This window comes from Balaenoptera borealis (genome assembly GCF_965194805.1).
Source record: "Balaenoptera borealis genome assembly, chromosome: 1".
Classification (NCBI taxonomy): domain Eukaryota; kingdom Metazoa; phylum Chordata; class Mammalia; order Artiodactyla; family Balaenopteridae; genus Balaenoptera; species Balaenoptera borealis.
The window spans coordinates 169,063,706-169,132,533 of record NC_138860.1 but is presented as its reverse complement, the minus strand read 5'-3'; the positions used below and the strand labels follow the sequence as shown (position 1 = coordinate 169,132,533).

At 57.8% G+C, this 68,828-nt stretch overlaps 2 protein-coding genes across 26 annotated transcripts in view; both read right to left on the bottom strand.

Annotated features, from left to right (window-relative positions):
* The window catches only part of COL16A1 (collagen type XVI alpha 1 chain), a 50,674-nt gene extending 40,743 nt beyond the window's left edge, over nucleotides 1-9,931 (bottom strand). Inside the window, exons 1-11 of one of the 4 annotated variants that reach the window (XM_082399309.1) lie at nucleotides 9,407-9,931; nucleotides 7,730-7,836; nucleotides 5,711-5,785; nucleotides 5,486-5,603; nucleotides 4,148-4,271; nucleotides 3,571-3,837; nucleotides 2,872-2,952; nucleotides 2,571-2,696; nucleotides 1,710-1,763; nucleotides 1,383-1,409; nucleotides 805-840 (exon numbers count right to left, since the gene is read on the bottom strand). In XM_082399309.1, the coding sequence (XP_082255435.1) occupies nucleotides 805-840; nucleotides 1,383-1,409; nucleotides 1,710-1,763; nucleotides 2,571-2,696; nucleotides 2,872-2,952; nucleotides 3,571-3,837; nucleotides 4,148-4,271; nucleotides 5,486-5,603; nucleotides 5,711-5,785; nucleotides 7,730-7,802 (981 nt within the window). In that variant the 5' untranslated portion in view covers nucleotides 7,803-7,836; nucleotides 9,407-9,931. The remainder of the gene's footprint in view (nucleotides 1-804; nucleotides 841-1,382; nucleotides 1,410-1,709; nucleotides 1,764-2,570; nucleotides 2,697-2,871; nucleotides 2,953-3,570; nucleotides 3,838-4,147; nucleotides 4,272-5,485; nucleotides 5,604-5,710; nucleotides 5,786-7,729; nucleotides 7,837-9,406) is intronic. The other 3 variants (XM_082399307.1, XM_082399308.1, XM_082399310.1) reach the window with 3 other exon arrangements.
* A 21,743-nt stretch (nucleotides 9,932-31,674) lies between these two features.
* On the bottom strand, nucleotides 31,675-68,597 carry ADGRB2 (adhesion G protein-coupled receptor B2). 22 transcript variants are annotated; one of them, XM_082397597.1, is made up of 31 exons: nucleotides 67,934-68,597; nucleotides 60,278-61,082; nucleotides 49,247-49,330; nucleotides 48,828-48,992; nucleotides 47,450-47,614; nucleotides 46,682-46,846; nucleotides 46,432-46,599; nucleotides 46,256-46,357; nucleotides 45,990-46,096; nucleotides 45,004-45,198; nucleotides 44,761-44,829; nucleotides 44,575-44,683; nucleotides 43,916-44,246; nucleotides 43,444-43,549; nucleotides 43,208-43,251; nucleotides 42,806-42,932; nucleotides 42,244-42,347; nucleotides 42,032-42,134; nucleotides 41,194-41,344; nucleotides 40,949-41,018; nucleotides 40,488-40,554; nucleotides 40,266-40,351; nucleotides 39,864-39,962; nucleotides 37,618-37,789; nucleotides 37,206-37,301; nucleotides 36,827-36,866; nucleotides 35,530-36,149; nucleotides 33,097-33,132; nucleotides 32,735-32,833; nucleotides 32,579-32,635; nucleotides 31,675-32,217 (listed from the first exon to the last, which is right to left on the bottom strand). In XM_082397597.1, exons 2-31 carry the CDS (start codon nucleotides 61,065-61,067, stop codon nucleotides 31,978-31,980), a joined length of 4,767 nt encoding a protein of 1,588 aa, XP_082253723.1. In that variant the 5' UTR covers nucleotides 61,068-61,082; nucleotides 67,934-68,597; the 3' UTR covers nucleotides 31,675-31,977. The 22 variants fall into 22 exon arrangements, with proteins under 22 accessions (XP_082253723.1, XP_082253714.1, XP_082253703.1 ...); XM_082397588.1 differs by lacking the exon at nucleotides 67,934-68,597 and adding an exon at nucleotides 64,810-65,090 and having other exon boundaries at nucleotides 32,735-32,830; XM_082397577.1 differs by lacking the exon at nucleotides 67,934-68,597 and adding an exon at nucleotides 64,810-65,088.
* Between the last annotated feature and the right edge of the window lie 231 nt (nucleotides 68,598-68,828).

Here is a 68,828-nt window from a genome sequence, read left to right as displayed (position 1 = left end):
CCTGGCTTTGGCTAGCTCCACCCCGCAGTTGCTAGGATAATATGGCTGCTCGGTTGCCATGGTAACCCCTGCATGTCTGGGGACCATCAGCCTTACTGGATTTGGTGGAGGACTGGACGGAAACAGGGGAGGGCAGCAGAGGGGGTACTTCCTGATGTCCCCCAAGGCCAGGGGCTTAGAGCCGAGGGGAGCGGGGGTTGTGCCCTTTGTGGATCAATGCAGAATGTCAACTCAGAATGTCAGGCTGCGGGAAAGTGGTGACTCATACTGCCCACGGAAGAGACACAGTTGGGTACCAGCTGGGCTCGCACTGAGTCCCTTTCCCTTGTCCTTCTGGACCCCAGAGGGAGGATGGGCCAGGACCAGCTAGAGAGGGATAGGAGGGGAGGCCCTGAGCCAACACGTGGTTTGGGGGGTCATGCTGGGCTGTGTCACCCTGAGCCAGCCCTTCCCCTTCTCTGCCTCGAAGATGACATGGGAAGCCTTCCAAGCAGACCAGGCCTGAGTCTTTGAGGGGAGTGCCAAGCTGGGATCAGCAACCAAGGCTCTGATTCTGCCAGCCGCCACCCCGTCCCCATTCCACCCTGGAGCCCAATACATTGCATGAGGCTTCCTTCCCTGGGGCCCTGGCTTGGTGGGACTGCGGGTGTGGGTCAAACCCAGCTCTGGGGGTGGGCAGGCAGAGAGTGTGAAAGTGCACAAAGACCCCCTTGTCCTGAACCAGGAAGCCGCCAAGCCAACCTCTAGGCAACGCCCACTCCCAGGCCCCGTCCACCCCACCCAGCACACTCTCTCTTCACTCACGTTGCTCTCCCGGGCACCATGGACACAGGGTGGGCACTGAAAGGGAAGAATGGGCCTGGAGGTCAGGTCTGAGAGCCCAGGACCAGCCCTCTCCACCCCACTGGCCCCCATACACACACCAAGAACATCACAGGTGTCTGGGTGGAGTTGAGGAGCATAAAGATGGAAATCCTATCAAGCTCGCCCCTCAACTCCCACCAACCCAGAGCCAAGCCATTTCTCAGATGAGGAAACTGAAGCCCAGAGAGGAATAGCAGTGGGCCCTGGGTCACACAGCATGTTGGAGCAGAGTGAGGCCCAGAATCCAGCGTCCCATGGCCAAGGCCTGGGATCTCTCCAAGATACCCGTGGCCATTTGCTGCCAACTCAGCAGGAGTGTCCAGGGCTGAACACCCCGCTCCTAAGGAGAAGCAGCAGGCAGACAGGGTCCAGCATCAGGTCCCCAAGGAATGCTGGGAGCTGTGTGGTCATCCCACACCCCCATGCCCAGGCTCCAGGGCCCCAAAGCCTTGTCCGAAGGGCTCATGCTGGCACCTTTCCAACCAAGCTCTTTTTGCCAGTCTAGATGGGAGGCTTACCTCATCTACTGCTGTCTCCTGGTGGGCCTGAGAAGAGGGAGGGCATGAGAATGGGTGGGGAATGGAGGGGACAAAGCACTGCTTCCAACACCCCTACCCAAGAACCACCAGGAGCGGGTGCCCTAGATAGTGCCAGGTACTGTCTGTCTCGCTCCCGTTCATCCTTCTTTCTCAGAGCTGGCACCTACAAATCCTAAGCTCTGTCCAGGAGAGTGGGGGCAGGTAGGAAGAGCATGGGCGGAGAGTCTCTTACTCGAGGGGTTTACGGAGGACAGGGAGGGCAGACTGAGGACACTGTGGGCTCCTCCGCCCACGCACTGTCTCTACCTTTGTTCCCCTTTCTGCCTTCTGGCTGATTCTTCCCGTCAGCTGGGCATCCACCTGAGCAGACAGAATAACGGGGAAATCTTGAGGAGGGGGCAGTTCTGGGGCCCACACTAGATAGGGGCCCCCAGGCAGGGGCATGGACCCCTGGGATGCCTCAGCCTGTCATCTGGCAGCTCCCAGGTCATCAAGAGCCTGCTCAGGCCCCTGGCACCCCAACAGGCACCCCCCTTCCTTTTCACCCCACCCACGTGATGTCGGAGAAAACAAGACCATGAATCAATGGGATCCTGTGTTCCTGCAGCCAAAAGCTGGGCAAGATGCCCAGTAGGCAGGGAGGCTGCCCTGCCAGGGTGTGGGGCTATGGGAGGAACTGGGCTTCCCTGCCACCCCTAAAGAACCTAAAGCAGGCAGGGCAGCTGGCCATGGTGCTGGGCATGGAACCAGCCTGGCACTTGCCCGGGCTGAGCCCAGGAGAATGAGTGAGCCCCAAGGCAAGCAGTGTGGCACCTGGCCTCTGATCCCAGATATCCCTGTCCTGGAGAAACTGCCTTTGGGTGCCAGCCTGGTCCTCCCCTCACCAGGGTCTGGGACGGTACCAGTGAGGGTCTGGGTAGTACCAGAGCTAGATGGGCACAACTCTCAATGCCAGCAGGCAGGCAGGCACAGGGTCGTACAGTGGGCTGTCTCTCTGCCTACCAGAATCCAATAGGGGTGGGAAGCAAAGAGGCAGGGCTTCCAGTGCCCCCCCTGCCCGGGGGCACATGGTCAACTGACCCTGGGGGCAGGCCCCAGTCAGGTCAGGGGAGGGGCAGGCCCACTTGTGCCTGCCTGTGCCCATGTCTGCCTGCCCTGCCTACCCACCTTGCTGTTTTGCGGCTCCTCCAGGCAGAAGCAGCGGGTGTAGACCTTGCCCTCAGTCTGTGGATTGATCTCGATGAGCTCATTGCTCTGGGTGTCCCGGCGGGCCTTGGAGGTCTCTGGGGGACACTGCCCAGTGTGGGGGAAGGGCTGGGGTCAGTACAGAAGGTAGACCCCTCCCACTTCACCCACTCATCATCCTAAGATCTCTAGGCATCCCCTTCCTGGTCCTCCTCCTCCAGCACACTGTGTCCCTGGGCAGTGCCCCAACCCCTCCCAGCTGTGCTGGGGCCAGGCCACTCACCCCTCCCGGTGAAATCTCACAGCAGCCCTCCTCCAGCACAAGATCCGGGTCACAGTAGATGTGTGCCTGCTGAAGGTCAAACTGCAGGGGACACACAAGTGTCACTTCATTTTAGCAAAGAGCTCTGAGTCCTGGCCCTTAATGAGGCACAGAGATGGCTCCATCCCAGAGTTTGCCCTCAGAAGGTTTCCAGTCTGGCCTGGGAGACCATCAAGAATACAGCTGTCACAAAAAGCAAAACAAAACTATACGCGAAAGAAAGAGGGAGAGGGGGGAGAAATGTTCGCTTTGGCCCAGAGGAAGAGGGGAAGAGGAGATTTCATTCAAGCTGGGCCTTGAGGACCAGTAGATGTTCAGCAGGTAAGTACGCAAGGAAAAGCATTCCAGGTAGAGGTAACAGCATAGGCAAAGGCTGGAGGTGTGAAAGTATTAGGTGAGATGGATGTCTGGGATGGAATCAACCAGAGCAAAAGCTGCACGGAAAGATGGAACAGAAGATGCTGCTGCAGTCATTTATAGGGACCAGATCATGAAAGACCTTGAATGCCAGGTTAATATGTTCAGGCTGCATCTGGAGGTCAATGGGGAACCATGAGAGGATTCTGAGCAAGGGAAAGCCCTGGTCAGATATAGGTTCCCGGGAGCTCACTCAGGCTCCCAGAAAGTAGGAGCAGAGTCCAAGCCTGACCTAGCACTCACCGAGACAGGTTTGCCCCGCTCAGCATCCAAGCCCAGAAAAACATGGCCCACAGGCCGCATGGGTCGCCAGGGCCCCAGAGGCCGGGAGGAGACTGATGTGCAGTCCACATGCACAGAGGCTACGCGTTCAGCCACGCTCAGCACCAGCTTGTGCCAACGCAGGTCAAAGAGCTGGGGCACTGAGAAGATGCAGGACACAAAGTCACCATCTTGGCCCCGGGCCCGGAGCTCCAGGCTCCGCTCTTGGCTGTTGACTTCCAGGGAAATCTGTGTGGAATTGGGAAAGGCAAGGACAGAGAATCAGAGCCCCGCAAGCCACAGCGTGACAAAGGTAAGGGCTCTCAAGCTCATTTCACAGGAGGGGAAACTGAGGCCCAGAAAGGGACGAAAGCTGGCTGGGGTCACAGAGCAATACCTCCTAAGAGAATGGGATAGGTGGAGTGGGGGCGGCCTTGAGGGTGGGCACTGGGATGGAGCAGGGAGGCCCCAGAAATCACAAGCTGGGACAGAAGCTGGTATGGACTGGTACTGCTCGAATGCCAAGAGCAATGGGGGTGGAGCAGGGGGTCGGGCTCACCTGTGGGTACCCATTTCCATCGGTCACTTGAAACAAATACCACGTGTTCTGGTGGGTGTGTTTCTTCAGCGATAGTGTCAGCACCAGGGCAAACTCACTGGGGAGGCCCCGAGGGAATACACGTCTGTGGGTAGAGCAGGGAGGGTGCCTTGAGGCTCAGGTAAGAGACTACCTGCTGCCCACCCTGGGCCCTCAGGACTGTTGAACCTACACGAGACACGCACAGGCACACACCTCCAAACTGCCACACACATACATATACACATCCATTCATTCTACAGATGTTTATTGAGGGCCTACTATGTGCCAGTGGTGGGTCTGGCTGCGGGGGGTAACAGGGGTGAAAACACAGAGAAGAGGCCTGTCCTCAGGGAGGCTTCAAGTCTGACGGGGTGATGTGGGAGGTAAGGCCATAAACAAAGGATCCTCAGAATGACTGTTGCACTATTTCATTAGGATTGTGGTAAGTGCTTCCAAGGAATCCAGGATGCCTTGGGGAGAATAACCGGGCCTGGGGGAGGGGAAGAAATACTGAAAAAAGATGAACAGGTTCAGCACGACTGGAGCAGCAAGAAAGAAAGGGGGGCTTCCCTGGTGGCGCAGTGGTTGAGAATCTGCCTGCCAATGCAGGGGACACGGGTTCGAGCCCTGGTCTGGGAAGATCCCACATGTCGCGGAGCAACTGGGCCCGTGAGCCACAATTACTGAGCCTGCGCTTCTGGAGCCTGTGCTCCGCAACAAAAGAGGCCGCGATAGTGAGAGGCCCGCACACCGCGATGAAGAGTGGCCCCCGCTTGCCGCAACTAGAGAAAGCCCTCGCACAGAAACGAAGACCCAACACAGCCATAAATAAATAAACACACACAAAAAAAAAAAAAAGAAAGAAAGGGAACATTTTGGAAGATGAGGCTGGAGAGGCAAACAGGGGCCAGACCACCCAGGGACTGTGGGAGTTTGGACTTCACATGTGTGGGTGCACGCGCACACGCGCGTGCACCCACCCACACCCACACCCACACACACACACACACACACACACACACAATTCTTGAAGGTTCCCTCCTCCATCCTGGAGTCCTCAGAACTGGTGCCCACAGGATGCGGACCTGTCCTCACCCACTGCTAGCCAGAGATGGGGAAAGGACACAGGGTGGGCCTGCCGGTCCCCTTCTCTCTGCACGCCCTGCAAGGCCCAGGAGTGGAGACCAGGCTGACTCCTGACAGGAAGCAGGATACAATGACCCACGGGTGCCCCTGAGCTTAGGCCCCACATGCAGAGTTGCTGGGAGTGTGGCTGAGGTCAGTACTGATTCCCAGTGGTCACACTGGGGCCTTTACCGCATGGGCTGGGTGACTGAGACCGCTCCCAGTCGCAGGATGAGAGGTCCCTTGGGGTTTCGGATCTTCTTGATGGCAGATGTCTTCATGAGGCTGAGTCGGCGGATGAGATTGAAGCCTTTAGGGGAGACACCAGATGACAAGCTTAGCTGGGCAGGTGAGTGGGGTACTGGCCACTCCAGGAAGATGGTGGAGGGGGGACAACAGGATGAGATGAGCACTCACCAGTCACGTTGGTCGATAAGTCGCTTCTGTGTTCCAACTTGAGTCCTTCTTGCTGTGAAGGTGGGCACCGCTCCCCTGGAAAAGAATTGGCAGTGGGGCATCTGGTGGGCTCAGGCTGAGGTGACTGCACAGCCGGGCTCTTGGGGAATCTGGGACGGAGCAAGTTCATATTCCCCACACTACATCTTTACCCAGGCTCTGCCCTGGGGCTGCTTTCACCTTTTGCCTTCTGACCCTGGCTACCCTGGGAGCCAGTGCACAGATGGGAAGACTGAGGCCTGGCCCAAGGCTACTAAGTAAGTTCACAGCAGAGCAAGATCAGAACTCCTAGAACCCAAATCTCCCTAGGACCCCCAAGTCAGGGGCCAGACCAGCAAGAGAATGAAAGAAACTCTGGGCAGCCCTACAGCTCAGATGGGGTGGGGAGCTGTGTATACACATGTGCTCCCTCCACAACATACACCCAAGTGGGAGACAGAGGAGCACTTCAGGGGCAAGGAAATGTCAGGTCCATGCACACTGTGTTATATACCAGTGCATGCGCATGTCTGCACATGTGTGAGTTGTAGATGCCTGTGCCACCAGGGATGCCATGTGCTGCTGGTACACATGTTCTCAGCAATGGGTGGGGTTCCACTTCCCACAGCCAAAACAGGCAAGCAGGCCAGACACAAGTCTGAGTCAACAGATTGACTTTTCAACTGGATAACTACCTTATGAAACTGTGAGAAGAGACTGAGGGCCTGAGTGGACCACAAGCTCAAGGGACCCCCCCAGAACCTTGGGGCTCCAGACAGGGTATATGAAGGGGGTAAAGGCTCATGCAGAAGGGGATAGCTTAGTCAGGTCTCCAAAACCCTTAAGGGGCAGGTAGGCAGCCATGGGCCTGCCTCTTCTCTAGGGCTGATTGAGCAGAAGTAATGAGAGAGTGCTACAACGGGAGAAACGGAGGCTAGAATAAAAAAAAAAACAAAAACCTTTTCATCAATGCAGATGGGGTAGCTGGGACAAGCCAGTGGATACAGCTCCTAGAAGCTGGACATTGGACTCCCTGAATGCCTGGCTGGAAGAAGGAATCCTGGATTCCTAGGCCCAGTGACCCCCCTGGAATCTTTCTCCCCCAGGTTTGTCCAGAAAAACTATCACTGTCTTTAGCATCAGCAGCAGCAATGGGTGACTCACCCCTTGGCAACGGGCCCAAATTCCTTACAGATGTTGAAATTATCTGCCCCAATCCCCAGGGACCCGGTGAGGGAGAAGAGAGTAAGGCATATATGCAAACATGCAAAAACACATATGTATACACACAACCCACAGTCACATGTACCCCACTCACATCTGCATCTTGGTTTTTCTGCCTCTTTCGGCTGGATTTGGGGGTCTAGGAATTCTATTCCTGCTCAGCCATACAGCCAGAGGGCACCTAGCAGGGCAGGGCAAGTTGCCTGGTCAACTTCCTCTGGCTTTGGGCCCTGGAAAGCTACACCCTTTGTCCCATCCAGCGTCTGGGCCTTGAGGCGGGCCCTTTATCCAAGATCGCCGTGGAGGAGGAGGAGCACGTGGGCTGGAAGATGGATTCTCCACCATGGAAAGGACTGGAGAGGCCTGGCCTGTTTGGGGATGCAGCTTCCCTCTGCAGGGAGAGCTTGCTGCCGGCTCCTGCCCACCACGCTGGCCCCACCAGCACTTGGGGCACAGGTTGGGTTTATGTATTAGGGTGGGTGGTTCTTCTCACACACAGAGACACAGGAGTATGTACAGATGCACACAGCAACTCTGAGATGTAAACACAGAGAGGCCCAGAGACACACAAATATGTAGACAGAAACACACATCCTCTCTAGCTCACCTCACACTGGCTCATGTGTGCAAACACCTCAGGCTACCCTGAGCCCAGCCTCTGGACTCTCCTATAAATGCCCACGTGACCCAGGCCCGTGGTCACATACGTGCACAGGACCCCACACCTCAGAGAGCCAGTGGCAGGCCTATGGCACTCTGATCCTCACGTCATCTCACCTGTATCTGCCTCATGGCTGCAGATAACACAGAGACTGAGCAGCCACAAGCCAGGAGCCCAAGATGCCCACATCCTGGTCCAGAGAAGTCGGCCGCAGCCACAGCACCTGAAAACCATAGAGAGCAGGAAGGTGGATTCCTGAGCTCACAGAGCACAATTCCACACGTGGGCAAGCAGCAACCAGCCCATGGGGCCCAGGCGCTGGTACTGGGGTTGCAGGAGGTCTAGCCAGGCGTCAGTCCCCCTCAGAGGCCCAACCACAGGCCTTGGGCTAGGATTTGGGCCGAGGTGATATTCAAAATATTTAACCACCGGTATGGCACGGACACTGAGCAGCCAGAGCAGAATGCTGGCCGGAGCGCTGAAACCAGGTCCAGGCGGCATCTGGCTGTGCCAGTGGACAGTTGCTGGATTGAGGAGAGATCTAGAGGGTCCTAGAAGGCCAGGTCACTCGGGATAGCGAGGAAGCTTGAGGCAGAGGCTATTTGCCAAGACACTTGGAAGTATTTCAATATTTTATCAACCTGTGCACTGTATTGGTATATGCTAGCCTGGTTCCTGGCCAGCCGCACCCAGCTCAGCCAGGCGGCCCTGTCTGGCACCCACAAGGTCAGGGGCTGACAACTGGGCTGAGTCTCCTGGAAGGCATCACAGGGTTGACTGGAAGCCTCCCCCATGGGTGCAGCGGGCGAGAGAACAGGTCAACGGGCTCAGGACCTTGTTGCCAACCTCCCCTGCTGATGGATACTTGTCTTTTAGTTTTATTAAACCCCGATGGATGGGCCCAGATAAATCCATGCGGGCTCAGCAAGCGGCCAGCAGAGCCATACATCGTCCAGCCTCCCCCGAGACAGGCAGCTCGCTCACGCACACAGTCATGCATGTGTCAGCATGACACACACAGATACACAGGCACATATACACAGAGACATATTTGTGCCCATGTGTGCATACAGTCCTACCTGCACACAGGCATGGTCACAGAGACACATGTTCACGGTACACTTAGACACACCAGCTAGTACATATACACGTGCACACAGCCAGCCTATGACTACTCCTCCATAGGCCCTCCTGTCGGGAAGTTCTTATGCAAGTCTGACCTCATTCCCTCCAGCTGTAAAGGAATTCTGTTTCCCCTCCCTCAGTTCTGGATAGGGAATGAGAGTAGGAAGGACCCCTCGCCTCAATATATTTGGAGATAGGACCCCAATCTCCTTCCTCCTGGGGCAGAACTGTTCCCCCACCTTATTCATCCCCCATTCTGGTGGCATGCACATCCTATCTCTCAAATCCTATCCTGACCTCTCCCTCCTGCCAGTCAGTGGAAGGACTGCCAACTGTGACAGACACGTGAATGCATGTGAACTTCAATGGTTCCCTGTCCCCTTCCTGCTCCTGACCTCTCGCCTTCACTCCTCTAGCCCCAGCCAGAGCAGGGGGCTACAGGGATAAGAGAGAAGCTTCCAAGGAGATGACCCCATCCATATACGAAGGCACAGATCTGGGGGCAGGGAGAGTCAGAACTGCAATGGAGGTAGAGCTCATCCTGCTTTAAAGAAGGGGACTGAGGTCCAGAGAGGGGATGCCTCTTGCCCCAGGTCACACAGCAAGTCAGGGGCAGAAGAGGCCCTTCAGTCCAGAGCCCCGAGGCAACCCGCTCCACCCCTACTTACCGTGGCTGGGAATCCCTGCCACCTCACTGAGTAATCCAGGCAGCCCAACGCAGCCAACCGCGGGAGGCAGGGCCTGCGTTCCTCAGACCCGCTGGAAGGTCCTCGATTACTTCTGGCCGGCCTCGGGTCCCCAGTTTCCCCTGTCCTGAGCTTTTGGGGCTGAATGCTGCCCCGCTCGCACGCCCGCTCGCCTGCCGGGGACTGCCGGCCACTCCGGGTGGGAGAAGAGGGGGAGGCTCCAGGGGGCTGGGGACTTGCCAGGGCCGCTAATGGAACACAGCTGGACCCGCCCGCCAGGCAGGAGGAGGGAGGGAGGACCGGGAGGGGGCTCCAGCGGTGGCAGAGGCGGCGGGACGCAAGGCCCGCTCCTGGCCTGGCTGCGTTCCCAAGCCCATCCCTCCCACTTGCCCCGCCAGGTGAGCGAGCGAGCAAGGCGGGACCCTGCGTGCCGGGAGTTGCCCTGCAAGGGGCTCTGGCGGCAGTCGGGTGGGCGGGGAGTCCGGCCCTTTAAGAGCCAGGCCTGGAGCTTGAAGGGCCTCCCCTGTGCCACCCCCTTCCCCTTCCCTCGCTGGGCCTCCAGAAGGCTGGTGGGGCTGCGGGGGGCGGGGGGGGGATGGAGACCCTCCTCCCCAGTTCCGCAGCACCCGTGACGTGGCTGCTGCCCAAGCCTCCTTGGTCAGCTTTTTCCAGTTTCTGAGCCTAACATTCCCAGTTAGTCTGTTCTCTGACCGTCTGAACTGGGGGGAGGGGGCCCCCTCCAGGAGTTGGGGGGTGTGTGCGCGTGGGTGGGTGCGCGCATGCTAAATTAACCCCTTCTGCTCTGGACTCAATTCCAGACAAGTGGAACCCAGCGGGTCCCCTTATTCCTCCTGACTCCGTGAGGTTAGAAGGGCTCAAATCCCTGTCCTCCGCTCTAGCTTTGTGGTTTTGAACTTACTATTTAACTATGACTCCACTTTCTCATCTGTAAGATGGGATAATGACTGCATATACCTCACAAGGTTTGAGCAGGAAACAAGTTAGTCTGTAAAAGTACTTACTAAGGGCACAAAAGAGGAGCTCAATAAATATTCACCGTTATTATCATTATTATTGTGGACGCTGGCAGGAGGTGAGGGCCAAGGACGGGGTGAGGGGGTGAAACTGGACCAGCCCAGCGATGGAGAGGGTTTTGCTTTATACTCAGGATCCAAGGAACCGAGAGGAATTGAGGTTGGATGAGAGATTGGACTTCTGAGGAGAAGGAAGCAGGTAATGTGTCCAGTTCTGTCCAGAGGCAGGGGGATGATTAAGGTGACCCTCCCAAGGGTCTCCCCTGGCGGCAGCAAACAAATTTCTGGGCCCCAAGGATGAGGAACTACAGAGAAGTAGGTTCAAGAGGCCCTTGAGTGGTAGGAATGCGTGTGGGGGGAGCACCTGGAGTGCCCTGATGGGGGGTGGGGGCTTCCTGGAGAAGCAACATGGTGGAGCCATAGCCCTGTGGCCCCATTTAACCAGAGGGGCGGCAAGCCTAGGGTTTCCCGCCTCCGGAGCCCGAGGCGCTGAGTCAGCGGAAACCCGCAACCACGGCCACGGAGACGCGCCACTGTGGTCCCTGCGCAGAACTGGCCCAGATGTGGCTACGACAGTGGTGGGGCCTGGGAAGCGCTGAGCTCAGCAGGCGGGAAGTGGAGGGGTGGGGCTTTCTGGGAGCTTTGGCTTGAGGAGTGGGCAGGCACCGGCTCCGCCTGCCCATACGGTGCTGCGCCAGTGGCGGGCCCTTGGGAATGAATAGACAACACCCAAGGTCAGGCTCTGTGCTAAGAACTTCACACAGGCTAGCTCCTTTCATCCTCACAACAGCCCCAGAAGGAGAATTCTATGCTTACCGCCATTTTACAGATGGGGAATACTGGAGCCCAGGAACAACTCAACTTGCCCAAGATCATATGGTTAGTGGATGGTGGGGCAGGGGCCCATGCCAGCTAGGCTGGACCCATAGCACACGCTCTTAACCACTGTGCCATCCTGGGCAACTCCTATATCCTTCCTCCATTCATATCCCAGACACTCCCGGGCAGGAGGGGACGGCTGAACGCAGTCTAGAAATGGGCCTATACCCCTTCCTGCCCCTGACACATATGTGCACCCATCCAGAAACGTGCAGTTAGATATGTTCTCTCACGACACATGTGTACAGACTCCACGTGCATATGTAGACACTTAGGTTCACACAGACACATGCACACACTTGATACTCCTCACGTAAACAGACACACAGAGACACATGTGTGAGCACAGATGAAGCCACAGAAATATATCCCTGGATGTACTCAAACACAGGTGCATAATTTTCAGAATGCATGTACTTGGCACTGCTTTTACTTGGATATGCACACATGAGACATATGCATGCACATGCAGACATGTGTGTGCACAAACATACACATAGAAACACACATCTGTGCCCACAGGCATAATTCTTCATATATGCAAACAGAGAAACCTGCAGACCTACAGCACATACACATGTGTGCACTCAGACACAGGTGGCCACGCAGACTCAGCTCCTGCAGAAACCCCGACTCAGACACGTACACACCAATGCACATCCACACACACGCAGGCAGCGATGCTGACACATTTACATGCATTCAGCCCCAGAAAGCCCTGCATGCCAGCAAGCAGGGTATCCCGTGAGGCTGGGCTCAGTGCCCTAACCCCAGATGGCATCGCCACTAGGTAATCAACGCTGCTAATCGCCACCAGCTGCCCCGGAGCCTGCCTGCCACTGCCGGGCGGGGCTCCCAGGCCTCCTGGGCCTGGGGTTGTGTGCCCAGATGTCGGCAGTGCCAAGGGCCCACCCACCCCATTGTTCCTGCTGGCCATTGGGGAATCCCCAGCTGGCAGGGGCAGCACCTGGGGCTGGCGAGAGTGAAGAGCCAAGACAGGGCCTGGTCCCAGGTCAAGCCCAGGAGCTCCCACCCAGCCAAGCAGAGGTGAGCTGAACCGCCACAGGCACATGTGCACACCTGGGCCCCGGCATATGGGCACACGGGTGCACACACATACACACACAGGCATATCACACTTAGCCGAAACAGACCTCTTGACTGTTCCCCACAGAGCTGCATCGCCCTGTCTTCCTCATTCTGATAAACACCACCATAATTCATTCAGATGCTCAGGCAAACAACCTAGGAGTCATCCTTGGCTCCTTCCTTTCCCCTGCCATCCCTGCTATCCTGTTGATTCTACACCCAAAATGCAGCCCGCATCCACCTACTTCTCCCCGGTCTCACCCAAGCCACCATCCTCTTTTGCCTGGACTGTTGCAGGAGCCTCCCAACTCCCTACTTCCCACCCAGCAGCCAGCAAGACCTTTCCAAACCTGGATCCACTGGCTTCACTCTCCTGCTTCAATCTTCCAGTTTTCATTTCACCCAGAAGAAACCCCCAAATCCTTCCCTTGGCCTTACCAAGTCCTTCATGATCTGGCCTCTGCCTTCCTGTCCAGCCACCTCACCCCCAGAAGCCGTGGTCCCACGGGCCTCCCTTCTCAGTCCTGAATTCACCAAGTTGGCTTTCTCCTCCGGGCTTTTGTACCAAGTCATCCCTCTGGAAGGATTTGTCCCTGATCTTTGCGAGGCTGGCTCTTTGACATCCAGGTCTCACCTCATAAGTCACCCCTCAGAGTGGCCTTCCCTGACCACCAGGTCTAGAGGAGCCCCGAGTCACTCTCTAGCATGTGACTCTGTTTGAAATCTCTGCATAGCTCCGGCATTTGTTTGTGTACTGTCTTTCTTTACTAATAAGCAAGAGTCTCCAGGAGGGGTCTTGTCCGCTGGTACCCACTGCCCTGCAGAGGAGCCTGGCACCCCACAGGCAGCCAGTGGTGAATTAGCAGATGAACGCACACAAGCACTACCTGGGCACTCAGACACAGACGGCCCCCACAGGAGCACAGACATGAATGCTCCTGTGGGCAGAGATACACACACATGCCCAGCTTCTGGGTCCCAGAGGAGAGACTGAGATCAGAGGACCAAGGTCTTCTTCTGCCTCCTTGGGTTTCTCTGGGTGTCTCCGTCCCGTCTCTTTGTGACTCCGGCTTGTCTCTTGTGGTGTGCTCCAAGGACAAAGAACAAGATAAACTCAAAGGGCAAATATTGCCAGAACAAAGAGTTACAGCACTCCTATCACCCTGTCACAGTGCAACCATTGCAACGTCCCAGCGCCCTCCCAAGCGGCATGCCCTGTCCCTTTCCCATCCATATAAGGAAAGACATTTGCCCCCTTTATCTCCGCTCAGCACACTGAAAGTATACATACTCTGCCCAGTCAGCAGATGCCAGGCAGTTTCCCTGGCTATAAAAACAGACAAGCAGCCCATGCTCGGGGTCGACTTGCCCTGGCTACCAGGAAGTCGGCCCGCTGTTCTTGCAGCAACCCTTCTCTTTAATAAACTCTATCTTCCTTACATTTTGCCTTGTGTCTGGAAATTCTTTTCCAACCCGCACTCAGACCATGACATCTCTCTCACTGAATCTGGCCTGCTTTCTCTGCATCTGGTTCTCTAGCTCTCTTTCCTTCCTCTCTGTGACTCCGGCCCCCTCTCCAGCTCTCTCTCATCTTTGTCTCTGTTTCTGACTCTGCTGTTGCCTTCTGTTTTTGGATCTGCGTCTCTAACTCTGCATCTCCCTCTGTGTCTCGGGTCTGTTTCTCGCACTTTCTGCGTCTTTATGTCCTTATCTCCTATCTCTCTTTGTCTTGGAGCTTCCGTGTTCTCTGCTTCTCTTCACCCTGTCTCTTTCCCTCTGTCTCTCTCTGGTTGTGTCTCTGTTTCTGGCTGTGTCTCTGTTTCTGGCTCTGTATCTCTGACTCTCTGACTGTGTCTCTCATTCTCCCTCCTTCCCTCTCCTTGCTCTAAATCAGCCCTGCCACCATGTCTCCACGGCTCTCTGCATCCCCGTGGCAGGGGGACCCACCTTTCACCTCTGGTGGCAGCTTTATGGTCCCAGCAGGTGGGGCGGTGCTCCACTTTGCTGATGCCCTCCTCCGCCGCAGGGCCATGGCGAGCTCCACACTGACACCCCCAGCCCTGGCAACTTTGGCCCTGGCAACAGCATTCTTAGATGCCCAACAAGGGTGTCTTACTTCAGTAGCACGTGACACCAGGCACCTGTTTGGAGCTTCTGGAGAGGTAAGCCCAGACTCTGATGGGCTTTGCAGTGGATGTGGCAATGGTCAGGCAGGTAGACACTGGGGGAGGAAGGGGGAACGCTCCAGGCATCCTGAGTCCCAGCTTGGTTGTCCCCTGGGCTCTGCCCACCTGTTCTGAGGGACCTGTGGAGAGGTGACAGGCACAAGAGCCCTGGATTCCAGACCTATCTCTACCCACTGTGTGCCCCTGGGCCCCAGCCTCCCCGCCATACGAAGAGGTAAACCGTAGGATCCCGTGTTAACCCACCTGGTGTGTTAAAGCACCTCAAACCACCTTGCCTGATTACCTCAGTAACTCTCAACCAGGGCAATTTTGCTCCCCAGGAAGCATTTGGCAATGTCTGGAGACATTCTGGGTCATCCCAACTTGGTGGGGGGACACCTCCTAGCATCTAGAGGGTAGAGGCCAGGGATGCTGCTAAACATCCTGCAATGCACAGACCAGTTTTGCACGACACGGAATGATCTGGTCCAAAATGCCCTCCCCCGAGGGGAAGGTTCCGCTCCTCAGAATTCCCACGCTCTCTGACCTGCACTAAACTCTTTTTTTTTTTTTTATGAATTTATTTATTTATTTATTTATTTTTGTCTGTGTTGGGTCTCCGTTGCTGCGGGCTTTCTCTAGTTGCGGCGAGCAAGGGCTACTCTTCATTGTGGTGCGCGGGCTTCTCATTGCGGTGGCTTCTCTTGTAGCAGAGCACAGGCTCTAGGCGCATGAGATTCAGTAGTTGTGGCACGCCGGCTCTAGAGCGCAGGCTCAGTAGTTGTGGCGCACGGGCTTAGTTGCTCCGCGGCATGTGAGATCTTCCCGGTCCAGGGCTCGAACCTGCGTCCCCCGCAATGGCAGGCGGATTCTCAACCACTGCACCACCAGGGAAGCCCTGCACTAAACTCTTAATCATGCTCTGACCAGGGGTGGGGGGCTGTTAGAAGACAGTAGGGATTGATCCTGCCTCTGCCTTTAATAACAGCAGCTAACGTTTACTGAGCCCTTTTGAAGTGCTGGCAGGCACCATACACAGAGAAACTCATTTTAGTCTCACAACAAGGGCAGGAGGCCCAGGCACTGTTACGATCCCCATTCTAAGCCCGAGGAGACAGGCAGAGAGAACATGAGGAATCAGCTCAAGGTTACACAGCTGGCAAGGATGGAGCTGGATGTGAACTGGTCACTTTGGGACAGACCCACAGGGCAGAGTCCTCTCTGGAAAGGAGCCCACACAGCAGGGGCCTGGGCAAGTCCTTTTCCCTCTCTAGGCCACCATTTTTTCATCTGTCAAATGAGATCTACTCTCTCATTTAACCCGGCAACAATTCTAGGAGGTGAGGCACCGTTATCACCACTTCACAGGCTAGAAAGGCAAAGATTCATGATTTAAGTCTCACGGTCATAGGGCTGGGAAGTGGTGGGACAGAGATTTGAATTCAGCTCTGCCTGACTCCAGGGCCCATGATCTTAGTCAGGTCACCTGCCCCCTGCCCCCTGCCCTGCCAACCAAGGTGCTATAAAGCAGGAGAGCAGAAGCTCTGGAGCTTGGAGGACTTGTTAAACACAGACTGTCAGGGCCCACCCCCAGAATTTCTGATTCAGCAGCGTTTGCTTTTCAAATAAGTCCCCAAGCAAGGCTGGTGCTGCCAGCCCAGGGATCACATTTGAGAACCCCTGCAGTAGAGCATGGTGTTAGATCGCCTGTACCTGGGTTCAAATCCTGGCTCTGTAACTTGGTGGTATCACTTAACCTCTTCCTCGGAAAATCAGAAATACAGTAATATCTGTCACTTAGGGTTTGCTGAAAGGATTAAGGGAGAGAATGGCAAAGAGAAAAGTGCACTCATGCTGCTGGCACCTAGTAAATATGCTCATAAATTCTCGCCAGCGTAACAATCCCCAACACAGGCAAGTCCCTCCTCCCCAGACAGACTGGAAGCTCCCAGGTGTGAAGGACTAAGCAAAGGACTAAAGCTTCCTTTTCTCCTGTCTACCAGCCACCTCCCCAGGTCTGCACAGAGCAAGACACAGAGATGACATCTCAGAACAAACACAGCAGGGACAGTGGGATGTAGCCCACATCTGCCAAGGCATCCCAAGTGTCCTTTGCCCCATGGCACAAGGCCTGTGGAGAGGGGTGAGGGTGGAGCACAGGCAGCACTGAAGACCCCCAGATGGACCTGGCCCCTAGCCTTCCTCCAGGCCCTGCCCCATCCCCAATAATCCCTTCTGGGGCAAGAGTTGGCCTCCCAAGGCCCTGGTAGGATAGTTTGTATACCCTTACCCAAGCAACCCTTTGGGTACCAACCAACTCAACTCACAGTCCTGCTGTGCTGTGCAACCTTTAGCCAATCGCTAGGCCTCTCTAGGTCTTAGTTTCTTTACCTAAAAGTCAAACAAGAACTCAGCATAGTGGTTAACAGTAGCGGCTCCAGCCCCAGAATAACTGGGTTCAAACCCCACTCCTGCCACTTACTAGCTGTGTGACTTTTGGCAAATCCCTTCATCTCTTAGAGAGAGCTTCAGTTTCCTAGTTGGTAAAATGGAATTGTCCATAGCTCACAGGGAGGCTGTGAGCGTTACCCAAGATGACAAATTTCAAGTGCTGAGCACAGTTCCTGGAGCTCAACAGATGCCAGGTATTCCATACATGCGGTGAGAGAGTGTAACCTTACCACCACTACAAACACAATCTGTTGGGTGCCTTCCCTTCCCACCTGTCCCTCACATGTTTAGCTTTGAGACTATCTTCACCTTCCTTCCCAATAGGGGCTGGGGAAGGCAGCTGGGAACAGTCTCCCAGAAGGAGTAGATCTGAGCAGAAGCTTGGAAGCGGGAGGGGTATAATCAGTTATCAGCCTGCTAGACTGTAAGCCATAGAAAGTGCTGTTTTTGCTACCATTTTATCCCCAGAGCCTATGACAGAGACTAGGCACTTTATAAATACTGGCTGCAGGAATGAAAGAGGGCCCAGGACAAACTCCCTTCTGTGGAGAGCAAGCCAAGGAGTCTCCTGGGTGAGGCGTGGTGGGGAGAGGAGCACTCGGGGACTTCCGGATTCTCTTTTTGCAAGCTCTGCATGCAAAAGCCTCAGACAGTTGGACTCATAAATTCTTTGAAACCTGGACTCTCTGGTAGAGAGAAACTCTGGCTGCTGCCCAGCCCCACCTCCTCCCAGTAGTGCCCAGGGCTGGGCTTGGGAGGCCTGACAACCTAGCTGGAAAGGGAGGCCGAGGGAGTGGGCAGGGCAAGGGAAAATTCAAGGTGAAAACCGAACTTTTTCATCAAGGCAAAAAATAAAATCTAAGCTCAGAGAGGGTTTGATCCTGGCTCTGCTACTTCCTGGTTTTGTTCTCTTCCTTCACCTCTCTGAACCCTTAGTTTCCATATCTGTAAAATGGGGTGATTATGATAACACCCACCCACATGGAATTGTTTGGAGGATTAAATGCGACAATGCATGAAACTAAGTCCATAGTAAACGCTCAAAAATGTGCATTATTAACATTATTATTATTGGGGAGGGCTATATAATTCACCAGGGACTCTTGCCCTGCACCTCACACCCATGCTCATCCCCTTCCTATTTACAAAGTTGATTTCAGGTAGCTTTGAAAGGTCAATGACATTTCCAACAGATATCAGACTTTTTTTTCCCCCCCATTAAGTGGCCTAAATAACAAATAATATGTAAAGAAATATAACCAACTTGAGTATTGTCAGCCTTGACCATTCAGAAAAGGCTAGATACTGGTGTTTGGAAGACAGAGGACAGGTGGTTGGAAGGTGGGGAGAAAAAGCCTGGGACTGGGGAGCTGGCTTCAGGGCCAGGGTCAACCGTGATGCACTGTTTGGCTTTAGGAGGGCCCCTGCCCTTTGCCAACAAGGAAAAGTTGATCTTAGGGACTCTTGAGCCCCTTCCATTCCCCAAGTCTGAGGCTCTTAAACCTGTAATGACCCAAACATGCCTCCTCCTCAGAAAGGGGAACAGGGTGAGGTGAGCCGTACCCATGCAAAGCCAGGATGCTGCCCCCCGCCCCCTGCTCTGGCCCATGTGTTCCACGTTCACCTAAGTACCGCTGTGACCAGGCTCCAACCACCTTAGCTGAGCCCCAGGCGTAGGGTGGGCAGGGCGAGCTCACCACACCCATTAATCCTCCTCTGTACATGCAGAAGGGGAGAAAAGTAGGTGCCAGAGATGATAACTAACTTCCTGAGCTGGAACTTAACCCACGTGTAACACTCAACATGTCATTGCTGCTTGTTAAAAACTAATTTTTTGGCAAGGGCGCACCACCCAGCTTGTGGGATCTTAGTTCCCCGACCAGGAATGGAACCCGGCCCGGCAGTGAGAGCACCAAGTCCTAACCACTGGACCGCCAGGTAATTCCCGTAAAAAAATAATTTTAATCATCAGGACGATCCTAAGTATTTATCATTATTCCCATTTCGCAGGTGAATGGGTGTCATCCTCAACTTGAGTGCTTTACAGTAAGGAAACGAGCCCTAAGAAGTGGCTAGCTAAGAGTCGGAGCTGGGATTTGAATCCAGGGCTATCACAGCACAATCTGCTGTGTGATAGGCCCCTTCCTCTCCCCTGGGCTCAGCTTTCTCATCTGTTGAATGGGGATGCTAACTCCGGAACCTGTAAGATCCAAGTTGGGACTTTTTGCTGCTCCGAGCCCAGGTCCCCACCCAGAAGCCTAGAACATCTCCGTGGGCCTGGGCGGGAGAGAAGGGCAGGTGTAGACGTGACTGTCCTGCGGGCGGCTGGGGGATGGGGGCTGCCGCCAGACACACAAAAACAACTAAATAAATCAGGACCGGGAACTCCTAATCCTTCCCGGCTGTGGCTGCTGCCGCTCACTCAGCCTGGGCCGCCATCGCCTGGCCAGCTCCCGGGCCTGGGAGGGGGACATGGCACAGCCAAGAGCGCAGAGTCGGGCCAGCAGGATCAGAGCGACGCCAGGCCGTCAAGGCGGCCTAGGTTCCCGAGATGGGGGGAAGGCCCTGCCGGCAGGGTGACTCAGGCCTCCCAGACCCCCTCCCGCGTAGGCACGTTCCCGCGTCTCAGTCTATTTTTTAGAGCAGGCTCCAGGCCTGAGCGTTGAGGGGCAGGGAAGGGGTTGCTGGCGGGGATCAGGCGCCTGACCAGGTCCTCCAACTCGGGACTTAAGCCCCAGGACCTCCAGCTATTCTATCTAGAAAAGAACGGAAACACTTGGGGTGTGGGGGGAGGTGCAGGCCCAGAAAATGCATCCCCCTTTCCCCCGCCTGCTCCGCAAGGCCTGGCAGTTCCAGGGAGCTGGGCGCGGCCTCCCAAGAAACGACCTCTGTTAAGTGGGGCCGGGAGCTTCCCGACGGCTGGTCTGTCTGGCTATTGGACTGAGGGCCAGAGCGGGCTGGGCTCCCGAGCGGCCGCAGTGAATGGGGCGGGGCGGGGCGGGGCGGGGGTGGGGAGTGCTGGAGTGAAGGGAGGACGCTTCCAGGCTCGGGAGATCCCGACCCCACCCCGCCATAGGCCACGCTCCTATCCCTCCCTGGGCCGCACGCACGGCCCCGGTGGCTTCCCTGACTCCACCCTAGGCCCCGCCTCCTATCTGGCTCTGCCGGGAGCCAACCTGTATCCGGTCCCAAAGGTCCTGGGAGGTCTAGGTGCCGGGCGTCTAACAGCCTGGGACTGGAGCTGAGCCTGCCTTTGGGGGCCGGGTTAAAAGTGAGAGGAATGGGGGCCTCTCCCTCCCCCAGCGTGGGGTCGGGGAGAAGGAGAGCGTCGGGGGGCAACAATGGCGCCATTGACGGGGAGGCCTCTAGGCTAGGGACGTATCTATCTGTGGGAGCCAGGCGGTTTTGGAAGCTGAAGTGGTGGAGGGAGCCCGAGCACGGGAACACCCCTGTATACGCGGGCACAGAGCTGCGCGCGGAGGGACCTGGGCAGAGGTCTCTGGCCTGATCCCCCTACTACTGCGCCCTAGAGGCTGAGGCCACAGTCCTGGGGAGTGGGGGCAGCTGATGGCCCCAAATACAGACGCTCTCCTATCGAGTTCAGGGACACGGGGTTTGGAAAGGCCCAAGTGGAGGCCCCTCCCACTGGGGGTGAGGGGCAGAGGATGAGAGGCGGAGCCTGTCTCCCAGCACCAGCCCTCCATCTAGTGGGAAGTTTGGGAATCGCGGGATGCTGAGATGGGGTGGGGGGAGGGGTCCATTGCACACCGAATCCTTCCTTATTCTCCCTCGATGTTCTGCTGACACCTTCACACCACCATCCTGCTCTGCCCCATCTCAGGGATTCGCCCCAGATAGTCATTGGAAGATCTGCCCTCCCCCCTTCCCCCCAAGTCCTGTCCCTTCTTCCTCATAATTATCTATGGATAATGCCCTCTTCTGTCCATCACTGCCACCACCAGGGGTCCAGGCAGCCACCATCCTTTGCCTGGATCCCTGCAGCTCCTGCCAACTGCTTTCCCTGCCTCAAATTTTACCCTCTATTCATTTTCTACTAATAGCCAATTAAATGTTTCTAAACCAGAAATCTGCTCGGGTCTCTTCTTTGATTAAAATTTTTCAGTGGCTTCTTATGGTCAGATTAACTCCAAATCTTTGCTTGGGATTTAGGAGGCTCTTCATCACCCAGCCCCACCTCCTTCAGTCCCAGCTATTCTCACAGGGCAATTGTCAGTTCCTCACACACCCCTGTTGGCTCTTACCTTGAGGTCTTCATACCTGCTGTTCCCTCTTCCTGGAACACTTTTCCTTGCTGTCTTCAGGACTCATCTGGCAAAAACTTCCCTCCTTGAGAGGCTTTTCCCAACCTTCTGGCATGAGTTAGGTGCCCCTTGTCTGAGCTCCCACAGGACCCAGTGCCTGGGTCTCTCATCACCTATCCACTTTTTGTGGCAGGATAATTTATTGAAATGTTAATTATTTTGCTCCCTTCCCAGCTCCAAGCTGGTATCTGAACCCTTTGATTTTTCTAGCCTCTGGGAACTTGTGCGGGGTTGAACATAAAAGCTGCTTGAAGTCTGACGGCGCATCCTGATTTTGAAAAAGCTAACCTTCTGGAAGTGACTGTGCTAGGTGTTCCCAAGGGGATGGGGAGAAGAGGGCAGCCAATGTGGGCAGAGAAAGGAGAGAGCGCAGCTAGCTGCAGAGGAGCTAGAAGTGGAGGTCGTCTGAATGGTGGGGATCTGTGGCCGGCAGCCCCTCCCCTGACAGATCATGGGAGGTGGGGGGCAGGTGGAGCACCTGGGGAGGCTGGAGCCCAAGCACTGAGGTACTAGCCTCAATGCTTCCGGGTGGCAGAGGAACAGCTGAGTTGCCGAACCTCAAGGGACCGCATGGACTAGTACAATGGGCATCTATCTCTGTGTAACTAGTGTAGCCGGAATCAGGACTCCATGCTTAGACCTGGGTGGGACAGCAGGTCCTTGCACAAGCCTATTGAGAAAGTGGCAGACGGCCCTGGGGATGGTTGAGATTGAATCTTCTGCCAACTTCTATGCAAGGGCTAGAGTGAGAGTCAGATTGGAGCTGATTTAATGAGAATACAGAAATAGTGTGTTTCTGGAGTCTGTGTGCCAATAGTCCCACCTGCTCCACCTGTCTGTGTATCTCACTGCAGGACTGAGACTAGGTGTGCCTCATTCAGAATTGAATCCTTAGGACCCAGCATGGTGCCTGGCACATAGTAAGTATGCATTCAAAATGTATTTGCGGGACTTCCCTGGCGGTCCAGTGGTTAAGACTTCGCCTTCCAATGCAGTGGGTGCAGGTTCGATCCCTGGTCGGGGAGCTAAGATCCCACATGGCTCAGGGCCAATAAACCAAAACATAAAACAGAAGCGATATTATAACAAATTCAATAAAGACTTCAAAAATGGTCCACATTAAAAAGAAATCTTTAAAAAAAAGAATATTTGTCGAATTCATTTATCCTCGGTTGCTACAGAAATCTTTCTAAAACCCAAGTCTGTTCCAGTGATTTGCCGGCAGCCCTCAGGATAAAATCCAAACCCCTACCGCAGCCCACAAGGCCCACTGTGATCGGAACCTGCCTCCCTCGCCGCCTCATCTCTGCAGCCCATCCTCCTCGCACTCCCCTCTCCACCCAAACCATACGATTTGCAATTTTCCAAACTTGCCAGGTTGTTTCATGCCTCCGCGCCTTTGCTTACATGGCATCCTCTGCTGGGAGTGCCCTTTCCCTTTTCTCTGCCTGCTGAGCTTTCAGTCTTCAAAGCTCAGTGCAAGTGTTGCCTTCTTTAAGTGGCCTTCCCTGACACCCTCCCCACAAAGACAGAGGAAACCCCTCCTGCTCTGGGGCCTATTGCTCATGTCCAGGTCTGGCTCCCTCTTCCCCGAGCCCCGTTTCCTGGACTGTGGGCTGCTCTAGTGTGATGAGTCCCCAGTGCCCAGAGCAGTGCCAGGTACACCATAGGTTCTCCATAAATCCTCCCTGCCCACTGAGCGTTAGACCTGACCCCGCATGGACTCCTAATGTAACTTTGCAACCTCTCCCCTCTATGGGCCTCAGTTTTTCTCTCTGCACAATGGGGGGAGTGGAACTCAATAGTCTCTAATGGCCCTTCCTTCCCTCAGTTGGGCTGGGAAGTGATGGTGTGTAAAACATAAATCACCTGTGTGCACTGCCTGCCAGCTAAGGGCAGAGCCTGCTCAGACATGCAGCTGCACATGGTAGCACCCAGGGGCCACATGGAAGCCAACCCCTGCCTAAATAGCTATACGTGACACTCTCACACTTAAGTAGACGTAGCCTTCATCTCCAATCAACCACTGGCCCTGACACTGAAAAACTCAGCAGCAGCTGGAGCTGCCAGTCTAGCAGCAAGTTGATATGCAAGGAAGGAGCCTCCTGCAATATGCATGCCCTGAGGCTGGACACCACTGGGGCTCTCCCCTTCCCAGGCCTGCATATGCAACACCCTCCCTCCACCCCCAGGTCTAGACGCAGATATGGTCAGTCTATGGTGGGGCACCAAGGGCCAGAGCTTTAGCTCTACCTGCTTCCTGGATACCTGGGAACCTTAAATTCCACATTCATTCATTCATCCATTCAACATTAGCTATGAAGTTCATATCATATGCCAGGCAATGGTATGAATGTCAGTGACTATCACCCTTTTTCACCCTCAGAGGCTTACAGTCTAGTGGGGGAAACAGACAATAAATAGGAAATAGGTGCTATAATTTCAGATTGGGAGAAGTGGTACTATGGAAGGATTAGAGTGATGTGATAGAAAATGGTCCAGAAGGGTAAGGGGTATGCAGGAGGTGGCATCAGAGCTTCAGTCAAAAGATGAGGAGCCAGCAAAGCAGATAACCAGGGAAGAGCCTTTCAAGTGGTAGGTATAGCATATGCAAAGGCCCTGGGGTGGGAGAAACCATGAAATGTGTTCTAGGAGCACAAAGGAGGCCATGTGGCTGGAGCTCTGCCGGAGTGATAGGCAGGGACATCAGGCCCTGCCTCTTGGGCCACTGTGAGGAAACTTAACTTTATTTTAAGAGCAACGAGAGGCCCCTGGAAGGTTTTGGGCAGAAAAAACAAAATCCATCCCTTCCCCCTGCTTCCTTCCTCCTTGGTATCCTTCTTAGAAAGTATGTCTTCCTCATCTTTACATTGTCAGTGCCCAGCTCAGGGCCTGGCACAATTTGGCATTGGACAATGTTTACTGAATAAATGAATGACCAAACCAGCCTCTTCTGGCTCAAGGCTTGACTGAGTGGCTCCGAGTGGGTCAGCTGGGCTGCTGAGGAATCTCTGGGCAGCTCAGGATGGGAGTCACCTGGGCCAGACTAAGACATTTAGATGTCCTAGTACTCCCCATACATGATTCATAATAGAAATGATAGTAACCCATGAAGGATAATACTTACGTGTATGCTGAAATGAAAACAACTTCTTTTGGGATTTTTCAATTGCAAAACTGTGGATAAGTTCATTGAAGCAGTATTTCTTCTCACTTATGTGTGTGTATGTGTGTGTGTGTGTGTGTGTACGTGTGTTGCTGCCACCTTGCTGGTGCCCCAAGCTGGACTGGCTGCTGGGTCACCCAGGTGCTAGGTGGCAGGCCTGGCCTGACTGTCCCCTTGGTGACATGGTCTTGGCTCTTGAGCTCAGGATAACGAGGAGCACCAAGGGTGCCACGGTGGCCCAGGCCTGATAGCGAGCAGCCTCATAGCAGCGTTGCTGGCAGCTTCTCAAGGCTGTACCAGTGTGCAGCTGCTCAGTGTGAGAACTCTGGTAATACCCCCTTGGGCCACCAAGGCTTGCCCCTGCCCATCCCTGACCCTCTGAAACTGTAAAAAGTAATCCAAGCCCTAAGAAACTTCTCAGAAGAGGAATCTAAGGCTCAGAGAGGTTATTTAACTTTCCCAAGGTCTCTCAGCAAGTTGGGGATGGAGTTGCGGTTTGAGCACAAGCCTGGCCCCCAAAGCAGACTCCATTCCCTTCCTGGGGGTGGGTGGGCTGGGCTGGGGAAGAATGCCAAAGGGCACAGCCCACCTGCCCATATCTGGACCCACAGAGCTGACAAGAACAAACAGTGGAGCTGGACCCAGCCCAGCCTTGAGGTGGGCCCAGCCCTGCCCTCCCCTCAGCCTCTTTAGCTGCCCAGCTGGGCTCTAGGCCTCTAAGCTCAACCCTCCCCCAAGCCCCTCTCTGAGGTCTAGAGATGGACCCTCATCTAAGGTCCTTGTGTGGGTTCCACAGCGTCACACGGGTACAGCAGTGGGCACCCAGGAGGGGCTCTAGAAGCCTGAGCCGGCACAGCCCTCGGGTTCTGGGTCTTAGGATTTGCCCTCACTTTTCTCCCATGGTGGTATACTTCACGGTTTCTATCCTTCCCTCCATTGCTCAACCCGCAACCACACCCGCTCTGTGTATGGACCCTGCAGGGAGTTAGGTTCAGTCCCCGCCTGGGAGGCATGTGGACCTCCCAGCCTCCTCCTCACTGGAGACAGGGCTCAGGAAACTCAAACAAAGCAGGTCGGTGATTCTCAGGGAGAATGGGAACCTGGGTGGCTAAGGGCAGCATCCCCACATGCAGGCCAGTTTTCCCAATCCGACCCAGGCTGAGCTCTGCCTCCACTGGGTTCCAGTACTGCCCTCCTCCCCTCCATGGGTGGGAAGAGACAAATGAGCCTGAGGAAGTGGAGGAGGGGAGTCGGCGATCGATGGCATTAATATGGTGCCCAAATTAAATATTGACTTTCTTGGTTGACTCTGGGGATGACCGGATCGATGGCTGGGGCTGTGCCATGCCACGGCAGGGGATGGGGACACAGCAGCCTGGAGCAGGCCCCGTGGGGAGCTGAGACTGTGGGGATGACTCACCCCTGCTCCTGCCTGGTCAGAAGGAGCAGGGACAAGGGCTGCAGATAGCCCAGGGCACCGGATCTGTATCTCCATCTTGTGCCTGGGAGCTCCCTATGGAGTCTAGAGTTCCCTCCTCCCAGAAGACCTTAGAGCCACGGTTTTGCTGAATGCCCACCCCTATCCTCCCCCACCCTCCTTCAGGAACTGTGGCTGGCCTGCAGCCCAACAAATGAGCAGAATCGATCTCTGTGATGATATCCATTACCAGGTCTCAGGACCCTGCCTCCCAGGATGGTTAGGGCTGGTTATTTTTGGTCTATCATTATGTAGGATCTTGGGGAGGGGGTAAGGATGGCCTCTCCATTCTTGGAAACATTCCATCATCCTCCAGCTAATTCACCTTCAGAGCCAACAGTGGCCCCTGACCTTTCTCTCCCTCTTTTCATAGCTCCACTTCAAGAATTGTCTATCCTGTCTTAATTTCTTCACCTCCCACTCACTCTACAGCCTGCTCCAATACGGCTTCCTGCCATGCCAGTAACTCTAGTCCCGCCCTTCTCCTGAATTCTAGTCCTATATGTCTAACCATCTACTTCCTACTTGAAATTCCCCCATGACTATCTCCGAGGTATTGCAAGGTTAACGTGTTCTAGGTGAAAGTCATGATTGTCCCCCGTCAAAGCTGGTCCTCTTCCTGGTCTCCAAATTCAATGCATGGTCATCCATCCAGGTGTGTAAGACAGAAGCCCACAAGTCACCCTTGGCTCCTTCTGATACCGTCCATACCAGGGGCTGACAATCCCACCATTGCATACATGGAGATTCCATGCTCCCGCCGTAGCATCCCCCTAAGTTAAAGTGTCCTTTGTATGGATGGTCTCTTCACCCGTCTCTCTGCATCCATCTCACTCTTCAGTAACCGCCCCCCATCCATTGCCCATCCACCCAGAGCAATCCTATTAAATCTGATCATGCCACCCGCTGCCCAACACCCTTCTTGACTTCCCAGTCGTCTAAAATGCCAAAACCCTTATTGGAGTCTCCTCTGCCCTGGACACTTAGCATGTGTTTTGAGGGCCTGAGAGGGTAGAGGTGTTCCTGGGGTGGGTGTTCTTGAAGGAGTGCAGGGAGGAATAATGGGGGGTACTGGGGACTGGCTCTAAAAAGCCCCAACTACTGGACCCAGGGCTGCCCGGGGGGTGGGCAAGAGGAAGCCTCAAGGGAAATAAGTCCAGAGAGACAGAAGTTGGCAGCATCCTGCACCCAGGTTCTCCCTTAGGCCACCTAGGTCACCTAATTTCCTTTCAATTGGTGCATAATGGAAGTGAATTAAACCCAAATGAGTTTAATGTGTCTGTTCAAGTTCCATTCCTAACCTGTCTCCCTTCTCCCAGGGGCGGGGCTGCAGGTAGGAAAAAGGAAGACAGGCTGTGGGGGTGATGTAGGGGTGGCGGGGGGGGGGGTGCGCCCTTCCCCCAGCCCTGCTGAGGTCGACCTGACACCAGTGCACAGGTCTCCTCGGGACTTCCTCCTACTTCCCCAACACCCCCTCCCCGCCCACTTGTGTCCCCTGAATACCTAGATTCCAGGAACACCGACTTAGGGACTACTTGGTGCTGGCGCTGTGCTGGGAACCTGCCTTACATCACCTCCATGAACGCTCCCATGACCCAGTGAAGCAGGTAGTACTCCTACCTCCTTTTCAGAGGTCACTGAATTGACTTGCCCAAGGTCACTGCGTTTGTTCTGTCTAGAGCTGTGCTGTCCAATATGATAGCCTCTAGCCACATGAGGTTACTGAGTCCTCAGGATGTGGCTCTTCTGAATTGAGATGTGCTGTACATGTAATGTACACACTGGATTTCAGAGACTTAGTATGGAACAAGAATGTTAAGTATCTCATCCATAATCGTCTATATTGATTATGTGTTAAAATGATAGTATTTTTGATATAGTGGGTTAAATATGTTATTAAAATGAATTTCATCTTTTCTTTTTAAAAATAGCTACTGGACTTCCCTGGTGGCACAGTGGTTAAGAATCCGCCTACCAATGCAGGGGACACAGGTTCGATCCCTCGTCTGGGAAGATCCCACATGCTGCGGAGCAACTAAGCCTGTGTGCCACAACTACTGAGCCTGCGCTCTGGAGCCCGGGAGCCACAACTACTGAGCCCACGTGCCACAACTACTGAAGCCCACACGCCTAGAGCCTGGGGTCCGCAACAAGAGAAGCCACCACAATGAGAAGCCCGCGCACCTCAACGAAGAGTAGCCCCTGCTCTCTGCAACTAGAGAAAGCCCACATGCAGCAACGAAGACCCAAAGCAGCCAAAAATAAATAAATAAAATAATTTTAAAAAATAGCTACTGGAAAGTTTTAAATTACATATGTAGTTTGCATTATATTTTTGTTGGACATTCCCCAGGGTCTGGTCTTATGAAAGTAGGGGTGGTCTGCTCACCGGTGACCTTGCCACAAGTCTACAAGGCATGGAAAGGCTGCAGGTGAGCTTGGGTGAGCTTCTCAGGCTGTCTCCTTATTGCTTGGGAGGGCAGCGTCCCATTCAGCACCCTGGACAGCACCCAGGGCTGGCTTCCCACCTGGGGTCCTAATATATATAGCACAGAGGCCCAAGAAGGAATAACTGGGGGAGGGGTGGATACCATCTGCAAAACTCTCCCCAGGAATAATCTCAAGTCATGTTCTGGATACCCAGTGAGGAAGGCTGGGTAAGGATTATCGGTATCCCCATTTTGCAGATGAGAAAACAAGTGTTCCGAGAGATTTGTGCATTCCATCTGTTCACTCAGTAAACAGCCACTGAGGCCTGCTCCACATGGAGCCCTCGGCTGAGTGCACAAACCCAAACCAGGCTGACATAGATGATAGCCATTCTGTGCAAGCAGTGTGAGAGTCAAAGTGTGTGCCGGGGCTGTGGAAGCCCAGCGAGTGCTGACTGCTGAGGCGGGGAGCTCAGGGGCAGCTTCACGGAGGGGGGCCACTGGGGCTAGATCTGGAAGGCTGAAGCGGAAGTTGCCAGTGTGAGCAGGTGAAAGTTCCAGGCAGAAGGAATGGCATGTGCAAAAGCATGGAGGTGAGAGAGATGGGCCAGGAGAGGTAGGCAAGGGCCACATCACTAAGGGCCTTGCATTCTAGGCTAATTCTAGGGTCCTTGGAAGCCTTCTGAGCAGGGAGAGCAGTGACCTGGCCAGATGTGCATTTTGGAAAGATAACCCCAGAGCTAGGTAGCGACTGGAGGCAGAGAGAATAAGGAGGACAATGAGATGAGAAATTCAAGTCCAGGAAAGACGTGACAGGTTGTTAGATATTAGCCCAAGCGAAAGGACAATCAGGACTACAGATAAGGAAACCCCAGTCAGACGGGGCCCCGGTGACCTGTCTGAAGAGACGCAGCAAGTCAGTGCCTAGGGAGTGGGGACTGACGGGCAGAGAGGAGCACAGCCCTCGACACAGGAAAGCTCTGCCCCTGACCATGGAAGTGGTGAGTCTCAAAGCCCTCAGGAGCCTCTGCTGCAGCTGTGGTTGCTGTCGAGCAGGATCAACAGGATGAATAATACTCACCCTCCTCCTCAAACCAGATGCAAAGCAAGAAACTACAAGCAGGGAGGGGAATGCACACTGCAGCTCATCCCGAGAGATCCTTGTGGTGGCCAGTGGAGCCCAGCGCTGGGAAGCGGGGAGGCAGAAACACAGGAAAGGCACCCAGAAGGCTTTAGGTGATGCCTCTTTTAGAAAAAGGCCTGGCCCAGATGTGGCGTGGGATCTGCTGGCAAAAGGTCAGGGACCGGGGCTTTGTTTGTATGAGCCTACTGCCCCCTTCTGGGAATAGGACCTCCCCTTTTGGAGACCTACTCCCCCTCCCCCTCCCCTGAGGTTCCCAAGGGGGCTGCCAATCACAGCGCCCCACCCCCTGGCTGGGGCCAATCAGAGCCCTTCCTTGGGGGTTTTCTGATTGGAATTCAAGAGAAAGTTTCTTTCCCTCTGGGGGCAGAGTTGAGTGATAGGGGCTGGGAGAAGGAAGCCTGGGGGGCCCAGGGGGATGAGGAAGCTTGCCTGAAAGAATGGAGCTGACATAGAGAGCAGCTGGAAGGGATGGGAGATCTGGCCACACCCTGATCCTGGCCTTCATCGCCCAAGGCTAGCCACCCACCCACCACCTACCACTCCCTTCCTGCAGCTTGCAACTCCGAAGCGAACGAAGTCCCCTTTGGCCTAAGCTGGCTGGTACTGGGGATTCTGCCACCTCCGGGCACAAGTTGCAATATACCCACTTACAAGCCGTGGGAGTTTGGGAAAGTCAGGTCCCTCTCTGAGCCTTGATTTCCTCATCTGTAAACTGGGGGAGTCACAATACCTACCTCGAAGACTCAAGTGAGACGGTGCCTGAGTGATGGCTTTGTACCCATAAGTGCTGGGGCTGCCCAAGGGGAGGGTGGGGGTCTGCTCCCTCCTCTGACCGGGCCCGCAGCTGGCAGGATTCAGAGGAGACTTAGTGAGCCAGTACCACCATGACACCCACTCCTCCAGCCCCTCCAGGAGGCCATTAGCTGTGACACCCACCCCCACCCCAGCAGCCAGTCCCTTCTTCCTTCTCCCCCATCCAGGCTCCTATAGCACCTAACCCCTCCCTCTGACATGTCCACCTCCAGAGTCAGTCAGCTCTCCAAGGGCCTGCATCTGTGTCTCAGAGTCTCTGGGGAGGGACCCAGAGGTGCCCATGTTGCTAAATGACCAGGCCGGCAGCTGCACCTGTGGCCTCTGCTCCCATGGCTGCCTGACCACAGAAGGGCCATGGCAACATGTCTCCACACTGATTCTACCCGTTCTTTGCCTGGATTCCTGGGAACTGAGAAGGGTTCACTCACTCAGGTTTATAAAGACTACGCCCTAGAAACTGCCCTCTGGCACCCCACACCCACCCTGAGCCCTGGAACCTCCACCCCACACCCCACACCCCCCCTGAGCCCTGGAACCTGAGCTCTCCGATGCTCCTCTGCAGCCATGAAGGTCAGGTCCCTGGAAGCTGAGCTCAAGCTTCCAGTCCTACTAGGAGGGTACTGATAAAGGTGAAGTCCCAGCCCTGTCTCTGACTGTGGCCTTGAGCAAGTCACTTCCCATCTCGGGCCTCATTTTCTTATCCACAAAATAGGCCACCTAAAACTTTCCTGCAAGGTTGCTGTGACGGGTCCAGGCCGAGGGTGTGGAACTCCTAGCACAGAGCACAGCAGGAGACCAGGTGCCTTAGACAACAGCTAATACTAAAAGAGCTTCTTCTGTGCCAGGCACTGCTAAGCTAACTTTACATATGTTAATCTGTTTCATCCTCATAACAACCCTATGAGGTAGGTACTGTCACCATCCCCATTTCACATATGGGGAACCTGAGGTCACTAAGCTCTGCCTGGCCTCTGGGCCCCAGTGAAAGGCAGCCATGACCATCACAGCCAATGGGGAAGTCTTACTTCAAGGGGCCCCACCCTACATTCCCAATCTGCTTACCTCAGGTCCCAACAGGGGAAGGGTTGTGTCCAGGGTCACCCAGGGAGTCAGGGGCAAGGATGGAGTCAGAGCCTAGGCCACACCCTCCCAGGTGGAGTCAGCCTGACCCCATCACAATTTGACAAGACCAAGCGAGGCGAACCAAAGAGATGGAGGAACAAAGTTGGGGTCCCAGGGCTGGGCCTTCCCCTGGGGAAAGCAAACAGCTCAGCAGCAAAATCCACAGAGTGAAGTTTATTCCCAAGAAAGTTCCCTCCCCCCTCCCCAGCCCGGGACAGGGACAGACAGGCTGGGGGTGAAGATGGGGCTCCAGGGGCTGAGGGGCCTCTGAGAGACAAGGAAGGGCCCTGGTCTCCCGGCCACGCTGTGTTTGGCTCCCCCAGCCCAGCTGAGTCCACTGTGCCTCCCTGCCCAGCCCTCGGGAGAGGGGAGGGGGCGCTGGCTCCTGGGTAGTTCCAAAGTGGAGTGTGAAAATAGAGAGATATATAATATTTATACGCAGTGGGCAGTCCGGAGTGGCACTCACACCTCTGTCTGGAAGTCACCATCCGGTGGTTCTGTGGGCTCCCAGGCTGCTGCCCGGTGCAGGGCCAGCCGTTCTCGGGGCTTGGGGGGCAGCGAGCCCAGCGTCATAGACTTAAAGGTGCTCCAGCTCTGATGTCGCCGCTGTTGGGACAAGCCGGGACGCTCCCCTGGACTGGGTTTCTCCTGTGGCGGGGAGAGGGAAGGGCCCGTGGCGATGGGCCAATACCCTCTCACCCACTGTACAGAAGAACCAACTGAGAAGGCCCAGGGAGGGCCAGTGACGCCCAAAGTTACCGAGCAATCGGGTGCCAAAGTGGGGTTCAAATCCATACCCGCCTGGCTCCAGAGTGGGGTTCCTGATCCCTGTGCTCAGAGTGGACCCCTGAGACCATGTCTCCTGCTGCCCACCCTCCTCAAGATCCTGATGGAGCTCCCACCAATACCCCCCATCTCCTAAAAACCCCAGACTGTTGCTTATGCCATGGGCAGGCCCTTGGTGAGGCAAGCTGAGGCTGCCCAGGCTGGGGAGGAGGGCAGGGAGGGAATGAGTGCCTCGAAGCCCACCTCCCCCCACCCCACCCCAGCCTGGGGCACTTACGCTGGACACGCTCCGTTCGGCTGCCCCACCTGAGGACACACTCCACCGCTTCTCCCTCTGCAATGGGGGCCACGGGTCAGGGTCTGACCCCAGGGGCCACTGTGCCAGGTTGGGCCCCGAGCTTCAGGCAGGGGCAGTCACAAGAGAAGCCCTCACCTTGGCCGTGGACTGGCTGCGGTAGCGGTCGAAAGTGTGGAATTTCTGGTTGAGCTCATGGTAGAGTTCCGAGTGCCGTTTCCGGGTGTGCATCACCTTCTGGGAGCCACAGGGCGTCAGGGCAGGTGCTCCCCGTGGGACGCTCAGCATCCTGGGTCCCCACATCCCTGCCTGCTAATGGCCCCTCTGGGACAAGGCCTGGCTCTTTCTTCACCCCAGAGCTACGGGCTTGGGCAGTTGAGGGACCGTCATGGGGTCAGGCTCTGCACTGGGGCTTGGGCTAATTTTAGGAGGGGACCCTCCAGGGACAAACCGCCCCCCGCAATCCCAAACCCAACACACACATACACTGTAGCACTTACCTCAAAGTCCAGGTCTGAATACCGTAACTTCTTTCGCTGGGAAGGAGCAACAAGGAAGCAGTGAAAGAGAAGAAAACTTTTGACCATGTGCAGGGGGTTTAGAGTGAGGAAATCTGCTCCCCCAGGGTCTGCCCACTGTACCTTCCCCCAGCCCAGGCTCAGGAGCTAAGAATCCTTTAAAGGACAGCCCTTGAGGTTGTGGAAATGGGCTTGGGGCCTGGGAGATGAGGCGCCAGGGCGCTACCCCACCGCAGGACTGCCAGGGGCACACAAAGGCTGGCACACGCGTAGACATGCACCTGCACGTGGACCAGATGTCACAGCGCAGACTTCCAACACGGCGGGACACAGATCCCCACATGGGATCACAGAGCAGACCCTCCTTCCTCTGTGTCCTGGATTCCACCCCTCTGTCCTGCCCCATCTTGCCCCATCCTCTCTGCCACCAACGGGTTCCTCTCTCCCTGGAAACCTCCACTTGTCCTGCAAATACAGGACGCAGGGTTACAGAAACCTTCCTTTCACCGCACTTTGCCCCTTTTCCTGCCAAATTTGGCCCTGCCTCCCTGGCCTCCCTCCCTCATGCCTCTCCCGGCTCTTACTTGCCCAAGACCACCTTCAAGGCCCCAGTGGCCTATGCAGCATTTGGTGCCACTCAAGAAGGAGGCCTTAGAGTCTCAGAATGTTGGCGCAGGAGCGCTCACGAGGTCAAGACCAACCTTCTCAGGTTACACTGGGGAAACTGAGGTCCAGGGTGAAGGGACTTGCCCCACAGTCCTCAAGAACGCCGCTAAAACCGTCATCTAGATCTCCCCAGTCCCAGGCCTGCAGACACGATAACCACCACTGGGGTGGTGACACCCCTCTCCTGGTCCTTCCACCTCCCTGCCTGCTCTTTCTTCGCCATCCACCCTGGCGTCTCCAACTCTCGGCCCCCCAACTCTGCCCTGCGCTCTCCCCTGCCCTTCACCACACACACACACACAAACACACACACACACACACACACACACACACACACACACACACGTGTCCTTCCCGTTCCCAGCCACACTGCACTTTCTGGAGGCAGTGGGACTCCTCTCCCTGCTCCCTGATGCCCACGGGCAAGGCACACACGGCTGCGCCCAAGAGAATAAACTCTAAATTCCCCCGCCCCAAACGCGCTCCTCCACCCCATCGCAGTTGCCCACACCAGAATTCTGGACGTCATCCCTGACCCCTCAAGACTCTGCCGTGTTTTTTGCTACCTCCCACACAAGGAGCCCAGGGCTGGCCCCTCCTCAGGGGCCCAAGCATGGACAGGTGTCCCCAGAACAAAACCTGCCACGATGCTGAGCGCTCCCCTCCCCAGTTCCCGTGTCAAGTTTTCTGTCTTTGTGACGCCTTCCTGTTTCTGCCATCTGCGGCAAGAGCAGGCACCAAATGTTCAAGAAACATTTCGGGAGAAAAACTAAACTTGCAAACCTTCTAGCTGCTAACTTAGTTTTCTCTGTGGGGAGGAAGGGGAGCCGGTTTCTGGGGCCAAACATGAGCAGCCAGTGGTGCCCGAGCTGTGACTCCTGACCCTGTCCTCATCCACACCCTCCTCATCCCTCCAACGAAAGTTCTAGAGTTCTACAGTGGGCCATGACCAACTGCTTGTTGCCAGTGATTCCCTGCAGGGAGCAGGCCTGAGGAGGTCAGAGAGAAGGTGGGACAGCCACAGAAAACACACAGGCAGGGAAAGAGATGGGCTGACATTTTCTCAGGAAGAGAGGGGCAATTACCACAGGCCTACGGGCAGTGCCTGAGGCTGATTTCAGGAATGATACCAGTAGCAATCCCCAATCATCTAGCACCTTCTACCTGCTCCACACAGAGATAAATATTTTATATCAATTAGTCCTCGCAACAACTCTACCAAGAGGCTGCTCCTGTGTTATCCCCACTTTACAAATGAGGAGACTGAGGCTCGGAGAGATTAAGGCGAAGAGAGACTACGTGAGCCTCAGGGGAAGATTATGCTCCAAATCTCACTGATCAGCAGCGTCCAGATCTGAAGTTGGGGACTCAGAGACCCAGGCTCTCATCCCCTATGATGTGGCTTCCCTAGCAATGCAGCACCGGGCCTGAGCCACAGGCCCCTTAAAGGAGGGCCCATCCTAACCGGACACCCCAAAACAGGCACTAAAGCAAGTGTGAGCACCTTCGAGAAGTGCACCCTCAGCGCGTGGCGTCCAAGCCCATTTGAGGAGCTCAGAGGAGCCAGGATTCCCTTGGAGCCGCCGTGGGCACAAACGGAGGAGAAACGCACAGCAGATATACTCCCCAGGACTTTGTATGAGGAGGCTGCCGGCTGTCCGTTCCCGGCTGCTGCCAGACATAGTCACAGGCACCCGGGGGCAGGCCTCCCACCCCCTCACCCCCAGCCCGTGCCCAGCAGCCCCTCACCTCCAGGGAGCCCAGCTTCATGGTGGAGCCGGGCACGGTGCGGGGCATGGTCCGGCTGCGCTCCCCCGGCTCGGGCACTTGGCGGGCGCTGGGTGTCGGCGGTGGTGGTTGGAAGGTCATCCCGTAGGGGTTCTGTAGCGACCCGTAGGCAGGGCCCAGCCCCAGGCCCGAGTGGTCCACAGACAGGAAGCTGGGGTAGCCTTCGGCATGGCCCAGTGCCTTGGCAGCCCGCCGGGGGGTGCCCTCGGGCCGGGCCCGCGGGGCATCCTCGCCACCTCCGCCCCCGCCGCCGGGCTGCAAGCTCAGAGTCCTCCGGGGCAGCACCATGTAGTCCCCGTCGGAGCCTGGCTCGGCAGGCTGCAGCCACGTGAGGTCCAGCTGCCGCAGGCCACCCTCCCCACACATGTACACGGGGTTGGCCTCCTGGGGGGGCGGTGGCTCCCCCAGCCCTGGTGAGGCTGCCATGGGCACCAGGAGATTGCCAGGCAGCGGTGAGAAGCTGAGGCTGCCCTCGGGACCCACGAGGCAGGACTTGGGCTCCTCGTCCTCGTCGAGGGACAGGCGGGACAGTGTGCCCGTGATGGTGGACGGGTTACAAGTGTTGACCTCCTTGAACAGCACTGGGGGCAGGAGTGGAGGGAGGTAAGTCCGGGGGAGGAGGAGCCCCCAGAGGCCCTTGCCCAGGCTGAGCAGGTACCAAGCCCCTGAGCTTGGACAGCGGGGGAAACTGAGTCCTGGCGTGATGGCTGGGTGGTTAACACAGGGGTTAAGAAGGTGTCTATCCCAGAGGCCCACAGCAAGGGAGGGAGAGGAACAAAGCCAAGGCCCAGCTCCCACAGTGCCCAGGTGCGGGTCCTGACCTCTGACCCGACAGCCCCAAGGCTGTCAAAAGAGCCTTGCTCCTCCCCGCTCCCTGGGCAGCTCCTCCCCAGGAGACAGAACTTGAAGGAGGTTCTGGTAAGAATCATGGAAATGACACAATGATATAACAGCCACTTTGTGCTGAGCACCCGGCTAGGCACTTGATGTCCCCCAGTTCACGTAAGGCTCCCACCCACCCTGGGAGGACAGATTTCTCTCCTTTATAGGTGTGTTAACTGAGGCTCCAGGGGTAAGGTGTTTGCCCAAAGTCATACAGTGAGTGGTGTTCACAGCCTTGAATCCAACTCAGGGTTGCCTGACTCAAAAGTTGGACCCCGCAGCCAGACGCCTGTCAGGGCCTTCCTTGGTGCGGCTGGGGGCCCTCCCTTCTTGCCCCTCTCTGGGGCCATTCTCGGCTCTGCCCTGGCCCACTCACCTGTCTGACAAGCCAGATCCACATCTTTTTCAAAGTCTGACTATAGGCAGAGAGGGAGAGAGCAGACAGGCAGAGAGAGGACCCATGTATCAGGGTGGGGGGGATGCAGGCCCCTCCCGACCCACCCAGAGGGTCTGCCTCTGTTGGGCACACTGCCCAACAGAGCAGAGGGGCCCCAGGCGTGGTCTCCTCCAGCCACACCTGACAGCAGGAAGACTGAAGGGGGGAAGGACTTGCCCAAGGCCACCCAGCTGTCAGTGGCTGAGCCTGAATCAAACCCAGTCTCTGTTCCTTCCCTGCCATAGATGAGGCAGGTGAGGGGTCTAGGGCAGGGGGCACTCAGAATGCACCTGTGCCCTGCCCGGGCCTCCTCACTCACCAGGATCTGCAGCTGCCCGTTCTTACACGAGTCGGGGGAGTCTTCACTCTCATCGGCCCGGCACACGCCCATCTGGCACTTCACCACATCCTGGACCTGGGGGCAGCAGGTGCCTGCTGGGCCTGAGGCTGCCACAGGGCCCCCCGCCACGGTTGGCTGTGCCTCCCATCCCAGGCACCCAGACGGGTGTGGAAGGAAAGAAGCGCATCCAGCCTAGGGGAGGGGAGAAGGAGCCCCAGGGGGCCGAGGCCAAGGCCAAGGCTGCCCAAGCTATCAGCGTGCACATCAAGGGCTGCCCAGCTGGGGACCCGGTCGGGCCTCAATCTTCCCCATCTGCACCCATCTGCACCATGGGGACAAGTGAGGGACTGGCATGGTCGGGGGCGGACGGGGCAGGAGAGGCCCAGCCCACCTCTCGGCGCAGAAAGCAGTGCACAGCCGTGATGACAAAGCCCTGCGCGGAGTTGAAGACAGCAAAGAGGGCCTGGAAGAGGACGGAGCGGCGGTCTGTCATGGCCAGGACGGCGGACATCCAGGTGAGCGCCAGCAGGGGCAGCACCACGCAGGAGCTCCAGAGCGAGGCCCTGAGGACAAGGCAGAGGGTCCGTCAGGGCGACACTCCAGGGGACAGGCTGGGCGGAGCCTGGGCCTGTACTCAGCCTGGGGCCCTTAAGCTGCCCACGACTGGCAGGGCCCCAAATGCCAAGACCTCAGTAATGTCCCCAAGCAGGGGGGCTGAGGAGCCGGAGGCAGAGAAACAGAACAAAGACAAAGAGCAGAAAACTGGGGGACAAGGAGAGGGGGAGGGACAGACACACCGACACAATGGGACTGAGCCAGAGGCAGCATCAGCGGACAGAGACAAAGAAGGTGGAAAGAAACAGTGGGAGAGAAGAGGAGGAGGGAGACAGATGCAGACGCTGTGAGTTTCAGCCACAATTTGCACAGAATCACAGGCTTGGGCCACATCCCCAGAGAGTCTGGGAGGGGAGGAGAGGAAGAGGGACAAAGAGAGACGGCAGACATGGTGAGAGAGCGGATGAGACGGGCAGAGACACACAGGAAGGTTAAATCGGCAGAGAGGACGGAGGACATCACAGAGCACAAATCTTTGGGGAGAAGACAGGGGGCCAGGGCAGCAGAGGCTCCTCCCCTTCAGCTTCCCAAGGAGGAGGTGCCAGGCTCCCAGGGCCTGCTCAGAGCTGGGCAGAAAGATCATAGCTGGGCTGGGGGTCAAAGCCAGGGTCAGGGCCAAATCCACAGATCCCCGGCCTCCTTGACAAGGGAGGGCAGAGAAAAAAGGCAGAGGGGCCCAGGCATCTGGGCACCAGTGCCAGCCTGCCCCCACCAGCAACAGCCCACGAGCGCAGAGTAGGGCAGTCTTGCCCTACTGGGCCAGGTGCCACACCCTGCCCACTCTGCCTCATGAACATCGCCGGTGGGAGAGTCAGGCAGGGGTGGGCACAGCTCTGGACAAGGCAGAAAGATGGGCAGGCGGCCAAGACCTGCCCTAGGAAGAGCGGTCCAGGGCTGTTCAGCCTGGCAGGGGGCGGGCACAGTGGTCTCCATAGGCCCCGGGGGCAGAGCCAAGACTAAAGAGAGGACCTAATCACAGCCATGAGGGCTACCACCGATTAACCACCAATTCTCTGGCAGGCCCTACACCAAATACTTTACATACATTAATCACACTGTGACCAAAACAACTCCAGTAAACAGGCATGGGGATTATTATCCCAATTTACAGATGAGGAAACTGGAGTGTGCCCAGCTGGGCAGACAGAGACAGAGCCGGGATGCAAACCCAAGTGGCACCTCGGAAGCCCAAGCTTTTAACTGCTAGTTCTGAGAGACTGAGTCAGAGAGGCAGATGGGAGTCCAAGCGAAAGGGAGCTTTCTGCTACACAGAGGTTCCCAGAGATGGTGCCAGCCGCCTCCAGAGGCAGTGAGCTCCCTGATCCTGGAGGTGTGTAAGACAGAGCTGGGCCCCCACTGCTCAGGGAGGGTCAGCTGGATTTCTGGCCCTGAGTGGGAGGTTGGGCCTGAAGCCCTGAAGTTCATTCATTCATTCTACTCTTGTGCGGCTGGGATTTTAAGAGTCTCAGCTGCCCGGGGACAGCTCAGTGAAATAATTCCCTACCTCCAAGATTCTCTGTCCTCCAACTGATTGTAAGATTCAATGCCTCTGAAATTCTAAGTCTCAGATTCTATGACAGATGATAAGACTCTATGATTCACTCATTCGAACATTCTTAGCTTCTGATTGTCTAATTCTAAGATTCTACCATTCTAATTCTAAGGTTCCATGGGCTCAAAAATTCTAAGGGTGGAAGATTCTATGAGCCTCTGTAGGTTGGGGCTATAAGGGGGAGTGTGTGTCTGTGCCTGGATAAAATGTAAGCCGGGGCTGGGGGGGCAGGGCCAGGGAGCAAGGGGTGGGCACGGGAATCCGGCATTTTCTGGAAGGCACAGACATTCATTCCCTGTGGCCTCTTTGCCATCACAATGTTGAGCCCTTGAGAGTGCATGGCAGTTGGCGGGGCAGGGCAAGCTTTCCAGGGCACTGGGCTGATATCCCTCCTCCCCCCACCACGGGCACTGCCCCCCCTTCTTTTGCCCCCTCCCACCCTCCCCCTTTCCCACGGGGGCACAACTAACATGGCGTTCCTGGCCGAGGCTGAGCTGAGCAGGGGGCTGGGGACCGCTCCACACGCTGAGCAGGGGAGGAGCAGGCTGGCCCAGGGGCACCGCTCCGACCTCGGGGGCGGCACAGACATGGGAGAAGGGGGGAGACACACGGGAAGTGGGAAGAGATGGGGCAGTGTGAGCCCCGAGTGGGGTGGGAGGGGGAGGGCAGATGAGAGAGAGAGAGGTGGGTTAGGGTGGGCGAGGGGCTGCAGCTGAGCACACCGGGTGCCCACCTTGCCTGCACCCTTGATGCACCAAGGTCAGGGAGCCCCGGTCGCATCATCAAGCCCTGAGTCTCCAAGAGTGGCTGTGGCCCACCCTCCCTACAGCATTTCCCACAAGGCCAAGTCACAGCGACCCCCCTCCCCTTACCCGGCCCTCTGCTTCTTGGACTTGTCTGAGATGCCATCACGAGCCATGAGCTTGTTGAAGACGATGATTCCGATGAGCATATTCACCTGGGGGCCCGGTGGAGTTGGGTAGGGGAAGACAGGATCACCAGATGCCCTCCTGGCAGGGAAATCCCCAGGTGGAGGAGGTAGACCCCCCCCCCCCGGGGCCATGCCCCTCCCAGGACGCTGCAGGGGCACATACCAGGACAATGACAGCTGCTGGGCCCACGAAGGCATAAAGCAGACCACCCTCCAGAGAGAGCCAGCAGCTGGGCAGGGCGGAAAGAGGGGGTATCAGACAACCAGTGGGCCCGCTCCCATGCTCAAACACCATCCCTCAGGGCTCCCTGAGCTGCCAAGTCACCTTACGCATGGGGCAGGGACCCAGACAGGGTGAGAGTGAGCCACTGACTGTTGCTGAGACCCTCTAACAAGGGCCCTGGGGCTACCTGGGCCCTGGGGCTACCAGGGTTGATCCCTGACCTAAATGGTTCTGAGATTATCCAATCCCAGCACAGCCTTTTATAGTCAGGGAAACAGGCTGAGACGGGAGAATTTGCCCAAAGTCCCACGGCAGGAGTGGGCCAGGATCACAGCCCGAAAAGTCTGGAGGCCTATCAGGTCCACTGACTCCCGCTTCCCACCCCGGGAAGGCCCACGTACTAGCTGGATGTACCGTATCCTTTGGTGCGGGTAAAGCCGACCGACACGGCCACCACCAGGGCAGGCAGACCTGGGGGAGCGGGGGAGCCAGAGTGAGATGGCCGCTCGTCCTCAGGGTCCTTCATCCTCCCAGACCCCCAGCCCAGCTGACCCCTGTGCCCAGAGAGCAGGGCCGGGGTCGGAAGCTCACTTGCTGCCCCTGCCCCCAAGGCCCAGTGACAGGGTCTAGCACGAGCCCTGCTCACCCCAGCCCAGGCAAAGGAAGCGCTTGCGGACGAGGCGGGTGCGCATCCGTCCGATGACAGCCAGGTAGGACTGCCAGGCCTCAGTGAGCACCCAGCAAAAGGACGAGAGGAAGAAGAAGTGCAGGAAGGCGGCTGTCATGGTGCACACACCCTGCAGGGAGAAGGAGAGGGAGGGAGTGGCCCTGAGCAGCAGCCAGGGTGGGAGGCGCCGGGCTTCCCACGTCCACTGCTGGGCGCTGCCACGGCCGCCCACCTGAGCTCCGCCTCCCACAGAACCCTGCCAGGCACCCCCGTCTTCCTGCACCCACACACAGCACGACACAGGCCCGGTGACACGCACACGGCACTCGGCATCCAGGAGGCGGGCGGGCAGGCTGCCCACGCACAGACGGGGCTGTCAGGGAGGGGGACAAACAGGAGTGCCTGCCACGTCATGGCCGGGTGGGCCCCACGTCTGGCACCAGCAGGGCTGGCGCTGTGCAGAGAGGGCCGAGGGGGCATAAGGGACAGCCAACACAGATCAGATGCGGGCAAGTGGCACAGGAGGCTTCGCTTGGGCTCCCACATGCCCGCAGACACGCCCAACACACGTGCGCACAGGCGCTCGGCTCACGTACACGTTCACAGATGTACACAGACATCCCTCACTGGAGTACACACACCCCCTCTCCAACTCCCTCATGTACGCTCACACACTATCTCCCACACACACCCTCACCCAACACCCAGCTCGAGTGTCTACACACATCCGGCACTTAGTTTCATACACACGAGCACACGCGCCATCCCCCCTTCGCCCCACTCTCACATCCCGGCCCCCCTGTGAGCCTGCACCTGCCTTGCTCAGCACCCGCGACTGGCCCACGAGGATCAGGATGTTGGATGCCAGGATAGATAGGCAGAAATTCAGCAGGATGATGGAGCGTTCCGATTTTATAAACCTGGTGGGGCACAGTGGGCAGAGACAGGGGAGCTAGCCCAACCTGGGGTGGCCGGCCACCTCCCGCCCCGCCCCTCGCCCCCCCCCCAACTCCCCACCGTCCCACCTACCTCCAGAAGGCGGCATAGATGGCAAGGAGGGTGAGCAGCGCCATGCAGGACACAGCACAGCCGATCACAAGGGGGACCGAGGGGGAGCCCGCCAGCTCCAGGGTCTGGGGTAGAGGGGCAGACCGTCAGATGGGTCACTGGGAGAGGGCAGCTACAGGGGTGCCATCGCCCTCCCCACCTCCTGTCTAGGACAGACTGGCACCTGCACCTGTGTCACACCCACACACATTAGGGGACTCACCACTGCCTCCACACGTGCAGAGAGCAGACCCAGTCACGTACGTGGACGTGTATTTATGCTGTCACCCGCACTCTTCCACACACAACCAGACACATGTGTGTGTGTATACGCATGCAATCACCCACTGCCACACACCCCTGGGCATGTGTCATCGCTGTGAGCACCATCCCAGGGGCACAGACTTCCACGTGCAATCCCACAAGTACACCCACGCAAACGCCACGTGGGATCACCCAGATCCCCGCCAGCACTGTCACAGATGGCCACTGGCACCCAGGAGCCTCTTCTCCGGCCCAGCCCAGGCACTTCCCTCCCACTCACCAGGTCCTTGGGCGGCTGGGCCAGCACAGCAAAGGTGGACAGGTGCTGGCACTGGCAGCGAGTGTGGGCTGCCTGGGTCTCCAGGGTCTGGCAGCTCTCAGTGTCCCAGTCCCCTGAGCTGGCATCTCTTGGGTGGAGGGAGAGGTGGAATGAGCCCCAGCCCAGCTCCACGGCCCCACTCCCAGTGCTGGCCACTGCCCAAGGACAGGTGAAACCCAGAGCAAGGCCACATCCAAGAGGCAGGCAGGCAGGCAGCGGGAGCCACAGGGTTTGCCCTTGATCCCTCAGGCCAAGGATGGTGCCAAGGCACCCTCCCTCTGGCCTTCCAGGCAGGACATCCCCTCCTGAGGGAGGAGTCCCAGGGCTGCACCCTTCCCCACACAGAGCCCCTGCCCAACTCACGCTCTGGAGTAGTCCCAGCTGGCACAGTGGGGATCCGTGGTGCCCTGAGGAGCAGAAGACCTAAGTGCAGTGTGGGGGGGAAGCTGCCCACCCGTGACCACCCCATCCTGCCATGGCAGGCCCCATGCAGGTCAGCGGTTCAGCCTGCCATCAGGGCAGACCATCTGCCCATCAGACAGGCCTTTGGCTGCCCTGGCTGGGGCATACCCAGGGTCCCCGCCCAGGGCCCCACTCACGTTGATGATATAGGAGAGCTCCACGGTGATGAGGGGCTCAGCTAGTGGCTGGGTGGGGGGCCTCACAGTCACTGTCATCACCCTGGATGTGACGGCCAGCGGGGGCCTGGGGGACAGATGCTGAGGTCAGCTCCTGCCAGCAGGTGCCCAGACCCAGTCAGGAACCCTGAAGGTGCTTTGGATCGAGGGCAGGGGGCTACCATGGTGCCAAGGCCAGGGGAAGGCCTAGAGTTCAATGGGGCCCAGGACTTTGGGTGAAGTCTAGAGCTCAGTCCAACACCCCCTGCACCTCCTCTGAAGCCTCTGGGAGCTGCATGGACATCTTGGAGAAGCACCTGTGTCCAGAGCCAGGCGAAGGGTCCCTGAGGCTGCAGATGGCTCTCTCTGTGGCCAACACGGGCTCAGCCCTCCTTCCCTTACCTGGGCCTCCCTGGACCCGCAGCAGCCCCATCCACCCCTCCCAGGGACTCACCTGGGGGGCGGCAGGATGAGGCCGAGGGTGCGGTAGAGCACAGCACCAATCACAAAGTAGGAGGAGGACTCCTCAGGGTCTGCCGGGAGGAGGCGCTGGTGGGAGTGGCCCGGGCCAGGGGGCACGGTTCCTGGGCCTCTCCCCCTGCCAAGGCTGCCTGCTGCCCCGGATGCAGCCGGCTTCCCTGGGGAGGAGAGGCTGAGCACCTCCTTGGGTAAGAAGAGGCGGTCCTCTGAGTACCGCACCCAGTCCTTCATGCCCCGGCGGCCACGCATGGGGAACGTGATGTCGCTGGACACAGCCGAGACGGGCTCTCGCTGAATGCTGATCACTGCAGAGGACAGACAGAGACAGAAACAGAGGGGAAGGTCACAGGGGAAGAGATGAATGTGGGGGAGACAGACAGCAGGAAGGCAGATGCAGACACCAAGGTTGGTACAAACAAAGAGGCGGGGAGACACGTATACAGAGAAACAACAAAGAGACGGAGCATGGGAAGAAACATGGAGACAGAGATACAAATAAGGGGTTAAATGAAGGAAAGGCAGGGCCCAGAGAAAGAGAGGAAGATAGGAAAAGCCCTCAGAAACCATCCCTCCCCCAAGGCGTCCTGCGTTCGGCCACATCCAGCACCCCCTCCCCTGCCTGCCTCCTTGTACCCAGGTTATCTGTGACAATCAGAGAGCTCTGGAAGGCCTTGAGAGCATCGCCCACCAGGTGAATGAAGTCCTCCACGACCCGGAGCAGGTGCACAGAGCCAGGGGACACCTGGGGACAGACAGGGCGTAAGGGACCGAGGCAGGGGTGGGCCATGGGGGAACAAGCCTGGAAGCCCAGCCCCTCACCTGCTGAGCGTCATCCCACTTGTCCTTGTTCTCTGCATCCACCATGAAGCTCACCACCTGGAAGAAGCGCTGGGGAGAGAGCAGTGGGTGTTGGGAGGTCCCAGCCCCAGGGACAGTAGCTTCCCTGCCACAGCCACACCTGCCACCCCCCCCACAGACTCTGCTATAGGGGCCCGGCCTCCCCCTTCAATCTAGGGCTTCTGAACCTTCAGCCCTCCTTCCTCTTGACAGGGTAGAGGGTACCTGCACGTCATCAGCCGAGGGCACATAGGTGGCTCTCTTGAAGGTGTCAGTGACATTCCTCAGAATGTCCACGGAGAAAAGCAGGTCCCCACTGTAGTAGGTGCGCCGGGCCAGCAGCTCCTGCAGGCTCCGCACCACTTGTGACATGCCCTCGCCCGCCAGCATGCGCTGCCCCTTGGCCAGGTGTTCCCGAAGCTGCCAGTGACAGGTAGGCTACTGTCACCAGAGTGTCAAGAGCTGGGACCCGCCCCTGGCCCATCCCACTCCAGTCCACCCACCACTTGCATCCAGAGGGAAAGAGTCAGATAGAGATGCTCAAAGGGATCATGGGGAGACAGAGTCTAAGAAAGAAACCCATAAAGACAGAGAATCCCCAAAGAGACGTAAAGACTGAAATAGGAACAGCAAAAGAAAGGAGGAGCTCAGATATACATATAAAAGATGACAAGCACAGTCGAGGGACAAGACACCTCCCTAATCCAAAGAGGTCATCACACGCTGGAGTGTAATGCGCTCTCTCTCTCTCTCTCAAATACAAGCTCCAAGCACAAACACAACAAATACCGGTTACAGTCAGACAAGTACACACAGGCCACGTTCGCTAACAACATTCTTACCCCATGGCAGGCCCTGGGCTGGGCACTGGGGACATAAAAATAATTTCAACTTTGTCCCTGCCTTCAAGGAGCTCCCAGTCTCACAGAACACAGACATTGTGATGAGCACTCATAACACCTAATGACTGAGAAGCTCAGGGGGCTGTAGGAGCCCAGGGGGAGGCACTGGGGATAAGGGAAGACATCTGAGAGTCAGGCCTTGAGGGATGAGTAGGAGTTTGTCAGACAAGGAGAGGCACAGCCAGGCAGAAGTGGGCACATTGTATGTACGCCAAGGCACATGGGCACGAGCAAGAATCAAGCTCCCTCCACGCCCACCAGAGTCTGGGACAGATCCTGTGTCGCCCCAGCCCAGCAGGGTGCACTCACTGACAGATACAGGTAGCGGTACTCGTGGGAGATGCAGCGGGCAAAGCTGGGCAGCCCCCAGTAGGCCACGCCCTGGGCACTGAGGAGACAGCGGCGGCTGGCAGACCCTGCAGGGGGACAGGACAGAGGGTTGGGTGTGGGGGCCGAGCTCTCACCCACTTCACTCCACACCTCAGGATGGAGGCTCAAAGAGGCTGGGGGCCCGGAAGGGAGCGGCAAGAATGGCGGGTGTGGGAGGCATGCAGGGAGAGCCACCCGCCCCTCACCTGAGGCGTTGGGGGGGCACTTGTTGTAGATGATCTCTCCAGCAGCCGCCTTCTTCCACATCATCAGCATCACGTACTCGTCCCTGCACATCTCATGGAAGGCTGTTGGTACAGCGGAGGGGCTCAGCCAGGCCCAGGCACTTGCCCCCCAAGCCCCAGGGTCCGGTGGGCAATACCTGGACACCTCTTCTCACTGCAGGGCTTCACCTCCTCTCCGGTGCCCTCGCAGGGGTAGCCCTGAGCGCCTGTGGCCTGGCACATGCGGAAACGGCGCTGCCAGCCTGTGTCACATGTCTTGGAGCATAGGCTCCACGCGTTCCACGGCCCCCACTTGCCGTCTGTGGCTGCAGAGATGGGGGGCGTGAGTGGCCCCAGGCGCCCCCTGGGCCAGGGCCGCCACCTGCCCGCCCTATGCCGTGCACTCACCCGGGCACTCAAGGTTGCCGCACTCCCGGGTGTCAGTGAGGGCCCCGGTACACGTGGCCCAGGCTGGGCCCGCCACACTGCACTTCCGGCTGCGCTGCTGGGTCCCATTAGCACAGGACATGGAGCACGGGCCCCAGGGACCCCATTCTAGCCACTGGCCTTCCACTGCATGGGGAGACACAAGCAGGGTTGGCTGTTGAGCAAGGGGTGTGGGGATGCGTCAGGGCAGAGCACCGCAGGGAGATGGCATTCAGATTTAAATAAGGCCAGACCCACTGGAGAGGGGTGGATGAAGCGGGGCTGGAGGGAGCTGGTGGTGCCTGGGCCTGGGCCTGCCTGCCTGCCACCAGCTCCAGGAACAGAGGACCCCTCTCCACTCAGCACTGAGGCACACGCTCTCTTCTGGCTAGGGAAACGGGCCCCGGGCCACCTTCTGATCTTTGCCCACATGTAAGCCCAGCTTTGTGTCCCCTCACAGCCCAGCTGGCCATGAGCACCAAAGTGCTATGAACAACAAGGGTAGTCCAGGGCTCAGGGGAAGGGGCACTGGCAAGCAGCCCCCTTTAGATGGAATCACAGGGTGCCAACTCCAAGTAGGCTGGGCCAGGTCACCTCCCACGCTGGCAAGTAGACTGCCAGTCTCCCCATGCTTGGTCAAAGCTCACTGGGGTTCCCCCAGGGGCAGGGCACTGGACCTGACTTCCTCCCCTTTCCCGACCCCCACCCGGCTGGGCAGCGCCCGCCTGGAAGCCCACGGGTGCTACTGACCCGGGCAGGCGGCCATACTGCAGAGCTTAGTCTGCAGCTCGGGACCCTCGCAGGCCTTGCCGCCGTGCTGGGGGGGCACGCAGGTCCGCATCCGGCTCCGGGACCCCCGCCCGCAGCTGCGGGAGCACAGGCTCCAGGACCCCCACTCCTCCCACACGCCGTGCACTGCAAGGAAGCACGTGGCCGGTGGCTGGGCGGCACCTTGGCCCCGCCCACTGCCCACCCGCCCACCAATCAGGAGCTCCGGCAGCTCTGCCACGGCTCCTCATTGGATCTGCCCTGGGCCCCAGGATTCCGCCCTTTGTGGGGGGTGGGGATGTGGAAGACACAGACTTCTAGTCCCAACTCACACAGGACACTGCCTGTGGACACCCAGACGGGGAGACTAGAATCAACCCAGGAGGGGAGCCAGGGGTCCTCCTCTCCTGGGGGCACAGGAAAGCCCAGGAAAGGGCTCAAGATCTACCCCACCTTACCCCATCCCCATCCCTCCCCACCCCAGATCCAGAGCAAGAATCCAACATGGCAGGCCTGGGGCAAGAGAATGCCCCTCCCCACCCCAAGCGCAGGGACACACAAATAGACATGACCCTCTACGTGGACACTGACACAAAGAGCTCACATTGGAACATGGCTTTGCCCCACCCCTTTGCAAGCTCCTGGCACACCCCCAGCTGCCAAGACCCCTTCCCAGGTAGCCCTACTTTAAGTTCCCAGCCAGGAGCTGATCTGGCCTAGGTACCACTTGCACTCCCTCAGGCACAAGGGGCAGGACCCGCTGAAGCTGCCGAGCCCCTCCTGACGGACAGGCAGTCCCCACAGGCACATGCACATTCTCAACAACTCCATGCTGAACTGAGGAAGGCTTCAGGGTCTAGGGGAGGCTCCCTGGGGAGTGGGATAGGGAGTCAGAGGAGGGAGGGGATGGTCAGAGAAAGCTTCATTTTTTTTTTTTTTAAGTGGCATTTCTCTTAGATCTTGAAGGACAGGCTGAATTTTAATAGCCAAGGTAGAGGTGGAGGGGATAGGATGAGAATAGGCAAGTGCAGGGTGGTGGGAAAGTGCAAGAGGTGCTGGTGTGGCCAGAGCATAGGGAACACGGAAGGCGGTGAGGGTAAAAAGACAAGCCTTGATTACCAGGACGTAGGCATCAGGGGAGTGATGTGCCCAGAACCAAGCCTGCTGGTGCGGGCCCTGGTCTGATTCATCTGTGTCCCCAATGCCCTGTGCGGGGCTGGGCACGGTGGGGGGGTGGGGGGACAGTCAAGTTTGCTGAATGAAAGGAGGAGGCAGCCAACCATCTTTGGAAGATGAACTTGCCTGAGTCCCAGGCAGGACCCGACCCTGCAGGCAGACTGGGCGGGGAGGACGGGCATACCTGGGCAGGTGGCTGAATTGTTGCAGGGCCGGGTCTCCCGCAGGGGCCCGCTGCACAGGGTCCCATAGGGGGAGGACACGCAGGAGCGGGTCCGCACCTGCAGGCCCTGCCCACACGTCAGGGAACACACGCTCCACGGGGACCACTCCTCAGCCGCTGGGTCGCCTACGAGAGAGGGACAGCGTCGGCGGCAGGGGGCATCTCCCAAGCACTCAGTCTCATAGGAATCCTCCTACCCTGACCCCAAGTGACAGGCTCTTCAGGAGGCAATCCAGCCCTGCCCACAGGCCTCGCATGGCAGAGAGACACGACTGAGCTCCAGGACATAGACACAGACGGGCACACGCCAAGCACACATGCCACCAGACGCCACAGAGTCGGGCCCCCGCCACAGAGGAAGGGAGGCGGGCCCGAGTTACCTGTCTGCGCCATGTACAGCCCAGGCTCATCTGCAGACCTTGGCCACTGGGTTTTCACCTTCGGTTCCTCTTCCGGCTCCTCACCTGGAACACGGAGGTGGTGGCAGGGGCTCAGCAGAGGCCAGCTCAGTCCCGCCAAGGTGGCACAGAGAGGGCAGCCTTGCTCGCCCTCAGCCAGAGGGTCTGGAACCAACTGCAGGTGACGCTGAAAGAGCATCACGTCCTGCCCCCTGCCCCACCACCACCATTTTACAGATAAGGAAACTGAGGCTCAGAAGGCCACACAGGGCTTGCCTACAGCCTCACGACTGTCTTTTCCTCTTGCCTCAGCCAAACTGGGGGAGACTGGAGAGGAGTGGCCGCTCATATTAATGAGCTCTGGGAGGCTTCTGTGCCAAGTGCTGTCCCTACCTATCTCCTTAACCCTCCCCTGGGAAGTAGGGACCATCACCTCCGTTTAAAGATGAGAAAACTGAGGCCCAGAGAGGGGAAGTGACTTGTCCAATATCACACAGCTTGGAAAGCCTCAAGTCCAGTCTCTTTCCCCTCACAGGGCTGACCCTAAGGCAGACAAACAGCCAAGGTGAGCAGTTGTGACCACTCCGTAAGCTTGGGACACGACTCATGCCAAGCCAGGGGCTGGGCCTGGGGCCCAGATTCTGCTCCCCAAGCAGCACTGGACTGTGACCCGGAGGCACAGGTCAGAACGCTGCTCCTCTGAGACCTAAGGGCCTGGGGCAGGTGCCTCCATCCAGCAGACCCTACTCCCCACCGCCCTGTGGCCAGCGAGCAGGAGGCGCTCTGGGATCTGCTGCTGCCGCCTCGGCCCCCGCCTCACCGGGCTCTTGGCTGCCCGATTTCTGTGTCTGGTCTAGGCCTCGGAAGCACTGCCAGCTCTGGAGGAGAGGCTGGGAGCTCCCATTCTCCAAAGCCAGGCCCTCCTGCTCAGACGTGAGCTCATCAGGCCCTCTCCCACAGGCTGGGTAGCGGAGATGGTGGCAGACAGGAGTACAGAGGAGAAAGACCCAGCCCACGTAGAGGCTGCTGGGCAGGTGGGATCGGAACAGCACTTTGGGACAGGGCTCAGCCCACGCTGTCCCCAGACTAGAAGGTACTCCTCTCCCCCACTCCCAGGCCCTCTCCTATTTCTGAACACCAGGTCAGCACCGAACAGGCACTCTGTGTTGGAAGGAACCCAAGAAGGCTGTACTCTTCCTGCCCCCTGCCGCCCAGTCCAGGCCCTGCGTCTCAGAGAAAGCTCTTCCTCACCAGGCGTGAAAAGTGGCCACTCTGAGCAAACCTGCTGTCCAGGGGGCCCTGAGCTGCCACTCAGCCCAGTCTCTGGTCTCATCCACTCCCGGGCCCTTCCCTCCACTTCAGCCACCAGTCCCACGACCTGATCTTCATCATCCCCGAAACTGCTCCACCATCTCTGAAACCTGCGTCTCCCCACCCCACAGGACACCTTCAGAGTCAGGCAACCCTGGTCCCAACTGGGGCGTGGACACGGACCAGCTGTGTGACCATGGGCAAGTGTCTTTGCCTCTCTGACCCTGTTTTCTGACTTCTGTAGAACAATACTCAGAATACCCCCTACCCTGAGGGCTGACCTCAGGACTTCCTGACAGGAGATCATGAAGCCCTCAGCACCCTGCTTGGACATGGGGAATGCTCAGAAGGCAGAAACTATCTGGTTTATTTTCACCATCTTCCCTTCCCTCAACACCTCCACCCCTTCAGCACCCTCACGTGCCACCACCCCTCAGCCCCCTGGGCCTCCTCCCTCTGAACAGCATCTGCCATCGCTCCTGGCCTCACTTTGGTCCCTGCCTCTATCAGGACCACAGAGAAGGTGCTGGAACCATGCCTGGCAGCTCCTGAATCCCCTCACCCAGCCTTTCCACCACACCCGCTTAGCCAGTCCCCAGCCCTGGAGACTGTGACAAACCGCCTTCTCCACGCCCACCCCCAGGCTGCCAAAGAAATCTACAGCTGTGCCAACTGCCACCACGACAGATTCAGGGATGCACATCCGATGGCCGAGCAGGGCTCCCTGCCTTCCCTGTCCCCCACCTCGGCGGGCTGTGCCAGACCTTGACCTCTCTCCTCAAGCCCATCTCCGCCCACTCCCTCTCTGCAACAAGCTCCTTTACAGAGAAAGCAGAAGCTATGACACGGGAGCGCCCCCATCCCGACTTCTTGCCTCACCCCTCCAACTCCCAACTTTCCTGGAGCCCTTGTCTTCACAAAGACCAGCCCCTCATCCCAGTGCTGCCTTCTATTCCTCCCGCCTACCTTCTCGGGAGGGCTCCACCCATCATCCCCTCTCATCAGCATTTTGTCAGCATTCTCCTCGTGGCAGCCTGGGAACAGATCTAGGCCCTTTCCGTTCTCAGAGGGGCCCTCCTCTGACTCTCCTGCCTTCTCTGGCTACTGCCCTCGGCTCCTCTTCACCATCAATGAGTGGTCCACAGCTGGCACTCCAGTTTCTCACCTGCCACTCACGTCCTGGCTCAGATGTCACCTTGCCTGGTAAATCCACTGCAGTCTGGCTTCTGACCACATCTTTCTGCTGAAACCGTTCTTGACAGAGTCATCAGTGCCCTCCTTGTTGCTAAATCCTATGGACGCTTTGCAGGCCTCGTCCCGCCCGACCCCTTGGCAGCATTTCGCCCTGCTGACTCTCCAGCCCTGAAACACTCCCCTCCCTGACTCGCCTGGCTTCCTGCTACCTCTGCCCTGCCTCCTTGACCGGTCTGTTTTCATGCTGCTTCCCACGTCAGGCATCCACGCTTTGTCCTGTTTTCACAGGACAACACCGCCCCCCCCAGGCTTCATTAACCCCCTCTGAATGGCTGCTCCGAAGTCATTGCGCCACCCACTGAACCTGTGCTTCACTCCTGTATAGCTTCCTGCCTCCTGAACAGGTCCCCTGACGAGGTGGGGGGCGGGGTGGGCCCTCAAGCTCGGCGTGTCCAAAATAGGATCATCATCTCCTCTCAAACCTCTCAAACCCACTTGTTCCCCACCTTCTTCACCTGGAAAACTCCTACTTGACCTTCAAAACCCACCTCAAATGACCTCTTGTAGGCGAAGACTTCCTTATCCCTCACTCCCCTGCAGAGTTGGCTGCCCCCTCTTCTACGTGCCCACTCATCACAGATGATTCCATCTGCTGTCTGAATTACCCCCCATCCGAGAACCCTTTGAAGAAAGGCTGTGTGAGCCATCTCCCTGACCACATGAACACCAGCACAGAATCCGGCCCAGAGAAACAGCAATAAACACCAATGAACATGTTGCTCCTAGCTTCCCCCACCCCATGCGGGTCATTGGAAATGGTCGTTTGTCATCTTGAGTATCAGCTCTGACCTGCAGCCCGCCACCTAGACCACCCCAAGCTTGACATCCATTTATTAATAAACACTCTGGAGATGCCATTTGACCTGTTGCAAATCCAGTCAAGAGTCTTCTCATCCAGCTCCTTTTTGGCATCTTGGCCATTACTGTTGTGGGTGGCAACCCCTCCCATCCCTGGCCTGGCATCCAGTAAGCCCATCAAATGCGGCCACGTGAGAGACCAGCCTGACTTGCTTGTCGTGGACTCACACTGCTTCCTGTGGTGCCCCCATCCTCTACTGACCACTCACCACCTGTTTGCTGGCCAGCCCCGCCATATAACCAGAGGTGGTGTCGGTGGTTTCTAGAATCCACCCCATTTGAAAATGAGAACACGTCCCAGGTCCAGCTCTTGAGCCCCTCTCCTAGCCTCCTGGGCTGGGCCAGAGAGGGGAAGGGACAAGCCCAAGGCCACACAGCCGGGGCCTGCACTGACTGCCCTCCCCTCCCCACCCCCACCTACCCCCCTCTGAGGAAGGCCAGTTCTCCCTGCAGGGAAGAAGACAGATAAGACCAGAGGTGTCAGCCACTGAAACAAACGTTTATTCAGCATACACCACGTGCAGGCCCCTGTCAGCTCCGGGCCCAGACCAGGGCAGGTGTGAGAGAAAGATGGGCCAAGAGGACAAGGAGGGGTCCAGGAAGGGGTGTGAGCACCCCCAGACCTCCTGAGCGTCCCACTCAGTGGGCGCCGTGAGCTGACTGGACCAGGGACTCTGGTGCTCCCAGCCCTACCACCTGTCAGCTTTCCCACCTGGCTGCTTGCTGCCTGGGACCCGCTTCCCCGCTCAACCCCGGATGATCTCTAAACTGTTCTGTTTTGTTTTGAATAACCCTGTAGGAGATAATTTACTACACACCTCCTATGTGCCAGTCACTGCATGCTCTACATTACCTCATTTAATCCTCATTAGGGCAGATTCTCCCATTTTACTAATGAGGTACTAATGAGGCTCCAAGGTCTCATCCTGGAGAGAGGCTGGTGTGGGATTCGAACTCCGGCCTGCCTGATTCCAGAGGCCACTTTACGCTGAACTGCGCTGGCTCTGACAAAATGCAATTCAACTTGGACCTCCTCAGAGACGGCTTCTCTGATTCCCATGGGACCCCGAGTTACTCCCTCGCCTCCCCACAGCCCCCCACGTACTTGCCTCTATTCTCGTTTTCAAATCTCTTCCTAATTAATTGTTCCTTTGAGCATCTATGCCCCGCGTCCGCCAGGTGAGACTGATTCTCCCTTGTAGGCTCCAAAGTGGTCCTCTGGAAGCCCAGCCACACACACTCGCCTGCTGAGAAACCTTCAGTGGCTCCCCACTGCTACCACCACAGTAAACCTCTGAGCCTGGCATGCTCTGGTCCCTGCTGACCTGTCCGGTCCTGTTTTCCCCTCCCCACCAGGCAGCCAAACTGTGAGGCCGTGTGGGTCAGTGGGAAGGATGTAGATTTGGGAGCCAGACAAATGCAGGTCTGATTCCCAAGTCTGCATAGTCTTGCTGTGTGCCGTTGGGCAAGTCGCCTCACCTCTCTGAGCTTAAAATTTTCCAACTGAGAATAGAGGTGACACTTCCTAATTCATCATGAGAATTAAATGATGAGAGATATGGATCACCTGGAGCATAATAAACTCTCAATGAAAGGAGCTGCCATTCCCTTCTTGTTATTCCTTGAACATGCAAATGCTTTCCTCCTTCCACTCATCTGTTAATGGTGTTCCCTCCTCTTGGAACGCCATTCCTCTACCTCAATCTGTCAAAATCTTCTAGATTTCAAATGCCACCTCCTCCAGGAAGCCTCCCTAGGCTGACTACACAGAGGTCTGGGTGTGCAGGTCCCTTCTTCTGCTATAGCTGTGAGTATCCTGTGCTAATCCCTCTCCTGGCCCCTGAGGGAGGGTTTCAATCTCCCTTGACCTCTTGCACAGCCGGCCCAGCTCTGAGCTGCCAGACACAAGACAGGCATTCAGCAAACACCAAATATCCCTGAGGGTTCCTCCACCCTAACCACACAGGACCACTCTGGTCTCACCCCTGACACTGGCAGGCAGGGTGGGCACAGGCACTTTGCCATCTGAGCAGGACTGCACACACCTGCTACCCCATGCTCCGCAGACCCTGCCCCCCAAACTCCACACAGTCCAGCCCCCTCAGCCTCCTTTGTCATGAATGTGTTAAAAACAACCATGATAATCACCACTTCCACAGGGAGAGAGCAGTGCAATTTACAAAGCAGTCCTCCCTCCCCAGGGTCTCTGCATCCTCCCTGAGGCTGGCCCTAGAGCCCCAAGTAGGCACCCACTGATCCCCCTGAAACACGGTTCTGTCATGTCCCTCCATGGCTCCCCAGCCCCAGCAGAACATCAGGACCCCAGGGGGGCCAGGGCAGAGGAAGGTGGCTCTTGTAAATTCTAGACTCTGCCTGTGCAGCCCCATGCAACTGGGTACACCCAGCCAGAACGCCAGTCCCCTTCCAATGACTTCCTCCCCAGGCTGCTCGCCTATCTGCCCAGCCTCCCAACAGAGCTAGCTGGGTCTCTGCCACCTCCCCCACGTAGCCAGGAGCTCCTCAAGAGCAGGGACCGCGTCCGACTCATCCTTCTTCCCCCACGCCGCCCAACTTCTTGCTGCCTTAAAGCCCTCGGCCAACAGGGTGAGGTCCCAGTGTCTGGGTGCAGCAGTCAGAGCCTTGGCCCCATCTCCCACCACTGGGGCTACCATCTGGTAAAGGCTGGTCTACTATAGCCCCCTGTCCCCAGCATGTTCACACTCCACGCCCTGGCACAGGCTGCTTCCTTTACCTTGAGAGCCCTTCCCCTTGCACCGGGAAATGACTTGGGGAGGCTCACAAATGTGCCATAAAATAACACTGGGTCACGGACTGAGGAAGTGATCCCCTTTCCAGGTCTCATTTTAGTAGAGTGACTATTTGCCAATCTGCCTGGGATAGTCTGATTTAGGCCTATAACCCTGATGGAATTAATAGTACCCCCTCCCCCCATTTATAACCTCGAAAATGTCCCGGCTCAGATGATAAATTATATGGTCACCTCACTTTTAATCCTTCCAAGTGCATGAGAAAGAAGGTCTCTGTGCAGTCCGAGACTTTAACACATCCCCAGTACGTGCTAATTTCTCTTTCTAACAAATTGAGAGGAGGGATGAACGTCTAGCTAGAATTTGTTGTTTCTTTGGTTATCTTCTATTTCAGATAAGTGATACTCTTTTTCCATTGATGATATGAAATTTCTTTGTAATGTATTAAATTTCAAAAGCGATTCGATTTAAAGAAAAAAATTCACAGGCTAGTGAATTCCTATTCACTCCTCAAAACCCAACTCAGAATCACCTTCTTTAGACCACCTTCCCACCCCTTTGTGGTTTAATCCCTCACTCTTCCTCCTCCTTTGACATCCAGCACATACATTCATACCTATTACACTAAGTTATGACAACACACAACTATTTATCAGGGATTTACCATGTGCCAGGCACTGTGCTAAGCATTAACCCACATTCTCTTGCTTAATCCTCACCATTACTCTTTAGAATAACTCCACTATCCCCATTTTACAGGTGATGATATAGGGATGAGGAAACATGCCCGTTGTCACACAGCTAGTCAGTGGTGGTATCAGGGATTGAACCTGGGGCTGGGTGACTTCAGCCTGTAGCCTTGACCACCACTGTACACTAGTGGTCACTCTCCCCCACCAGAGGGCAGAAGGTGTGTCTCCTTCATCTCGGATCTCATTCACTCAGAGCTGCTCCGAGGCCTGGCATAAACTCCATTCTGATAAAGAAATGAAGACGTGTGTGATGGATTGGCTGGGACTCAGTCCCCTCTGAGATGTCTGGGGGTGGGGGGGGGGTGGTCTGTGCCCCACTCCCCATCCCATGATGGAGCACACAGATTTCTAGCAGCAGAGATCTGGGCTGGAAGGATCCTCCAGGAATCGTACCACATGTGCTAGGTCTCCCCCAACCCCACTCTGAGAGAGGCCCTGCCTCCCCAATGACTGCACCCCAAACAGTCAGGTAAGGTAGGGCCCCTCTTTCTGCCACCAGACAATGCTGGCCAAAGGAAGATGGCAGAGCCTGAGGGTCAAGGAGAAAGCCAGTCGAGGACTGGGTTAGGCAGGTGAGAGGCAGCTTCCTAGAGGAGACAGGGCTTGAGTTGTGCTTGGAAGGATGGGGCAAAGGATAACCCAGGGCAAAGGGCATTCCAGGTGAGGGAAACAGCCCAAGCAAAGGCAGGGAAGCCAGAAAGCAGGGGGTTCTGGGGCCAGTAGGAGCCCCAGTTGAAAGGGTGGGAGAGAACCAGAGGGAAAGCAGGTGGCAGCTGGGTCAGGGGCGGGACTGGAATGCCAGGCTGAGGAGTCTGGGCCACGATGGGGAGTCCCTAGGGGCTGAATCAGGGAAGTGACACACAGAGAACGGGGGGTCCTGAGGCCCCAAGGGGGTAGCGCCTTGTCCAAGTCACACAGCAGCAGTGGCAGAGGGGGGATCTGAACCCATTCTTGCCTCCCAGGCCTGACACTCAGGGGACCACAGGCTCACCTGGCGCCCATGCCTCTGGAATGGAGCCTGGATGATGGAGATGGTGGGCTAGTAGCCACCAGCCAAGGGTGGGACAGTGCCCCTGGGGGGAGGCAGGGAGTGTGGCAGAGGAGGGAGGGGGCTGCAAGAGTGAAGGACACTTTCTCCCAGATGTCACCCCGCACAGCCACATCTCAGGATTGGAGGGTCAGCAGGCAGGAACTGCAGGTTGGCAACCAGCTCCCTGTAGCTGGGCTCTGGAGCTGGTACCAATTCTACCACCTGCCTTCCGGCCCCGGCCTCGGCCAGCCTCCGTGCCTGTCCTCCGTGGAGCTCCTTCCTGCCTTCCTTCCCTTTCTTCCTCTCCCCCCACTTAACAGATTGCGGCAGCAAGATGGCACAAATTTATGGCTCAACTCACCAAAAATAACAAGAGATTTATCAAAGGCAGTTTGCGTGAAATTAACAGGCGTCTGTACCCTCTTGTCAAACGCACTCAGCTCTGAGGCGGGCCCAGGCACTCCGCTCCCGGCCTCATCGCTCTTCCAGTACCAACCCAGCTCCACCTCGCTTGGCCTTGCGTTGATCCTACCTGGGATGCCCCAGAGAAGTTGAGCACTGCTCCCCTGCCCCAGTGCCTGGCAGAGGGGCTGGGATGAGGATCTCACCTGCTCACCACCATCCCACCAATCTTGTCCTCAAGCTAGCAGCTCCATGTGCCAGCCAGTTCTCCTGCAGCTGGTACGTGTCCAACTGGCCCAGTGGGGAGGAGGTGAAGAGAAGCATGGAGGTGAGGCCAAGGGCTTGGCCAACGTGGTGCCGCCACCAGGCACAGAGTGCTCCAGGCCCTGATGATGCCACTGGCCCTCAGATGCCCCCTGCCACATGGAACAAACTGAGTCGTGTGCCCATCGTCTCTTGCCCCAGAGAGGGTGGGCAGGAGGTAAGAGGTGGCAAAGAGGAAGAATCTCTTGCCTGACAAGGGAGAGGAAGGGGCTGTGCCAGCCCAACTCTGGACACCAGTGTGCCCTGTGAGCCAATGGCTGATGCCACATCACCACCACCCCTGCCCCCCATAACTCCCTACAAGAGCCCTCCCTTCAGGCCATCCCATGGAGCAGCCTGGCAATATGCCAAGCAGGACAAGGGGCATGAGTTGGGAGCCCAGGGCTCCCTGCTCAGAGAAGATACCAGGCTTCATGCCCAGGAACAACCAGCATCCAATCTCCACCCATCCTCAGTCCCAGAGGCCTCTGCAGAGGCTCTGATGATGGTGGGAACAATGGTGCCCTTCCCGTCACCAGCCCCCTCTGACCCCTAAAGACACCCCGGCTACCAACCAACTCCCGCTTCCGACTTCAGCCAAGCCCAGCTGGCTGCTCCTGGCTCTGTGCTCCACATGGCAGCCTGCCCGGATGGTGCCCGCCCAGGAGGGCAGAGCCTCGCTCCATCCACTGTGAACCACTGGGCTGATGGACCGCAGAGAAAGCCAGACAAAAGAACCCGCCCTCTGCCGAGCACAATGGGGGAGGCCCCCACAGAGTGACAGGCAGTGGCGGCCAGGCAGGAACAGCCATAAACCTCCTGATATACGCCTGGTGCTCTCCGCCGATGTTCGACAAAGAAGCAAAATTCAATTTCTTCCTGCAGGCACTAAATCCCAGGCCAGCCTCCAGGGCCTGTAGCCTGCCCAGGGCCTGGCTGTCACTCGGATGGCTTCATCGACTGCTGTGAGAGGCCAAGCTGGCCTAGGGGAGAGGCCAGAACAAGGCCACTGGGCATTTGCCATGGATGGGTGTGATGCCAGATGTCTCATGAGGGAGGCTGAGAAGCTCTTCCCCAAAGCCTTGGGAGAGGCTACTGTCATGATAAACACTTCCTCTAATTAAACCAGGCTATCTCCCCATTTTACAGACAAAAAAACTGATGCCAAAAAAAAGGATCTACTCAACGTAACAAAGACAGTTCCCAACTTTCGGGTTCTGTCTCCAAAGCAGGCGTGGGAACAGATCATACCCCTCCAATACTCCTAGCAGCCTTCACACAAGACCCCCTGTGTCCTTGTAAAAGCTCTCAGCCAGATCCAGATCTGACCCATCCCTGCATGACAACCTCACAATGGTAGGCGAGCATCTGTTATCCCAAATGGGAAACTGAGGCCCAGAGAGGGGCGGGAACTCCCTGTTAGTACCAGAGCTGGAAACCAGATCCCAGATCTGCCTCCCTCCCACCCCCACGTCCTGGGACCCCTGGCCAGTCCCTGGCCCAGCCCTGTTCAGCAGACACTTAGGACCCAGCCAAGGATCTTGGGGCCTTGAAGCTGCAGGAAGGAGGGTTGGCAGAAGGTGGCCGTGGCTGAGGGAGCTGGGTGGGAGCAGGAGCAGGCAGGACTCAAGGGCTTGAAGAGCTTTTGCCCAGTCAGCAGGAAGCTCTAGCAGCTGGCAGCCTTGGTCCCAGAAGACGTGGGCCCAGAGCGGGGGAGACAGGGGACGCTGGGAGCTGAGCCAGGCCAGCCCTCCAAGGCAGCCTCGAAGCTCAGGCCTCTTCACCCAGGCACATTCTTCTGTGCCTTCCTCTGCCCTGACCCTGGGGCCACAGCCAAAAACCACTGACCCGTGTGGGCAGGAAGATGTCCCTGCGCCCTGCCTACTACAGCCTCCAGGCAAACTTCTCAACTTGCAGTGCCAGCGCCCGCCGCCGTCATTCCCAGCTTTGGGCCTTTGTATACACTGCTCCCTCTGCCTGGAATGCCCTCACCACTCCTTTGGCTTGGCTTGCTTCCACTTGTTCTTCTGATCTCTGTTCTTGTATCACTTCCTTCGGGAAGCCTTCCCTGACTGCCCAGTTAGGGGGTCCCCTCCCTGGGTTTATCACACTGCATTGTCTATGGGGGTCTATGCCCCCATTCATCCACCCAGACTGCAAACTCTTCAAGAGGGAGGTCTGACCCCAATCCACTTTGGTGACCCCAACACCGGGACAAGGCTGGACCCAGTGGAGACATTGGTGAACAACCACATGAATGCCCCAGTATCCGCCAAGATGGGCACCATCAGCCCTCCAGACACACCCACCTCACCTGGGCCCTGCTCAGACTCACCATATCTCATCTCTGTGGTGAACAGGTCATTGCTGCTCCCGGAATGCAAATCGGCCTCGGCAGGTGGGGCTGGGCCCCCGGGCACCAGAGCATTGGACAGGGTGTGGGCAGCAGGAGGACCCGGAGGCGTGGTGGTAGCGGGGCTGGCCCCTGTCTCACCAGGGCAGCTGCAGCCCGGCTGGGCAAAGCCACAGGCCCTGCCAGCCGCACGGCCGCACTCCTCGCTCCAGCGACACAGGACGCCGCAGGTGAACTGGCTGGAATTATTGTTGTTGATGAGCAAGACCTCGACGAAGCGGAAGGCCAGGGCTGCGGGCGCCAGCAGGCGTGGGGCCTCCGAGGGCTCGGCCGACAGGCACAGCTGCACAAAGTTCTTGTCGAAGTGCAGGAAGGTGAAGGGGCCCGAACCGCCGCACAGCTCCAACCCCGCGGCCTCCTCCTCCTCCTCTGGCCGCCCCAACTCCGCCTGGGCCTCCGCCTCGTCGGGGCTGGGCCTCAGGCAGGTAAAGTTGACCAGGTAGTGGTCCAGGGGCAGCAGGCGGGGGGCAAAGTGGGCGCACACCTGCTCCTGGCGGTTGAAGCGCAGGTAGAGGGAGTACTTGGTCGGGTCCGGGTTCTCCAGGGTCCAGGAGCAGCCCGAGGCGATGGTAGGAAAGAGGTCCTGCAGTGAGAAGGCCCCGTAGAGCACGCCCGAGGCCAGGGCAGAGCAGGCGCTGGGGGCGGGGTCGAAGGCGGCGGCCAGGCGCAGGGACAGAATCACAGATAGTAAGAGGGGACAGGCTGGGGTCATCCTATGTCCCTTGCCCTGTGGAGAGAGACAGTGGTCAGTGGCCCCAGGTGCAGCCAGCATGGGCTCTGAATCTCCTGTGGCTAGCTGCAGGTCGTGGGCCTTGTGGTGAAGACTATGTTCTTTTAAGTCACCCAGGTCCACCTGTGTGATCTTAGACAAGGGACTTGACCTCTCTGAGCCCCTTACTTGAGAAATGAAGGCCCTCAGGAGAGCATCTGGAATCTCGTAAACCCTTAAGAAACATTAGTTGTGACTATTATTCTGTGGTTCCTCCATCGGTCCCATCAACTGCCAGCATCTCGGCCTGACGTTCAGATCCAGCCCCAGCCCCACCACGCAACTTGTATCCTCCAGAACTGCTGCTCTCAGTCGCAATGTGTCGTGATCAGCTGTGAGGCGTGTCACACATAATCCAGAGGTAATTGTCAAAGTAGCGATGTTTGACAACGATTTGCTTTTTTATAAATCAGAGCAATTCAAGGTTATTCCCGGAACACTGTTATTCTCACTCACTTGCTTTACTGAGTGGGAGAGAAAGGGGAGGAGTTACCGCTGGTGTGCTGGGGACTGAGCACAGCCTGAGCCATGCCCATGGGAGGGCATCACAAGTGTGAACGTCATGACTACCGCTGCTGTGGATTTCCTGCTGGAAACAAGGGGGAGAGGCATCTGCAAAATGGGTGCAGTTGTTCCCCTCTAACCCCTCTTCCCCTCCCACCATGGTGTTATCCTCCAAGGCCTGGCGCAGGGCCTGCTACCCCCGGGGAGGCCACCAAGCCATTTCCCTCCTCTTAGCTCCCACAGCCCTTTCCTGAAAGTTTGCTTCACCCAATCGTGACCACTAGCCCTTGCTATGTCCCCAGGGCTAGCTCACTCATCTCATGAGTCTTCAAGCTCCTAGGAGTGGAGACCAGCATCCGTTGATTTCTAACTGCCCCCAAAGCACTAAGCTGAGCTCCCAGCAGCTGTGCATGTACTCCAGGTGTGGAAGGGCAACCAGGACCCAAGTTGACAGACACACAAAGCAGTCACGCCAGAGTGGACAAGGGATGGGGGTGGGTGGCGCTGCAGGTGCCTCGCACCTACCAGGCCAGGGCAGAGCCACTGCCCACAGCCTCCACCCCAGCTGTCCAGGTAGCAGAGAGTAGTGCCCAGGCTCAGCCCCGCTTCCAGCCCTGCCCCCAGGCGGGGTCCACGCTGCCTCCCTCCTCCATGCCCAAAGCATAGCTCACAGCACTGGATGGGCCCCCAGAGCCTGGTTGTTCCGCATTAGAGGAGAAAAGATGAGGCTCTGAGAAGGGAGGCAATCTGCTCAAGATCACCTGAGAGAAGCCAGGCTGGGACTGGAGCCCAGGACCTGAGGCCCCAGCCCGGTCTCTCCCGTATCCACACATAGCTTCCTGCTCTGTCCCCTTCTCTGCTCCTCACGCTTCAGTCCCAAGCTATTAGCTCTGGGAACTGAATCACAAACATAGGATAATTCACAGGGTGTGGCTAGATTGTGCCAGGACACAGCTGCTCCCCAGGGACAGGTTTTCCTGTGGCTGTTCAGGAGTCTAAAGAGTGGTCAGAGGCGGGGCGGTGGGGGGGTGGGGGGGGTGGGAAAGGAATGAGAATCCCAGAATTCCAGTTCCTGCGCAGCATCCAGGGAACTCCTCGCTGCCCCAGATCCCACGTGCTGCCTCTCTGAACCAGGCCCAAGCCCCAAGCGCAAACACACATTTGCCCCTCCTGGGCCACAGCGGGGTGGGGAGGCAGGCTCTAGACAGGCGCATTTACAAGGAAGGAGCCACACCACCCTCCTCCAAAGACCTGCCTGGAGTTTTTCAGCAGAAGTCAGTATAGGCTGTGTCTCCTCTGCCCCGCACAGAGCTGGAAAAGGGACCAGACCCCTGGCCTTCCCACCCCACATCATGACTGTGCCAAACCGTTCAGCCTGCCCAGCCTGCTGCGGCACCAGGGAAGCCAGCAGCTGATGATGAGTGACATCCAATCCCCCCGCTGCCCCCAATTATTTCTAAGCAGGCTGCAAAATTCAGGCCATGGCTGTAGCTCAGTGGAGGGGAGGTGGGGCCTCATTATAACTGGCCTTGTCTCCCCCACTTAGAGCAGGGCAGGGAATCTCCACGCACAAACACACCAACACCCCTGTGCCCTGCAGACATGCACACAAAAGCATGGATGCACAGACACGTGTGTAGCCAGGCATTCAGCCTGTGAAGAGATACACGTGCACACAGACATGCACAGAGATCGGAGTAAACCACAGATGAGTGAACTCAATGCACACGAGGTGCACACACTCACATGTACCAGGCTGTCAAGAGCCAGACACTCATACACACGTGCAGAGATGCAAATATACTCTCTAGCGTGAACACACAGGTATTTGGGTTTTTGAAGCTCAGCATATGACAGCTAAGCATCAGGCAGGATCTGATCTGCTGCTCCTTCCTTGGTGTTCCTGAAACTGAGGGCTCAGGCCCCCAGTCCCATCTCCTGAGCCTCCCCTGCTCCCTAGTCCATAGCTCCAACCCATCAAGAAGCACTAGGTCCATATCCTTCAGAGCCACAGCCTGGCTTCTCCAGAATTGAGCCACCTCTAAACCCTGCCCAAGCCCCCTCCTCCACTCAGTCTCCTTCAGACACCTCCCCTCACATCAATTCTGGAATTACACCCTGGGTGTATATGACTCTCACTGTTCCTGCTGTGACATAAGACCTTTTGGGGCCCCTTTTTATATCACTCCCCATCCACAAAATAAGGCAAGGAGCCCAATTCCAAGCTGGGTCAGAGACCGCCTCCCCTGGGAAGGGACCTAGAAGGATCCTGGCCTCACAGGCAGCTCAGGTGGTTATGAGCCGTGATCAGCCTTCCTGAGCCTGAGTGTCCCCCTCTGTGGAGTGGAGACATGATCCCTGCCCTCAGGACTGCATACACCTTCTCATTCAGCCTCCTGGTGAGTTCCCAGCACAGAGCCTGCCGCGGGGAGAGCGCTCACACCATCCTTTCCCCTTCCCCCTCCCTCTTCTCAGAACCTCACAGTCTCTCCTCTTTCCTGCTGAAGTTGAGGTCGGTACCTCTGAAGGCTCTTTGGGCTAAACCTCAGAGTAGCTTTGCCACCTGCAAGCCCAGGAAGACCACAGACCCCTCCACGCACAGAGCTAGACAGGAGGGGTATGGAGGTCACCTCCGAGGAAGAACTTCCTGGGTCAGGAGGCTGATGGAGAGGATAATCAGTAGGCCACCTCCCTCAGGACCTGTCTGGGCGGAGATGGGTGAGGAACTCAATCTCAGTCTCAGGAACCCCCTCCGCCAGCCACTGGCCCCCTTCACCGCATGCCCCCCTGACCCCCTCAAACCTGAGAATCCCACCCTCTCTCCAAACACATTCATGCCCCCTTCCTCCCAGATCCCACAGGCCTGGGCTTCCCTTCTGCACCAGTGAGGGATTCCGAGGCTTTCCAGCAGCTGGAAGGGCCAAAACAAGACTGGGGTGGGAGGAGGCATAGGGCGTAGTGCGGCGGGGAGGGGCACCTCAGGGCAAGGGCTGGGTCTCCGGGATCCCTGGGATCGACCCCTAGCCTCCCGCTAGCTGAGAGCAGGGGCGCCGGGCGGCGGGAGCCGGGAGCCCCGGCCGCGGGCGGGGGAGGGGCGGTGGGTGGGGGAGGGGGCGCGTCGGTGCGCACATCCGTCGCGTTTATCCACCTGGCAGCCCCAGTTCGCCTGCCCGTCACTCACCCTCCGCCTCCCGGGCGCTCGCAGCGCGGCGGAGCCCAGACCGACACGCAGGCGGAGACCCCCGGGCCTCGAGGTCCCCTGCCCTTGCATCGGCCGGGGGCGGGGTCCTCAAGCACCCCTCTCCCGGAGCTCTGGCACCCAGGAAGGCACACACCCTCCATCCAGCCTTGGGAGCTGGTGGGCCGGACCGAGGGGAGGGGGCGAACCTCCCCAGTGCAGCCCCTCCCTCTCCGGCTGGCAGAGTGTCTCTCCGTCTGGCGAGGGGGGCAGGGGCCTCCGACACACCACTAGGATGCGGGGCCCCAGCCCCCCCGGGGGGGGGGGTGCCGTGCGTGCGGGCGGCGGGGGAGGGGTCGGTGACTCAGCCGCCCTCCGCCCGCCTCCCCGGAACTTTGCAGCAGCTGGAGCCGCCGTTGCTACAGGAACCGAAAGCTTTTGTTCCCCAATGTCAGGGCTGCCCCGGCAGGCGGGAGGCTGGGAGGCTACCACTCCCCGGTGGGACCCAGGCCCAGCCACACTGCCCAGAGGGCTTCCAGGCCAGCAGAACGTCACGGATTCGAGCCTCCTCTCTCCCCCTTGCCCGCCAAAGCCAGGTTTCTTCAAACTCTTGGGGCCCTCTGGCCAGGTCGCCGCCTAACTCTGACCCGGAGCGCTAACTGCCCTGGAAAGTTCCTGCTGGCATCTCTCCTCCTGGGGGTAGGTAGAGGCTCTTCTGTGCCCCATGTGCTCCTCTGTGGCTGATTTCCCACGTGGGCCGCCCCCCCCCCAAGAGGTAGCCTACCTTTGGGGACCTTGACTTGGTTCCTCCACTTCCCCAGCTTCTACACTTGAACCATTACCTCAGAGGCCTTGGCCTTTCACTGATGCCCCTCTGATCCCGGAGGAATCTAGTGGGGTGTTGAAGGATGGGTGAGGGAGGGAGGAGACTAACAGTCAAAGGCTCCCTGGACCCATTCTGGACCTGAAGCTATTTTCTGGCTTTATTATCTTGGAGGTTGGAGCGATGTCACTAGAACTTGTTCTGCATTTCTACTCTGGGATTAGGAGTGGAGTGGAGAGGGGACTGACCTTGGCCTTGAAGAGAAACAGCCCAACATACCTATCATTGTTGAGCATTACTAGGTGCCAGACACTCTATACAAACAACCTAATATCATTTCTCCCAGCAACTATATGAGGCAGTTATCACTGAGCCATTTTATGGAGGGCCAATTGAGGCTCAAAAAGGTTATATAGCTTGCCCAGGTCACACAGCTTTTGAACCCAGGTCATCCAACAAAAAGCTGAGTTCCTAACTACTCAGCTCCATTACCTGGGGGTTGGGAGGGAGGGAAGAGGGCAGAGACTAGCTGGGACCTCACTCTGGGTTACAGAAATGCCTACCGCACACACCCACCCCAGGCTGGACCTCTTTCCTTCTGAAGAGTGATGGGGGAAGGAGAGAGAAAAGGGGAGGAGAAGAAGAGAAGGCAGAGAAGGGAAGAAGAGGGGGGAAATCTCTCTGTCAATCTTGGTCCAGAGAAGACCCTCCCTCATGCCCCCCCCCCCCGCCAGCAAACCAGGGCAAGCCCTGCAGAGTTCATACTGACCCTCACTCACCCCTGTGGCAGCTCAGGGGATGCTCCCCAGGTCCCTGCTCTGTCCCAGGGCCAAGTGGACTCCCCCACTGCCTACTCCATGCCCAAGCCAGACAGAGTCCACCTTTGCCCCCCCACCTAGTGGGTACTGCCATGGGGTAGACAGATAGAGGCTTCCTGGGGACACCTGCCCAAAGCCCAAACGAGCCCAACCAGAGCACCTCAAATCCAGGGGCCAGTCCTGCTGGTCTGTGCCCTGAACTGCTGCTGGGATAAGCCCTCCACCCCACCCCACACCTCATCCCCAGAGGATAAGGCCAGACAACCAGGGCTGTTCTGGCACGGCTAGCAAGAGAGGGCACCGGGCCTCGCCCACCAGCCTCCTCTCCACAGGGACTTCCCAGCGCCCCGCAGCCACCACTGCTGCTCGGGCTGCGGAAACCTAGGGTTGCCCGCGGGAGGAAAAGGGGAAGGCGGGTCCAGGGCTGCGGGCAGGGGGCGCCAGAGGACGCCCAGGGGCCCGGCCGGCAGCTGGCGAGGCGGGCAGGCGGGCAGCATCTCTTGGCCCGGGAGCCCCTCCCCCCGCGGGCACCAGACCCTTCGCCAGCTCTGCACTGGCCGTGGCGCGGAGGACTTCCCTCGGACCGAGCTGACTGCGGAAGTGGCCGCCAACTTCACGGCCTACAACCCGCCCCCCCCCGCCCCCGCATCATGCCAGCCCCCGGGGCTGCGGGAGGGTGTGTTTGGTGCCCAGCTCTATGCCCTGGGGTGGGAGGCGAGGGATGGGTGATGGACAGAGAGACTCCGACCAAAGATGGACAAGGGAGGCAAGGATGCGAGGCCAGTCGAGTTCCCAGACTGGAGAGGAGGGGGCTCAGAGCAGACATGGGGAGCACGGCCCCAAGTCCAGGCTGAGGGGGAGGGGACTTGCAGCAGAGACTGGCGAGGGATAGCGGGACTCCGGGTAGATGTGGGGGAGGGGGCAATCAGGACAGAAATAAGAGGGGAAGCATGGTTGGGTTACCGGCGCTGGGAAAGGCAGTAACTATAGGCAGGCATGGATGGGGACAGGAAGGACTCTGTGCAGAGATGAAGTGCAGGGGAGGAGCAGGGTCCGGCTCCAGACGAGGAGGGGGAATTAAGCGGGGAGACACAGGCGAGCTGCAGGTTGGAGAGAGGAGCTCTAATCAAGGGGGAGGGCGCACCCCTGGATCCAGGCTTAGATAGGGAGAGACTCGAGACAGCGATGGGGGTAGGTGTGGGTGAGGACTGGCGGCGGGGGCGAGGGGTTTTGGCAGAGATGGGTAAGGAGGAGGGGGACAGAAAAGGGACTCGCCAGAGATGAAGGGGACCTCGGCCCCAGGCTTGTTAGTTCCCAGAGAGACGAGAGTGGGTAAATAGAGGCTGAACGAACTCAGTTGGGGCGGGGGAGAATTCAGCAGAGGTGGGTTGGGGGAGCGCCCCCAGTCCGGGCCGGTGCGGAAATCGGGACCGCGACAGGAGGGCTCGGTGCGGGGCCGGGTCGGGGTCTGGGGCCGAGCACTCACCTGGACGCCGTCAGCAGCAGGAGCGGGGGCCGGCGCTAGCGGAGGCGGCCACGGGGCGCAAGTTTGCCATCCCTAAGGCGGGGGCTTGGCGGGGCGCGGGGCAGCTTGCTGCAGCCGCGCAGAGGGCCGAGGCTCCCGCTCCGCGGAGCGGCGGGGGCAGAAAAGGCGCCGCGGAGCAGCGCGGGGCGGGCGGGCGCCGGGCTGGGCGAGGGCTCCTGCCGCCGCCTCCTCGCCACGCCGCCCCCCACCCCCCGCTCCCCACTCCCCCGCCCAGAGCACCGCCCGCGCTGCGCGCCGCCTCCTATTCGCGGGCGGCGGCCGCAGCCCCGGGCTCTGCAAGCCGGCGCCGCATCCTCCTCGGTCTCCGAGCGCCGCTGCCGCTGCCGCTGCCGCCGCCGAAACGGGTTCCTCCGGCCGCTCCGGCCGCTGCCCGCAGCGCGCGCGGGGCCGAGTGACGGCCGAGGCGGGACGCGGCGCCTGCGCCGGCCGGGCCCGGGAGGAGGCGCGCGCTGGGCCGGGCGCGAGGAGCCGCCGGAGAAGGGGCGGGGGGGGGGTGGGGGCGACGCGCGCCGCCTCCTGTTAAAGGGGGAACAGCTCCAGCCGAGCCAAGCGCACCCTCCCCCCTCCCCGCCCTGGGCCCCAGGCGCCGGCGCGGGAGAAGCCCCGGGTAAGACCCCGCCCCGCCCCCGGCCTCCCGGACCGCAGGCTGAGGCGACCCGCGACACCCCTCCAGCGATATCCCAGGCGTAAGGCATCTCGCGCAGCCAGGGTCTCGGGGCCCTGAGGGCTGAAACATTTGCCCCCCTCCCCCATGTGCACTGCAAATTGCATATCCCTGTGTGCATGCAGGTGCCAGTCGTGTGAGCTGAACTTTGCATATGCTTATGCATACAGG

Coding starts and splice junctions, on each gene's coding strand:
- ADGRB2 (XM_082397577.1), bottom strand. CDS start 64,899: ATGCAAGGGCAGGGGACCTCGAGGCCCGGGGGTCTCCGCCTGCGTGTC. Junction 44,830..45,003: donor CCTCGGCTGATGACGTGCAG/GTACCCTCTACC, acceptor CTCTCTCCCCAG/CGCTTCTTCCAGGTGGTGAG. Junction 41,345..42,031: donor AGTCGCGGGTGCTGAGCAAG/GCAGGTGCAGGC, acceptor TTCTCCCTGCAG/GGTGTGTGCACCATGACAGC.